We start from the raw sequence: 72,089 nt of genomic DNA, 5'->3' as shown, positions 1-72,089 counted from the left end.
GTAGAATCTACATTCGCTATTGTATTTCTAATGTTATCTATTTTATCAGTGAAGAAATTCATAAAGTCATTACTATTTACCGTTGGTGGAATATTTGAATCAGGTGGCGTCTGGTAATTTGCTTAGCCACTGTGCTAAATAAAAACCTTGGATTGTTTTGGTTATTTTCAATGAGTTTGTGTATATGCTCTGCCCTAGCAGTTTTTAGAGCCTGTCTATAGCCTGGACATGCTGTTTTTCCATGCAATTCTAAAAACTTCCAAGTTAGTTTTTCTCCATTTGCGTTCAAGACTACGAGTTACTTTCTTGAGAGAGTGAGTATTACTGTTATACCATGGCACAGTAAGTTTTTCTCTAACTTTTTTCAATTTGACGGGGGCAACAGCTTCTAATGTATTAGAGAAAATAGTGCCCATGTTGCCAGTCATTTCGTCTGTCATTCATGTGTATTTTTGGGTACAGATAGCAGCTGAGATAGATCAGGCAGGTTATTTGCGAATCTGTCTTTGGTGGCTGGAACAATAGTTCTGCTCAGACGGTAACGCTGAGACATTTAGTTAATATCAGTGATATGCAACATGCACGATACAAGGAAATGGTCTGTAATATCATGACTTTGAGGTACAATATATATAGCAGTAAGATTGATTCCATGAGATATAATTAAATCTAGTGTATGATTAAAACGATGAGTAATTTTCAAACACCTCCAAGAACACTGGTCAAATTTTCACCAATTTAACTTGGATCATGTTGAGAAAATGGCAGCAAAATGTTATAACAAATTTGATGCCATTATGCCAGATAGTAGCCTATCAGCTGCATCTCTGCAAAGTTTTGACATATTGACAACAAACTTTTTGTTTCTTTTTGACCCCACACTGACCACACCATATTGATATGAGAACAGGACCACCTATTAGTCAAAAATGATGAGCAATTTTTTGGTTATTTTATCACTGTGCTTTAAATCAACAACAAATATCATTAATTACTTTTTTTCAGTTAGCCTGATGCTCCCTGCCAAGTTTATCACTTTGACTGTTGTGCTTGGTCCCTTAAAGGGTTAGTTCATCCAAACATGAAGATTAGCCTGTGTTTTACTCCCCTTCGAGGCGTCCTAGGTGTATTTGATTTTCTTCTTTCAGATGAATCCCAATTGGAGTTATATAAAAAATTGTCCTTGCACTTCTAAGCTCTATCATTGTAGTGGGTGGGCATTTTTGTTCAACAGTCCAAAAAACATTAAATAAAGTGTGCACATTTTTAATAAAAAGTGCCTCACACAGGTCTAAGGGGTAAATGAAGACCTCCTGTAGCGAATCCATATTTCAAACATAAACACTTTTCTATCACTTCCACTATCTGTCATTCATGGAAGCCGTTCCGGCGGAATACATAAGACGTCGGCGATGCGTGATTAGTGACGAGCGCAGAGAGAGAACAAAACAAAACACCTATCATGAATCAGAAGCACAAAATGAGGATTTGTGAAGAAAAATGTCGAAGGATTTAGAAATAAGCCAAAAGGATACTGGTTTTCCTTTGCTAAAGTAAGGAAACTTTGCTTCCTTAAACAAACCCGTGAGACTAGCATATCTCATGATCCGCCAGAATGCTTCCGCATGCAACAGTCAGCAGAAGTGAGTGAAAAGTGTTTATTACATATGAAATATGGATATTTTTCTTACAAAAGCACATTGATTTACTACAGGTGGCCATCATTCACCCCCCTGGTGCCGTGTGAACCATGTTTTATTATAGATGCATGCACTTTTTTTAACTTGTTTTGGACTGTTGAACAGAAACACCCATCCACTACAATGATAAAGCTTAGAAGAGTCAGGACAATTTTTATATTACTTCAATTGGATTTGTCTGAAAGAAGAAAATCATATACACATAGGGTGCCTCAAGGGTGAGTAAACCCATGCTAATTTCCAATTTTGGGTGAACTAGCCCATTAATTGCTTGCTGCTTGACATTGTTTTTTACATTCAGCATTTTTATATTTTCAATAATAAAACAAACATTATTTAGTACAATTTGTAAGCTATTTTCCTCATGGGGGACCAAAATCTTATCCTACAACTCAATTTCAGACTCAATCGTTTAATCTTGTGTAATGAAAGACTAGCATGTTTAATCTTTTTTTTTTTTTCATCATACCCGGCAAATTCCACCTGTGACACTGGCCAATAGGAATACAGAAGCGCCTTTGTACAAGCTTTCAAACATGCCGAAACGAAAGATAGACAATGGTCTCGGTCCTGCTAGGTGTAATTATACAATGGAGGAAATGTCCGTCGAGCTATGTCAACAATACTTCTGCATTTATGATGAGGGACTTGTATACTGCAACACTGAAAAAAGGGTCAAATAAAAACTGTTTTATCTCAGTTTTCTTTGACAGTTCATACCATACTCTTCATAACAGCCAGATTTGTCAGGTTTTCTTTTTCCTTCATTTTTGGGCTTTTCTGATTACAAAACTGTTTGCTAGCCATTGTTTGTTTCGCTCATAGCACCATCTGTCTTGTCTCACTGTATCGATGACAGCCCATACGATGTTAATGATCAAAATCTTCAAAATCAAAATCACATAATCTGACAAAATGGCTGTCGTAACTGAAAAAAAAAGTCTAAACAGGGCTTAAAGATATGGATTGAAGAAAATAATGTATTAAATAATATTTACATTTACATTTAAAACACAGCCACAGACCAATCATTTCACTTACTAAGATCTCTATGTATCGTCAGGAACCACAGGTGTTAATTTTATGTTGCCTGAAATAACTCTTTTTTTGACTTTTAAAGTAACTTGTATTTTATGAATCACTAAGATTTCAGGGAAAAAACCTGCTTTACTGTTCTAGAGAAAAACTATTCACCTTGGATAGCCTGTGGGTGAGTAAATTAACAACAAATTTTCTTTTTTGGGTGAACCTTTTAATCACGTCCATCTGCAAACAATCACAGCCTAATCAAGGACTGCTTAAAAGCTCACCGGTAACTCCCAAACAATGTCTGGTTTCTCAAGTAAACATACCATTCTTCATAATAATGCTCATCTATCACTGCCATCTTAATCAGTTATTTTTCCGTACACCACTACTTTGGGATCAGTCTGCACTGTCATCCCATTGTTGTGACTTGAGTTTGTACTCCATTCAGTTAAGGATCTCATCTCTGTGAAATAAAATCCTGCTAATTGGTTCATCACCATCCGTGTGTCTCTTTCATAATTTCTGACCTTACATTCAAAGAAAATTTTTTGGAAGTAGAATTTTTTTTCTTCTCGGTTTAGTTATAGCTGCTTGTATGCTCAGGTCTACTTCCATCAAAAGAACATGTTGTATTTGTTCATTCATTTAATTTCTGGATCACTTCCTTTTTCTTATATTAAATATTTATATCACATGTAGCTCTTGCACAAATCACAATTATTCCTTGGAGGTAGAAGTAACAAAAAGAATATAGGACACTGTCCTTTTCCCCTGTAGAGTCTAAAGCATTTTAAAGAAACTTAAATCGCATGTTTTAAGGTTTTGCCTGATGGAGTTAGTTCCTATGCTTTGAAAGTTTTGTTTTTCTTGAGACCTGAAGCCTTTTAGTCTGAGGTGTGATGCTGTTTCATCAAATTGCTGAGGTCTGAGGATGTCTTGATAAATAGACTGTAATGGTTGGATGTCTTCTCTGAAAATCCCCTTGAGGAAATGAATTCCCCATCCTGAAGAACTGGAAGGTAAAAGTTTGCCCTGGTTCTGATAATGTCTTTCAAGAAGCCAAATTAAACTCCCGGTTCAACTGCCTTATGGCAATAGGGACTGATATGATTTCTTTTGACATATTTGGTCCTGATTTAAATGCGTTTTGGGTAACAATCACCCCTAAAATGTTCCATTTGCAAATAATGAGCATCTGATATTGTAATGTGACAGGATATCTTTTCGCTATAAATCTACCTCTGACATTTTTGGAAAAGGCTCTAGATAATGATTATTGTGATTCATAAACAGACATCTGGTTGAGCATTAAACTGGAGTTAAGTATTACTCTGGAGATTTAGACAGAGGACTTGAGCCTAAAGCAGAAAGTTACAATAGAAGCTCAGATGAGGAGAATTGGTGAACTACTTCCCCAATGTGCTCAGGGATCTCAGGCAGCTGGGAAATTTTGCAAGGCAGTCGACCTTCATTGTGATTTTCCCCATCTGTATTATAGCTGAAACACATTACACTCTAAATCACTCTAGTGGGAAGGATCTTGACAATAACAAATTTAATGGTGTTTTATGGGCCTGAGAGGGTATATGGTCAATTAAATGCTGGATGGATATTGTTTTGAAAAAATAAAATAAAATAAATAAATTATATATATATATATATATATATATATATATATATATATATATATATATATATATATATATATATATATATATATATAATATACAGTACAGACCAAAAGTTTGGACACAGCTTCTCGTTCAAAGAGTTTTCTTTATTTTCATGACTATGAAAATTGTAGAGTCACACTGAAGGCATCAAGGGCTATTTGCAAGAAGGAGAGTGATGGGTGCTGCGCCAGATGACCTGGCCTCCACAGTCACCGGACCTGAACCCAATCGAGATGGTTTAGGGGTGAGCTGGACCGCAGACAGAAAGCAAAAGGGCCAACAAGTGCTAAGCATCTCTCGGGGAACTCCTTCAAGACTGTTGGAAGACCATTTCAGGTGACTACCTCTTGAAGCTCATCAAGAGAATGCCAAGAGTGTGCGAAGCAGTAATCACAGCTAAAGGTGACTACTTTTTTCAAGAACCTACAATATGACATATTTTTAATTGTTTCACACTTTTTTGTTATGTATATAATTCCACATGTGTTAATTCATAGTTTTGATGCCTTCGGTGTGAATCTACAATTTGAATATAAAGAAAACTCTTTGAATGAGAAGGTGTGTCCAAACTTTTGGTCTGTACTGTATATATATATATATATATATATATATATATATATATATATATATATATATATATATATATATATATATATATATATATATATATACAGGTGCTGGTCATATAATTAGAATATCATCAAAAAGTTGATTTATTTCACTAATTCCATTCAAAAAGTGGAACTTGTATATTATATTCATTCATTACACACTGACTGATATATTTCAAATGTTTATTTATTTAAATTTTGAGGATTATAACTGACAACTAAGGAAAATCCCAGATCCAGTATCTCAGAAAATTAGAATATTGTGAAAAGGTTCAATATTGAAGACACCTTGTGCCACACTCTAATCAGCTAATTAACTCAAAACACCTGCAAAGGCCTTTAAATGGTCTCTCAGTCTAGTTCTGTAGGCTACACAATCATGGGGAAGACTGCTGACTTGACAGTTGTCCAAAAAACGACCATAGACACCTTGCACAAGGAGGGCAAGACACAAAAGGTCATTGCAAAAGAGGCTGGCTGTTCATAGACCTCTGTGTCCAAGCACATTAATAGAGAGGCAAAAGGAAGGAAAAGATGTGGTAGAAAAATGTGTACAAGCAATAGGGATAACCGCACCCTGGAGAGGATTGTGAAACAAAACCCATTCAAAAATGTGGGGGAGATTCACAAAGAGTGGACTGCAGCTGGAGACAGTGCTTCAAGAACCACTATGCACAGAAGTATGCAAGACAGTCGGCGTTATTTTGCCAAGTAAGACATGTCCCTGGATCAACATCTTTTGTTGATCCTGGATCAACATTACTTTCCAAAAATACAGACTTAACCCAATCCCTACCCCTAAACCTAACCTTACCCATAATTTATTCTTAAAATAAGAGGGAAATGATAGTTGATTAACAAGGGTGTAGAATCACCTAATCCTGATTGTAAGCCTAAAACTGACATTTCCTGAAAAGTTATCGCTCAATTCTGATTGGTTGATTGGAATGATGTCCCTGGATCAACAAAGATGTTGATCCATGAACATGTTGTACTTGGTGAAATCACGCTCACCTATTCAAGACATGGGTTCCAGCTGTCGCATTCCTTTTGTCAAGCCACTCTCGAACAACAGACATCATCAAAAGCTTCTCGCTTCAAAAAGGACTGGACTGCTGCTGAGTGGTTCAAATGAGTGTTCTCTGATGAAAGTAAATTTTGCATTTCCTTTGGAAATCAGGTTCTCAGAGTCTGGAGGAAGAGAGCAGAGGAACACAATCTACGTTGCTTGAGGTCCAGTATAAAGTTTCCACAGTCAGTGATGGTTTGGGGTCCATGTCATCTACTGGTGTTGGTCTACTGTCTTTTCTGAGGTTCAAGGTCAACGCAGCTGTATATCAGGAAGTTTTAGAGCACTTCATGCTTCCTGCTGTTGACCAACTTTATGGAGATGCAGATTTAATTTTCCTACAGGACTTGACACCTGCACACAGTGCCAAAGCTTCCAGTACCTGGTTTAAGGACCATGGTATCCTTGTTCTTAATTGGCCCAGCAAACTCGCCTGACCTTAACCCCATAGAAAATCTATGTGGGGTATTGTGAAGAGGAAGATGCTATATGCCAGACCCAAGAATGCAGAAGAGCTGAAGGCCACTATCAGAGCAACCTGGGCTCTCATAACACCTGAGCAGTGCCACAGACTGATCGACTCCATGTCACGCCGCATTGCTGCAGTAATTCAGGCAAAAGGAGCCCCAACTAAGTATTGAGTGCTGTACATGCTCATACTTTTCATGTTCATACTTTTCATTTTTATACTTTTTAGATTTTGACAAGATTTCTAAAAATTCCTTTCTTTGTATTGGTCTTAAGTAATAGGCTACAAATTAGAATTTTCTGAGATACGGAATTTGGGATTTTCCTTAGTTGTCAGTTAATTATCAAAATTAAAAGAAATAAACATTTGAAATATATCAGTCTGTATGTAATGAATATAATATACAAGTTTCACTTTTTGAATGGAATTAGTGAAATAAATCAACTTTTTGAGTGTGTGTGTGTGTGTGTGTATATATAGATATATAGATAGATATATAGATAGATAGATAGATAGATAGATAGATAGATAGATAGATAGATAGATAGATAGATAGATAGATAGATAGATAGATAGATAGATGACTTCAAATGTTTCTAAACCATAAATAAAATGTAAAAGAACTTCAACAATCCTTGACCTGGAAGAAAATATAAGTAGTAAATCACATTTTTTAATGCAGAAACATTGAATGTAGCAGGAATTTAAATCAAAACTAATGTGGATAATGGAGCCTACCCCAGGGTCTCAGGCAACATGCAGGGAACACCCTGAATGGATGGGCAGTCCGTTATATGGATCACACACAGACGTACACAATCACTAATAAGTTATGACCATTCAAGACTAGTGTGAGCAGTTTATGCAACTGGCCCCTGGTTAATTCTTGGTGATTTTAACATCCATGTTGATAATGAAAAAGATGCATTGGGATTACACACATTCTATTCTCTATGGAAGTTAGACAACAAGTGTCAGGACCCACTCATTGTTGTAATTAAACTATAGACTTAATTTTGAAATCGATTCTGCAGCAAAGCATCTTACTCTATTTAACCAAGGCTGTAAAATCAACTCCTTGTTACAAATATTGTAAAACTATCACTTCCACCACTAGAGATTTCTTTGTTAATAACCTTCTTCAAGCGTCTCAACACCTCAGCATGCAAGACAGCTTAGAAGAAACGTGACTGAATTGAGCTGGATGCTGACACTACTGTCTTCTATAGAGCTGCTTTTTTGCTTAACCATTTTCAGTTCAAATTGGATTAAGTATTGAACTTAACTGAATCAACACTTAACTGACTCAAGCTAGATAATGATACTATTGTATCTACTCTTCGTAGAGCAGTAACTAAACTAATTTCATACTATTTATGCTTCCACACCAGAAATATCTGTCAGAAAATATGTTTTGTCTGATAACAGAACAACTATAAGACTTTATTAATAGTCTTCTCTCAGACAAGAAGTTGACTGAGAAAAGCCAGTGAAGAGCAGAAGCAAGAGACAAAGTGATGATGATAAAAAAGGAACAGAGATTATTGTATAAACTTGCGTAATTCAACAAGTGTTATTACACCACAAGTAATAGCATTGAACAATTAAACATTAAAAACTTTGAAAGGTGAAATCCTCTTATCTTGACTCATGAACATATATATCCTTTGAAACCATACAATCAGAAAACTAAACGATGAAAAAATAGCATAAAATAAATCGATAAATCAATTGAAATTAGAATTTTTTTAAAATTATTATTATTATAAATGATTATATTATTAAATGAATAATAAAATGATTACATGTCAAATGATCAATTATTATAAATAAATGAATATAATAGAAAGAAAGTAAAACACCAATGTACTGTATGTATGATTGCTCTCTTAGTTGTATGCTGTCATATTACCCTTTTTTATTTTTCAGAAGATCAAAGAACAATTATATCAATATAATGGTGATATTAGTGCATTTGCAAGTATCCCATCATTAACAATCCAAAGTTTAAAATGAAACTCAGCTAAGAGTCATAACATGGATATGGTTCTAGAGAAATTGCTCTACGCAGGTGTGATACCATACACGCCAACATTACCAATTCATAAGGACATTCTGCTGTATAAACACTGACCGTCCAGCACAAACCCCTTTCCAGATGTAACACATTTTTCATTCAAAGTTAGTTTTTCATTATTATTCAAAGCTTCTACGGTTTTGAACTCTTTAGCGTACTGTTGATCATAAATTGCATTGTGTTTTGGAAGTGATGTGATTTTTAGTAATATTTTTTAACTAAACTGTCTCTTGACAACAGTGAGCATTCCCATTTTGGTAACTTTTTATATTTCCTCCCTTTATAATGTACCCAGAGGGTAATCTTTGAGGACATTTGTTGTCATTCGAACACACTGCTGTAACTGTTTCAACTGTTAGACTCCAAGGTTATGACTTACACTGGAAAAGTCATTGTTCATACCTAACTTACTGAATCCAAGTTATGTCTACAAATCAACTGTTGGGACATATGTTTCAGTGGGTGTGCACTTCAATTCCAGGAAGACATTGTAGTTCTTCTGGCACTAAACGGCAAATTAGTTGTACTATTAAGTCTTACACCTTATTTCCACTGTGGTTCTAAAGCATATTGTAGTGGATTGAATTGCCAAAAATTCTGTCTCCTAATCTGTTTTCCCATGAGCAACTCCAGGAATCTTTTCAGTCTGCCGAGGTGATACCAGCTGGACCGGACAAAAGGCAAACTATTGTGGTACCATTCTAGTTTGAACTGAACAGATGTTTTAGCATTTTGTTTCAACGGCGGTTTTGGGGAAAGTTACTTTTAAAGTAATGCATTACAGTATTACATTAAAAAGCAACTAATTGTGTTACCGATTTACTTTTTACGAAAAGTAATGCATTACGTTATTTTTGTGTTACTTTTTGTTGCCTGAGCTGGGCGTGTTTGTTTATTTGAAATAAAAGAAAATCCAAGAGTTATATTTTTGGCAACTGCAAAGTGAATAAATGAGACAACAAAGTAACTTGCATTTTGAAAAAGTAACACATATTTTCTTGTAAATTTTAAAGTAAAGTGTTACTTTAATATAGTTACTTGAAAAAAGCAATCAATGCAAATGGATGACTTTTTTCAAGTTTTAAAGCACGCCTTGGATAAAAACACCACTGGTGCGCATCTTGAGACAAAACAATGAAATTGATATGTTTTAAATCAGTCAGTATACATTTATTTCGGTTAAAGCAGCCCACAAATGCATTTTTTCTATTCCATTTGCATATTTTTCTATTCGTATATTATTTTTATAGTAAGTGTTCAATAAAAATAGTGTTCAGTTAAAAATATGTCCTTTAGTGTAAGGCATATTTTGGTAAAAAAAAAAAAAAAAAAAACATATATATGCTCCAGATAATAAAGTAAAAATATGCATATTTAATAAAAAAAATTTTTTTTGAATATCTTGGAAATAGTGGCGTTTTTGTGTTTTAGTATATTTCTCTTTAAAATGTCCTTACTTTCCTGCCACTTGTTTGTAGCTGTCCAACACAACAATCACACATTAAACACAAGTCTTCTCATATCAAGCTCAAAGCACTTTGCACAATGCCAAGTCTACACTTAAGAGCTCCGTAAGAATACCACCTCCACCCTTGGAGAGGAAGACTTGGCCTGAAACCTTATCTCCACCCTGCCGCTGATAACCGTGCAGCCCCCTCCCAGCCACATGCTCCTGAACACTCCTTTATGACTCACCCTGTGGCCCGGCAGAGGTGGAGAGCCCTGTGTGCGCTATGGCATCACTGAGGCTGAATAATTTATTGTGGGAGCTAAGTGTTTCCATTCGCAGCCAGGGCCACTAAAAACAAGCAGGATCTGGGTTTCTGGGGGGCCCTCTCATAAAATCACAATCAAAAATGGATGTATAGGGCTATGGAATTTTTTCCCTTTTTACCACCCAGCAGGCGAAAATCAATCAGTTTCAAGTTTGATTTAAAAAAATTATTATTTTTTTTTTTAAATAATAGTCCATGTCTGCTGTGTGGGAGGAGTTACATATCTGCACTGAAAAAGTATTTAAACTAGTTCTGTCAAACGATTAATCACAATTAATCACATCCATAATAAAAGTTTTTGTATACATATTGAATGTTTGTGTACTGTGTATTTATTATGTATATATAAATACACACACATGCATGTATATATATTTAGGAAATAAAATGTTATGTTTATATTAAATTAAATATATATTAAATATATATATATGTATATATATTAAATATATATAAATACAAGTATATATTTTCAAAATATATGCTGTATGTGTGTGTCTTTATATATATATATATATATATATATATATATATATATATATATATATATATATATATACATAATAAATATACACAACACACACACATATATTATGTAAACAAATACTTTTATTTTGGATGTGATTATTTGCAATTAATCATTTGAAAGCATTAATTTAAACAATCATAATTTCTTCATGTGACTTTCACATCATCGAATTAAGTAATCATATCAAGTAGCTAGTCTGAAATAGATTTTATACAGATTTATTAAATCAATTTTACATGCACTTCTCATCATAGCACTGAATTGACCCTACTTAGGGAGTTTGATTGACAGGCAATCTGACCAAATCATAACGCTGAATCTGCCATTTTTGTTTGACACTCAAACCAAAAGAGACAGTAGATTAACATTGCTGGACTTGAACTTAAAAATGGTGTGTACTGACGTATTTCGGCAGTTAAAATCTGATAGCTTATGATGTTCGTTCCTATTTATTTTGTACTGTAACTTGTAAAGAGGAACAGATAATCGGTTCATGTGCTGCTTGAACTGAGGCACTACAGCGATCTGTCACAACACATTAGATAGACACAAAATGGTATTTATTGTTTGAATTTCTTAAAAAATATATAAAATCTGAAGCTGAGACTTTGTTTCATACTGTATCTAAAGTAACCTGCTCTGCTTGTCTATGGGGTCTATGGGAGTTGTCAATTTTCTCTTTGCTCTGCAATGTATTTTTCACTGCGTGAGGACATGATGTGTGATGTGAGAGCAGCTTGTTGGACATAGCAACAGTAATGAAGGGGGGCGGGTCTTGTAAAGGGTTGTTAGAGTAATAATTAGTTAACAAACTGTTAGTGAGCAATAGCACATTTTAGCATGATGCTAAATAATAGCTAAATCTGCTCCTTAAGTAAGGCAGCTTTGGAACATTTTAAATTTTTTTCCCCCATCATATATTTTAATAATCATTAGATATCATTAATTAGATATCAATTATATATTATTTGAAAGCTTAAAGAGTTTTATTTTTTATTTTTAGAAAAATAACCATATATAAAACGTAATAATCACTTTAATCTAGCTTGTGCTCACTGAGCTCATATGTAATTCCCCCGAAACTGCTTCTGTAAACAAAACGGAGAGATCAAAACAAAACAATGGTCACTAATTAGAAGTACCAAACGAGGATTTGTAAAGAAGAATGTCTGAGGATTTCGATATAAGCCAAGAGGAAACTGGATTTCCTTTGCTAAAGTAAGGAAACTGTGCTTCCTTTGCTCCTGTAAACAATCATTGGTTTTCACCTCTAACCAGCGCATGTGCAACGCTGACCTCATATGTCATGCTCCCGGAGCTGCTTCTGTGTACAACTGTTGGTGCAAGCTAGATTAAATCAATTATTAAGTTTTGAACATAGATATTTTTCTTCCAAAAATTCATCAGTTTGCCACAGGAGGACTTTGTTCACCCCCCGGAGCCGTGTGAGAAACTTTTATTATGGATGGGCACTTTTTATTTCACTTCTTTTGGACTGATGCACTGCAACACCCACTGAGTGCTTTTGAACAGCTTGGAAGATCAAAGACCATTTGTAATATAACTCCGACTGGATTCTTCTAAAAGAAGAAAGGCATATAAACCTAGGATGCCTTGAGGATGATTAATTTATGGGCTAATTTTAATTTTTGGGTGAACTAACCCTTTAAATACTCAAAATTCATCCAACAGACATTTCATTAACATGAATAATGGTACTTTAAAACCTTTTAGCAGGCTCCTCCTCCTAGTGTGCGGTCTCATCATTATACAAATGTATAATTTATAAACAAAACCTTTTTCAAATCTCAACAAAACATATTGAGGGAAAGGTCTGAGTCTCAATGTTCATTATTTGGCGATACAAGTAATATTGTGACAGTACTTCATATTTGTGACAGCAAAAATGTGTTTTAAAAATTTCTATTGAGTTGGGTGTCGCCCGGTGAATATTTTTGATATAGCGCCTAAACAAAATCCCACATTAACTTTTGTAATATCAACTTCACATTTGGAACATAGCTCATTTTGACGAATGACTTAAATTTTATAGAAATTTGTAATTTCTAAATATTTTGTAAAAAAAATTAAAATACATTCAAATTATTGTACATAAACCAATTATAAAAAACAGTATACTTTTCTTTACAGTAGACTTAAACTTCCCTAAATGTTATAAACTTAGACTTTTTAGTCTTTAGTCTTTTATTTAGTCTTTAGTCTCTTAATAGTTTAATACCTAGGGTTAGGGGTTTGTTCATATCACTAACCATGAGCAATAGTATAATTCTTGTCCTTCTAGGTGTTTTGAGGTGTTGCTGCATTGCCTGCCTTTTATTTTGAATACAAATTCATAACATTAAGAATAACACTCAAGTAATTCCACCTAATTATAAGTAACTTTCCGTATGAGCTAAAGTCAAAGAACTCATAAGATTGTGTGTAATATTATGGCTAATAAAAAACTTGGCTACTCTAAGATGGATGGATATTGAGGGAAAAGCATTTTGAGGCAACTGGGACTTTCCTAGATTGATTGCTTCCACTTTTAAAATATATTTCTGGGAAGGTGCTTTAGTGAATGGTCATAGGAGGTGTTCTGGCAGAAATGGATCATAAGTCACGCATGCGAGAATGAGCGAGTATTTCACAAGAACCATGCATAAGTTGGAAATTAGTTTCCATTGTGAAGACATTCAGTGCGTATTGTATGATAGGTCAGTGCTTAGGTATAAAAATAAATGGTCATGACATCTCATGTTGAAGTCTGCTGGACCTACGAAGTATGTATTTGCTCTTAATTTAGTGAAAGAAAAAATGATTGAAGGTCAGTGTTACCACCTGCAGAGCAGTGGAGGACTGCTAGAAAGCTACTTATTTTAAATGCATGGTGTGATAATAAAGAGAATTAAACTCCATATTAATAATGATTTTAATGCATTACCCAGTAAGGAATACAAGTGAAGCAAGTATAAAGTATCTCTAAATAAACAAAAAAGACCTATTCATGACCAATGGAATAATAATAATAATATTTGCAGGAGGCTGATGATATCAGATTCATCTCTGCATGGATCTTCAGTGTTAAGGCATGTGCTTTACAGTCACATTGAGGACATTCATGCTGAGACAGGGATCTTTGCAGGGTGTTACTTCCCACTGAAGTACTAAAATGCTGTAGTCTGATCAGCTTAAATCAGTCTTTGTTGCCTTTATGTCACATGCCATGGTTTGTGTTTGCATGTTATGAAGAACATACTGTATATGAAAACTATTGTAACATAATGGTGACCGATTGTATTGAAGAAATTCTTTATCAAGTATCTTGATGTTGTTTTAACTCAAGTTAACAAACAGATCAGAGCAGCTGTTATAGGAATGAGGGTGACAAATTCTTGTTTTTTGAATTTTACCAACATCTGAGTAAGTTCATGGTTCATGGAGTGAGATGAGATGCAATGGCCAAAGATGTGCCCGATGCATTTTGTACATAAACCAACAATTGTTACTGTTAAATAAATGTTGCTCAATTACATGGTAATGACACGGATGTCAAAAACCCAGCTGAAGGCCTGCTTGGGACACTATGTTTAAATGTAAATTTTCTAATGTAGCTCTGCAAATAAAGGCGTTTTAAAGATTGCACTGACATGGCATTTTGCTTCTTTCATGAGGAAGGATCCACTTATAATTGTGTAAAACAAATGACTAACAATAAATAGATAAATTATTAAATTTGCATTTTATTAAAGGAAATCAAAGTATAATTATTGTATTTTTTTGTTGTTTTGATTATTAGTTTTATTATTAACTATAAAGCTTGTGCTGTAATGTATGTGGCCCGTGGGCCGCCTGTTGCCCACACACAACACATGAAAATGATTTGAAAAGTGTAAATGGTCCTGAAAATAAAGCACTTCAACTGTTCACGGTCAAAAATAACCACATTGAAAATGCGAGAATGGGAAGCAAATTTCATCTAGTAGAAACTTTTGCTACTGCTCGCAAACAAATCCTACTGTAAGCTAATTTTTGAGTTATCAACCTTAAATTTGTAACACAATTTATATAACTTTGCATGTTTTTTTTTTTTATTTTGTGCAGTTTCAGAGTAAAATATGTTTTGTTAAATATATATTTTAATATAACATTTAAAAAAATATTTTTTTGTTCATTTTGCATAATAATTAACACACTTCTATAACTCGTTAAATAATAGACCAATCTTAAGTCTGTGCCCTAAAGCATTCAAGATTTACAACAATTTAATTAGGAAATCTCATTTCCAGATCTATGCTCTATAAAGTGGTTAACAGGTAATAAACTGACTATTGCATATATATAAATTGGTACCATAAAATCTGGTAAAATTACTAAATATAGTTTTAGTCATTCCTGTCTGTTGCTTGCTTATGATAAGTACAGTCCCATATATCCGCAACCATATGCCATATAAATGCATGTGTTTGTCTTCAAAGAACAGGATAACAATAATTAAATTAGTTGGCAGTGATATCCAAGATTATTTTGGTATGCTTGGTAATAAAAAGCACGTTTGGAGTTCAAAGTAACCTATGTAGAAAAAGCAACCCAACAAGTGCAAATTTATAACCAATAGTACTCAACTTCATAATCGTTCTACCCAAACTGTACACTGGGACCGAGCAAAACCACAATACAGAATCAAAGTCCATGCCCTCATCAACCTTTTCCCATAACTGAGTCTGAAACTGATTGATTTACCATCAATAGAGACACCCATCTTCCCAGAGTTGCCCACCCCAAGTCCATCATGTAAACAGACCAGTAAGTCAAGGCCAGTAAAAATCACTAGCGTCTCCACACCATCCGCTGCGAGGCAGAGCCGGATCTCAAGTACAGCGACTGTGGTTGGGCCAGACCGCCGCCACTTCCTCACATTGCATGGCTGCTTCTAACCACACCAGTATGTGTTCATTCTCTCCATGTCTTCAGGCTACCCAATCCAAGTAGCTGAAAGGTACGTGTTAAGAGTTTACACAGAAAATCCCAAAAGAGATTGCTGTTTATCACGCAATGGAGAGCGAGTATCCTTGGGTTTAATGCTTAGGATGGGTCAATGTGCCTAGATTTTCCACAGCAGAAGTGAAACACGCAAACAAGCACTACACTTAGCTTATGCTAGATATACACTGCAAAATTTTCACTTTTCACATTGACAAAAGCCCGAAATATTAAGCGAATTGGTGCTTGTTCATGTGAATGACGATCACATGAAGCGAATCAAAGATGCGATCTGAGGGGCCATTTAAATGACGTTTTCAGCCAAAAACTGGAAACTTTTTATACGTTTTGCCAATTTGTTTACACAAAACTGTCATGTAAACATCATTTATCGTGAAAACATAATGTCAACATAATTTTTAAAACCGATTTCAAAGTGCAAGTATGTATACATGCGCAGTACATGTCGATTTTAAAGGCAAGCGAGAACAAACATACACAACAATGGCAGAGTATATGGTACTGTTGTTGCTGCTCAAGAGTTTGCTAACGCTTCTTCAGAAAAGTGTGGATTTACTTCACCAACATTACAACCAACAGCAGAGACGCTTCGCTTGCACACGGCAACTGGTACTGTTTACTAACAAGGTGACAGCACCAACTACTGGCCTGGCATATATAATAGAGTGTTTTTGGCAATTTTCGTGGATATGTGTAAACGCAAATCGTTTTGAAAACATTGTGTATATATGAAACTTTTTAAAAACGCAAGGGAAAAACTTTTCCATTTTTGACTACAAAGAATGAGAGAAGCTCTAATGCATCACAAATTCCAAAGGAATATTTAGAAGGCTAAACATCTGGTTGCTATTGAAGTCGAATACTTCCCTACTATATAGTATGTGTAAAACAGTGTGCTTAAAAAGCAGTATATCTAAATTAATAGTTTTTGCAAAAACATTAAGCAAAAAGTAATTGGATCACCTACTTCTTCAGCTGGGAGTATGAAATACTCATTTGATGGACAGTTCTCATGAGGCCACAGAAGTTTTATGAATGGCAGTGAAGCAGCATAAAGACTGGTAGGTGATGTGACATTAAAAGCATGGTGGATGCAATAAATCCGAAATTAATTCATAGTATATATCATTCATAGACTTTTTTTTTTTATAACGTAGTATCTACTCAATACACAATTTTTTTGTGTAAAATGCCGAAAGTATGAAATGTGTTTTAACTTGAAATTACACTGGTGCTGACCTACAGCCAATGAGAGAGCATGATACATGGAAAGGCAAATCTCAGACAGAGGAGACATATTATGTTATGTATCATTTCTTGTGCATGCAATTTGTAAATGAGGCAGAGTTGTCTGAGATAATTCCTAGAGAAATATTATGTAACATGTGACCCTCAGTCACTGGTCCATTGTGTAACATGCAATCCACAGAAGATTCATGATAACAGAAAATTGTGAAAGCAGATGCTTAACTTCTTGTGCCAACCAAATGCTGTAATAACAAGGTTGTTAGTGTGTCAGTCTAAGGGGCATTTACATGACACCATTTTCAACCATTTGGCCATCCTTTTACACATTGGCATTTTGGGTGCCTGAAGGCACAGACTTCTGAAAATGGGTTTTTAATGGCAAGTTTTGAAATAATGTCATCATTGTCTATGATTTTGTAATCTACAGAAACGTGAATTTATGAAAACATGCGGATAATGTTTTCAGTCTATAGCTATGTGTGCAGTGACATCTTCAGGCATGATACAGAGTTTTTAGTTGTTTTCAAGAATCAGTGTGAACGGGGATTGTTTTGACAAGGTTGTTGTCTGTTTGTGAAACTTTTCAGAAGTGCAAAAAAAGAAGAAATTTTCTGTACATTGTTGTCATGTAAAATGAATCAATGTTGAACTAAATTGAGATCAATAATGGCACTATTGTTGGCAGATCTGCTTTATAGCTGATTTGATTTTGTTTCATATTTGATGAACTCTGAAACATTAACACAGTTCATCTCTATTAAACTAATTTATTGAATAATGGCATAATTGTCTTCTGGAGGGCTACAGAATCAACTTTAACACTGCTATGTTTCTGTTTATTTCTGTGAAGTTGCTTTAAAATAATTTTTGTTTGTTTAACTCTAAATTGAATATCGACAAATCAAAACCCTCACAGAAGAGAGACAACAAATAGTGACAATAAAGAGGTCTGAGTTTATTTAACACTTGATCACAAAAAAAAACATATACAGTAAATAAATATAGAATTATCGGTTTACGCTTATCAACAAAGTAATTTAAAAAAATTTAATTACCACACATGAAACAATGACAAAGCAGGATTCTAGTGCATTACTGTTAAAGGGTTGATAATGTACAAAAGCTTGTGAAATGTTGAAATGTCACAATTTACACAACAACCGTAAATTGATTACAGTGTTTAAAATCTGCCGTAGTGCTCTCCTTTGTTTCCTTCCAGTGGGGTGAAGTTGCTAAGCCATGCAAAATGACACTGGTTACAGATCCATGTGGACCTGAGAAAAAAAAAAAAAAAATTCTATGATCCTCAATAGAGCTCAACAGTCACATTATAATCAATCAAAACCCTTTCACTAGTTCACGCTTACATATAATTAGCTGAGGTATGGTATGCGTATTTGGCGTGCTGTCCGGGGAAGGGCTCCGAGCTCGGGAATGGCCCGAACCTAGAGTACCCCCCCTTCCCCGTATATTATAAAGTGAACTTGATGTGAGGAGATGGGGTGGAGGAGGGATGCTGATAAACCGTCAATGGATAGAGGTAAGTCAGCGATATTTATACTATGGGATTGATTACTTGATTGTGGTCCACCTGTGATGATTAGGCTAAGTATCTGACGCGCTCCTCCCGAATCTTCATTGATAATTACATATAGCAAAAAAAAAAAATACATTAGTATTTTCCTGTAGATAAGGTTTTAACTTGATCCAACAATCAGATGCTGTCAGACATCATGGAAAACAGCAGCAAGTGAAAGTTAACTAGGCAATTATTACATTGTATTATTGCATTTTTAATAATACAAACCATATCACTTACTTTGCTTCTCAACTACATGTATATGCAGTGTTTGGAGGGTTCTGTGGTATCTTTTTTTTACCTAACTACAACATTAGTTTGCATATGAAAAATTACATTTTTAAAAACTTTAACAATGATCTAAATTTACACTGTTACACTGTGTGTGTCCCGAGTTTGAATCCCAGACTGTGGACTTTTCCCGATCATGCCCCCCCCCTCTCTCCCACTTTGCTTCCTGTCGCTCACTACACTGGCCTATCTAACAAAAAAATAAAAAATAAAAAATAAAAATAAAAAAGGTTATTTTGGGCTATTGAAAATATTAAGGGTAGAATAATGTAATCTACTGGTTAGAGAAAAACTTAAAGTTTCAGAAAATAAGTGTCTTTGTATGGCTTAGGTACTTAGACGTGACAAAGAGAGGATCTAAGTGCAGATGAATTTTAATAAAAATTAAAAACTCTGATCAATAAAAAAAACATAAGAATGGAGTAGAAGAAGTGGAGAAGGCAAAAAGGGGCCTGGAGCCAAAAGCAGAGCAGGGAACCAGCATGGAGCCAGAGACCGAGGTGGAGTCGGTGGAGATGGACAGCACCAGGGTGGTGCCAGCAGAGATGACCATCAGGGTGGAGCTGAGTATCCCACGAGATCATGGAACTATCAGGGCAGAGCTGGAGACCATGACAGAGGCGGAGAAGGTGAAGACCCTAATGGGGCTGGGAGAGCAGGAAGCCAAGGCAAGGCTAGCAGACTCAACACATTCTCACTCCCAACTTGTCACATATTGACGCTTGGTCAGAAACCTCTAGCGTCATTTTGGGAAGACAAAGACTGGGAAGTCATGGCAGAGCAAGGGAACAATACGGCCGAGACAAGGACTTTCATAGCAAAGCGGGTTCAACAGGGCACCATAGCAGAGCCAGAAGACCATTGGGGATCTAGGAGCCATGGTAGAACTTAAACAAGGATCATAGGGATTGTAAGACTGGCTTCCACGGCTGTAGCAGAGTTGTCAGAGAGCACAGAGAGTTCAAGGACAGTCTCTATGGACATGGCCATGAGCACAGAGAGTGCGAGGGTAGCCCTGAGAGTTTACAGAGCCAACGGGGGGCACTAAGAGTTCAGAGACAGACTCTGTGCCTTTAACCAAGCAAAAAGACAGCTTAGGGGATGCTGTAATTGCATTACAGTTGTCATTACACGAAAGTACAGCTGACAGTGGAGGGACTACCAGACTTGAGGCCTTCGGGATCACCGGACTTGCGAATATAGAGACCACCAGACTTGGAAGCACAAGCAGTGCAGAGACCTCCACACTCTGGAGAGCGTTGGGACCACAGGAAGTGTAAGGTGAGAAGCTGAGTCTTAAGGCCAAGTTGAAATCTAGTAAGGACATCAGTAAAACAGTCCATGTGACATCAGTGGTTCAACTGTAATTTTACGAAGCAGCTAAAATGCAGATAAGTTTAATAAAGACTAATAACGAAGATAAAAAATATTAAAAAAAACAGACCAAGGAACAGAACCAAGTAACCTCAAACATGGAAGGATAAGACCAGACAGTGAACACTAAAAACATGAGGGTATAAATACACACAGACCCAACAGGGTAACAAGACAAAGGAGTGAACAATGAGGGACTAATGAGAGAAACTTATTTTATTGGCTTTTCTATTACTTGCTAATGTGGGGTCCATTTGCACTCTCAATACTGTAGTTCTTGCTAATAGTGCCGATTAATTAATGACCACCAATAAAAGGCATCTAATAGACATCTTTTAGACTTATAATAAACCCTAATGTACAGATCTGATGGCCTTTATGTCCAAGAAGCTTATTTGACTATGAACATGCAGTTGCATAACCATGAGTGTTATTCCCAAATACATGTGCTATTAAAAAATTCCCAAATACAAATGTAAGCATTCAAAACTACCTGGCTCCTATCTGACACTTAACTTTTATGAGAATGCTATTGTATGTTAACATGATCAGACATCCGTCCCCAACCAAATTTGTGCATTCAGCTCTACAGCTTTCTAAATAGCCAAACCTTACTCATAAAGATCAAATGAATTTTTCAAGTATAAAGAGTGTTCTATTGAGAAACACACCCCTGTGTATTCCTGAGCATATCTTACCATTTATCTGGTGACATTAAGTTCAAAGTAGTTTCCTCATGCGGCGAGTGTGTCTGTTAATGTTCATGGTGTTGCGGTCAGCAGAACAGCTCAGTTCATCCAGAGCTTCGTCTTGACGCTCCAGCTCGGTCTCAGCCTCCAGGGCTAGATTCTTCAGCTGCTGGAGCATCTACACAAACACAGCACAAGATAATCATGTGGATAATGAATATTTGGAATTGGAGTCCAAAATATAGATATAAGGATATTGGGAGTTGACTTTAATTTTTTTTACTAATTGCTTTGGTACAGTGATTGACTGACAGATCAGTCTGCAGTCTAGATGCTGGTGTTCAGCAGACATCAAGGCGATATAATGGCGACGCATTCACATATATTTCCAACTACCTCAATGGTTTGAATGATGAGATCATCCAGACGTCTACACTTGCATGTTTTGCTGTTCATTTTCTGATCAGATCACCCAATATGGATTTTAATGTGTACATGTGATGAAAGTGACAATAAACCGATTCTATTTTGCTACTCTTAGACAAAATATATAATTTTAAATGTAACTTATTTTGTCTTCTGAGAAACATGAAACTATCTTCTGTAGACTCCGAAGGGCAGTACTAAATGAAAAAATAAAATAAATAAGGCAAAATATGAAAAATATATGAATCACCATTCTGTACAAAAGTTTTCACCCCCTGGCTCTTAATGCATGTTTTTTCCTTCTGGAGCATCAATGGGCGTTTGAACCTTCTGCTATAGTAGCATAAGAGTCCCTCAATTGTCCTCAGTGTGAAATGATGGATCTCAAAATGACAGTCTCTTTTGGAAAAGGTTAAAATATGCGGAAGATGCTGGAAAACCAAAGAATCTGCAGGAGCTGGGAATTTTTTCTGAAGAACAGCAGGCAGTTTAACTGCTCAGGACCAAGGCAGGACTCATGAAAGACTAGATCAAAACAGAAAATCGGTTGTGGATCATCCAGGAAACGAGACATAGTATTAAGATTCAAGGGTATGTAAACTTTTGAACGGGGTCATTTTTATAAATTCAGTTATTCTTTTTTTCTTGTGGAGTATAAATATATATTATATTTATATACATCTGTTATTTGAAATAGCTTATTCAGGACAGTACTAAATAAAATATACCATGCAACATTTTTAACATTTCATGAGCTCTCTTAAGCAGAGTTCAGACTGTACAGTTTTAAAAGTAGTCGGGTCACTGTTTATTTCACACTGCATGACTTTCACACTGCACGATGGATCGGCGACATGAAGGTTTCACACTGCATGACTTTACAGTAGGAAGAATCGCAGACAACTCTGTCTGGCATGCAAACTATGTTTCACAACCAAACATATATATGTACACAGACACACACACATACACACTCCCTGGCCACTTTGTTAGGTACATGTTGCTTGTACTGAGTTGGACCCCCTTTTGTATGTAATACTTGATCTTACAATGATCCTGGATCAATATTTCTGCCAATAATTTCAGTGATTGAGGATGTGGGGTGCAAATAGAAGAATATAAGGTATTATATTCTTTTCTTTGCACCTCACATCCTCAAATCACTGAAAACAGGGCCGTGCCTATAGAATATTAAAAGTTTTTATAACAATACAAAGTTAAAATGTCTTTCGTTATGGGCATCATGAGACTGATTTTTCTTCCTATTGTGGAAAGTGACAGGTTACAGTACTTTTTTTATTTTTATTTAGCATTATTATAAACAGTCTGTGCTGAGTCTATGCATTACATTCCCATGAGACAAGCTGCCCTGCCTTACTCCTTTAAAACTTATTTTCCATCTCCTCATGACATTTTAACATGTTTGTTTTTAGTGTTTCTCAACCCCAAAACCATCCTGAAAAGTGATATCTGTGATGGTTGACCAACCATCAATTATCTCTGGTCATAGCAATAATATTGTGTTTTGAAATGGTTCAACACGAAGAGCACCATTCCGCACATCCTCATTATAATGCACTCAATGAAAAACGCTTGACTGTTTTTGCGTCAGTGTTTATGTCTGGTTGCTGCCTACCATGCAGCACCTCGGCTGAGCACTGAAAGGGTTTTACAGCTGGCACTGTGGCCGTCTGACGATGATGGCACTGAGACCTTATATCTTTGTGCGGTGGGGGAATGCCTAGAGTCAGCTGCCCACTCCTGTCGCAAAAAAAACACAAGCCACAGACACGTCACACTGTAGTTTAAGTATGTTTGCTCTGTTTTTGTGTACTTTCTTTTTAAAATTCTGCTTTGAACAAGCCCTAAGCCTGTTAAATGTAACTTTTCCCAGCCCGTTACAACTACGGACATAAATTATACCTAAATTTGTGCAGGTTGTTGAAGAGAGGTGTAGGGTTACTTTTCTAATCAATCGAAAATGCATGAAAATCTAAATCAATCCCATAGACTCAAGGAGGAAACGGAGGCATTGAGGGACCAGAATATCATATAATAGACTCTTATGGGCCTTTTTGCAACCACTTACTAATGCTCTAACCTTCAAAAGTTTACGAACAAGTTAAATCTTAAGTGTTTGATTCCAGTCGTCCATTCCTGGATGATCGATGACTGTCTTTAAGTTCTGTGATAGTTGTCCTAAGCAGTTAAACTGCCCACTGTTCCTCAGAAAAAATGTCCATGCCATTCACATTCTTTGCTTTTTCCAGGATATATGACTGGGTATATGATTGAGATCCTTCATTTCAGACAATTGAGGGATGCTCAACAAGGAAACACACAACACAGAGCCAGGGGTGTAAACTTTTGAACAAGATGACCTTACCTGAATATTGAGACCTAAAGGTGTGGATGCAGCCAAACACAAGTTGCAGTTATCAAGACTATAAAAAAAAAAAAGTGTGTGTGTGTGTGTGTGGGGGGGGGGGGGTGTCATCAGATGCAAAATTAACTTTTAGATGTTGTTTGAGCATGTGTGTTGGCAGTGTGTGTACACAACCACCCTATAATGATAAAAATCCACCCAGTGCTTTTATTTTTTTAATCCCCAATAACAATAATAATAACTTTTTCAGATCAGACGGTTCTGAGATTCTTGGCAGAGTGACATGGTTCTGCACAAGCCCCTCCCACGACTGTTGATTGACACTTCTGTTTTACTTTAGACTCGCCCTGAGTGAGCGGTCATCAGTCTGTCATCATTTTCATGCCAAAGTGGTTGTAGACGCTTCTCAGAGATTGAGGTGTTGTTTTGTTGGCTATAATAATGAACATAGTCATTTACTCCCAACATCTGAGCTGCTGAAGACGCAGTGGATCACATTTGTTTTTGAAAGGAATGCGTCCTCTGATCTACCTAAATGCGTTTATGTTCGCGCAAATCATTCGTGATCTAGCCTCACCTATAGAAGAAGTGAGTATAAAGAGTTTTTTATGTTAGCAAGTTCTGTGGTTACAGTTAACAGATTACAGTCTCAGAGAACAGCTCCTCACACAAAGGAAAAAAGGGGGCGGGGTGAGCAGAGCTCATTAGCATTTAAAGAAATATGCACCAAAACGGGTTGCTGTGAAAAGAGCTGTTCTTGGCAAGGTAAAAAGAGTGTTGTTTTACACTACCACTGAAAACCAAAGTATGTTTTAGACGTTTAATTAAGACCCTAAAGAATTATATCAACTTATGGAAAATGAGCATCCGATGACCCCTTTAATTTGGGAGTCATCTGTTAAATGGCCAAAAGCGTCCAACAATAAAGGGTTACCAAGATCAGTATTTAACTGATCACGTGATCACAACTTTTCTGCCCCCCTGAGACCATATCCTTCTAAAATATTTATCTATTGTTAAAAATTAAGTTTGTGTAAAATTAAAACCAACTGATTTCAAACCTGTCTTAGCTCCTGTGCCTCTGCTTCAGTTACAGTGGGCTGAAGCACTTGAAGTTGCAGCTGTGTGAGTTCCCCAGCAGACACCTCCACTGGCACCTCCACATCCTGCCCATGACCTGAAGACACACAGAACCAAGTCATACATTTCCTTCACATGTTGATAAGATTAGAATAAAATGTTTGTAAACATTAACTTCTAAGTGTACAGTGGGATCTCTCTCTTTTAATGACCTGAAGTAGATGTTGGAGCGTGACTGCCACCATGTGGTAGAAATACTTCATAGCCAATGCATTGTCAAAATAAAACACAACTTTAAAATGTCATGGATTAAACTTTGTTTAGTTTATGAACCTGTCATTCAAATTACATGTGTAGTGATGTCAAATGATTATATTCATTATGTATATATAAATACACACATACATATGTATTTAATTTTTTTTTTATTAAATATACATGAAGAAAGACAAACATAAATAGTGATGAAAGTGCTGAATACTGAAATACTGAATTGTTTACTGAGAAATTTGTTTTGTAGATGGGGGCCAAAATAACAAATTTTCACCTGAAATTTTGAGCCAAATTACATGGGGTAAAAATTAAAGATGGCAGCATAACTGTATTTTATTAAATTTTTTGCATGCCTGTAACTCAACTATATACCTGTAACACAATATCTACAGTTTTATTTTATTTCATAGATTTCAATGCCGCTCCGTGTCCAAGATTTATTTATTTTTTTTGTAAATGTCACTTTGGTCACATTCTGTACACACTGTGGTTACTCACACTATGTACGTTTTTGTAAATGCGGTTGTCATTACCTGTGTAGATTTGACTGTGGAATGCGGATATCACTCCTGTAAAGCACTAAAATTGGGCACTAAAAGGTGAATCAATAACTGAATTTAGCTGCTGTGTATAAAGTCTCTGTGGGTGACTTTGCAAACAGCTGATATTTAGTGTATCTAAGGGGAATGTCTGATGAACAAGAATAAATATAATGCAGACAAACAACTGATAAAAGCTGGCTTGCTGAATATTAGATCCCTTTCTACAAAAGCACTTTTGGTACACAAAATAATCACAGATCATAAGCTTGATGTGCTCTGTTTGACAGAAACCTGGCTCAAACCAGACAATTACATAACCTGAAGGGCACAAGGAGAGGTGATGCTACTATTTATAGTATTTTTTCAGTATATATATATATATATATATATATATATATATATATATATATATATATATATATATATATATAGGGATTGGCAATTACATGCATTTATTGGGGTCAAACACTTAATTTATGAAACTTTCTGATTTGTCTGCTTTATTTCCTCAGCGTAAGATGGTGCTGCAATAGAAACTACAGACTCTCTCTTTTCTAGCACATTAGACCAAGTTGCCCTTTGTGCTTTAAGACGAGTAGTCTCAAGCACTGGTATAAAGAGTGAACACGTGGACCCCAGAAATTGGAGCACTGCTGGAAGAAAACAAAAATAGAGCTATTTTTATTGCATGGAAGGATAGTTTTTATACCTACCAAAAAACCCATAAACGCTTGAAAAAGGGCATAAAAAGTCCAGAGCTGCTTACTTTATACCCCCTTTAGAATAAAACCCCATTTAAAAACCCAATCAATCCCTGATGATTGGCAGCTGCTCTTGTGTGGATTTCTAAATGATATGTGAAAAGTTTCTATTTACAATGTTTTTCAGACTTTAAACAGTGTAGCCAATCACAGTCACACACTTTGGCGAGTGCGAGAACACAATGGTCAATCAGAGTTGATCAAGTTAGTCAGAATATAATCAATGTGCCACAGTTTACTTAGCTTGAGCTCTGCACACAGACTTTTTTTTTAATGGGAGTTTTAACTCAAAACTTGCACTTGTGCTGCGGCTGAACAGTGATGTTGGCTTAATTTATTATGAACGAAATGCTTGGAAACTGCATAATTTTACAAGTCCCATTTTTCATGCTGCTAAGGATATCATGCAAAGTTTTGGGAGTGCATTTGGATGGGTTGAGATGGAACAACCCACTTACATTTCTTGCAAATGGCAAGAAAAAAAAGAAAAACAAGTGCAAAGAATCAAAGATTGTCTGGGAAGCTGCAAATGAAAGATAATTATTTGAAAGCTTTTTTTTTTTTATTTTTATATTAGATCAGTTTAATCAATGCATTCTTGACTAATAAAAGTATACATTTTGGAGTGCCTGAGGAGTTTGCAGAAAGTGATTATTTTAAGTCATGTGTCCCAAGGTATGTCTGTCCAAATAAGTGTACCTGCACTCCAAGGGTTTCCTCCACCTTCTGGACTTCCTGTAGTGTTTGCCAAAGTTGCCTGAAATTCTGCATAGTCACGTGTGATCTCAACTTTCTTCTTATACTGCATCTCCAGTACAGATAAAGCTTCAATCATCCTGGCAGAGAGAATTCGGAAACAGATGTCAGGTTTCCCGATGAAGCGTTGCCGAACACTGATCTCGTAGGGGCTGTGCACATACACATCATCCACCTCTTCCTTCTCAAAGCAATGGAGGAGCTGTCCGTTTGCATCTCGAAGCTCCAGAGAGGAGACCAACACTACAAGGCTACCTGGTTTCATGGTTCCAGAGCTTCCAACATGGGAGACAATAGCTGGAATGCTGGTTATGACTTTTTGGCCCTTGGCCGGACCTTTAGCGCAGGCCGCTTTGGCTGCTGCCTCAGACTTGGCCTGCTGGTGGCTCTTCCATGGCAGCTTGCCAAAAGGCCACCAAGAAGGACACTCAAGTTCAGAGAGAAGTCTGCACGAAAGAAAAAAAAAATCATCATAAATATTATAAAACAACATGTGACTGTAGTGTTTGGCGACAGTGGATGTTCTTGAGCTCCCTTTTAACATTAACCAAAATGCCTTACACATGAGGAATGCAACAAACTAAATTATGACTGTAAAGAAAGACTGTAGTATCAAGAAACTAAAATACATCAATGTAATGAACCAATAACAAACCGTTCCCGATTATGTCCATATGTAAAAATATCTTCACAGCTTCCAGCTAGCTGGACTTTTTTAGTTTATTAACACATTAGAGCATTGATCTCAAACTCAGTTCCTAGATGGTCACAGCTCTGCACAGTTTAGCTCCAACACTGATCAAACACACCTGATCCAGATAATCAAGCTCTTTAGGATTACTAGAAACTCCCAAGCAGGTGTGATTTGGAGATGGTCGGAGCTAAACTCTGCAGAGCCGTGCCCTTCTAGAAATTGAGTTTGAGACCACTGCATTAGAGTGATAAAGAAACATGGGTGAATGAGAAAGTATAAAGTGGGACACACTTAACATTATTATTACTATTATTATTAGAAGCACAATAAGCCGTGAAAGACCTTAATGTATCATTCATGTCTCTAGTAGTTATGCATCTGAGCAAAACCTACTTATCTGCCACGCTCAGGTCTGACTCGATCTTGTCCAGGCCTTGCATCATGTTGTCAAACTGCTCTCCCTGGTGGTTCAGGACTTTCCCAGTGTCCTCCAGCCTCCGCTGGGCTCCAGATATCAGGCTGATCAGCTCCTGGCCCTTACTGAGAGCAGCCTCAGCTCCACGGGGCTCTGTGGGTGACAGCAGCCGCTCCCTCCAGAAGTGCTCTAGCACGTGGTAAACCACAGTACGGCAAGGCTTGAGAGAGCCAAACCAGTGCTTGATGTTTCCCTGCTCCAACACAGTAAGAGCACTGAAAACGAAGCTGGACGACTCCATCTTGATCTCCATGATGCGGGAGAGCCTCAGGCTGATCAGATTCTCCTGATTCGGCTCGGAGTTGAAGCGAAGGGTGGTGCGAGATAAGGAGAGGATGCCGCTGGCCCAGCGTTTCTCGCTGTTGATGTAATAAGAGCCGGGCCAGCTATGGATGGATGCCTCCTGGCTCATCTTTTTATGAATTAGGAAGCCCACCTGCCAAGTGAGTGGTGTATATAGAAAATTATTAAACAATCATAGTCTGTCACTTTTTTCTTACATGAACAACTTATGCTTATTTTCTCAACAACACCTGGGCTGGGTTTCCCAAAAGCATTGTAAATTTAAGGTAATCAAAAACTGAAGCTCAGGATGCTTTTGGGAAACAAAGCCATGTGCAATTTTCTAAGAGGAACACAAAAGCAGGAGGCATAACAAACTTCCAACAAGGCCACAAAATTAAGATTTCCTTTACTAATAAATTATTATACCTAATATTAATCTTACTTCATTTTTTTTTAAGAAAACACTAAATGAAGATGAAAAATCGAAATGCTTAATTTCTTTCGTTTTTATAGAACATGCAGTTCATGAATCTTCTGGATTTACAAAATAAATGGTTTTATTAATCCAATTTTTTTATTTAAAAACATTAGTTGAAGACCATTTACATTGATTTTTCTCATGGTTCTGTATGCACATGAGCAGTAGATAATGGTGTGGTTGGCATTACGTGATCTACGCAAAACAAACACCATGGAAATCATTTATGTCTTACCTTTTAGGATTATGTTGACTTTCAAGTGACAGCTACAGCAGCGTGTGACGGATTTTACGCATTAAAGCAATAACATCTCTACGCAACGTTGTCAGTTGCGAGACATTTACTGTTCCGCATCAGTGTTTGTCGTTAACGTTTAATACAACGCCCTAAATAAAGAAATGTGAAAACGAAATATCAAACTCCGTTTCCCTGTCGCGTCGTAGCGATGTAAACACAGCTGAACGCAGCAGTGATCGTTTTAGCGCGCTCATGTTTACACTCCGACGTGCACAAAAACTTTATTAAACGTTCCGCTCAACGTCACACATCTGTATGATGTGGTTATAGCTAATCAGTGGCGTCGACTTAGATTAATTTACATGTATTTTAATGCTATTCAAGTAACTTGCTTTTTTGTATTATACAGCTAATTTTATACGCACGAAGAAAAGCAAATCATTGGGTTGGTGTTCACACGTTTCTTTTCCGGTGGGAAACTGGGCAGACACGGTCCAAGCCATGCGCAGAAAAACCCAATTATTTACGATTTAGAAGCATACAGAAAAAGATAATCGCCTGTCGTCGATAAATTAATTACACGTAAAGTTACGCGTGACGTTAAACCGTCGATACATTAGTTGCGCTTCTACAGCCTAAAAATAACCACGGAACGCTGTCATCAGAGAAGCATGAGGTTGATAAAATGTGTTCTGCAGTGCTATTAAGTCAGCAGTATTGAGTTTTATTTTAAATATTATTACATCAAACATGAAATAACCTGCGGAAACTTCGTGTTATGTCATGGATAGGGAAACCTTTCATAACTGCAGCAGTTTGGTCAAAATGCCCAGGCAGATCCATCAACAGCACTGCTCCTCTCATTTTATTCAGTACTTGGAGAGAGAAATAGCCTACTCCAAATTCTTCAAGAACTACTTGATCCCGAACCAGCCCTGCATGTTTTCCAAAAAATTCACAGAAGACTGGAACTGCAGAAAAAAGTGGGTCACGGCTGATGGCAAACCTAACTTCCAAAGACTTCTGCAGGAATTTGGTGAGCAAAGAATGGCTCTTTTTAATTATTATTATTATTATTATTATTATTATTATTATTATTATTGCGTCATTGTGTCATGCAATATATCTTAGTAATACTTTTAAACACGTACTGCTTCATCTCTAAAATTTCGATTGAGGAAATATGTGAAAACAGCATATTACAGAACATTTTCCCTTTCAGCTTATCTAAGGGTGATTTGAAACCTGTATCTCACATCGCTAGATTAAAATCTAATTGACTAAATGCGTTTGTAAGATCATTTTGCTGTGTATTGTTGAAAACCAATTCTTGAAAATTGGCCAGTTATTGGTAAATGTATAAATGTCTACTAAATATGTGACATCCACAAATGACCTCGTTTTATTATGCAGATGAGACTCCTGTGCCTGTTGCAAACTGTAGTGCAAAAGAATACAACTCCAACCCAAAGCAGATCATGCCTTTTAGGGAGTTCATCCAGTATTGGAGAGAGTACATTCAGAATGGGCATTCTTCACCCAAAGGATGTCTTTACTTAAAGGACTGGCATATGCAAAGGTACAGCTCTTCAGAAGAGGGAAGCATGGGTTATTGTTCAATAGTTTTGAATGGGATGCACAATACTAGTTTGGAAACACTGCATAAAATAAAGAAAGAATAAGTGTGTAAAATTATTTTACTGTTTATGTTCATTTTAGGAACTTTCCTGAACACAGTACTTACAAGACGCCAATTTACTTCTCCTCTGATTGGCTGAATGAATATTGGGACACAATTGAAGTGGATGATTATCGGTTTGTCTACATGGGACCTAAGGGGTCATGGTACGGTGTCATTTATTAATCCTATACAGTTGTAATGGTGTAAAAATCTGTATACATATTTAAAGTTTTTTTGGGGGGGTTTTGTTACATTGGTCCTATAAACGATTTTGGGTTTTGAAGAAACGTGAAAAGCAATGGAACATTATGATGTCAAATTAGGAATTGTTTATTATTCTGCATTATGTCATTTTTGCAGAAGGCAAATTCATTGGAAAGCAAAAAGAAGACCTACCAAATGCTAAGAGAATTTGGTATACATGTTTTATATTAAACTTGAAGATTACAGAAGCATTCTCACGAGCGATCTCAGGCTTTTGAACCTCCAATGTTTAAGGTTGGATGTGAGCTTCTTCTCACCCCTTTGAATGTCATGCATTAAGTGATTTTCTTCTTGCCTCTAGGACCCCTTTCCATGCAGACGTGTTTCGCTCTTACAGTTGGTCTGCCAACATCTGTGGACGTAAGAAATGGCTCCTGTACCCTCCAGGCCAGGAGGAGTTCCTTCGGGACTGTCACGGTAACTTGGCGTATGACGTAACAGCACCCGTGCTTCAAGACAAGGGTCTGTATCCACAGTTTGAAGAGGCCTGTCAGCCTTTAGAGATCATTCAAGAAGCAGGGGAGATCATCTTTGTACCTAGTGGTTGGCATCATCAAGTTTACAATTTGGTAAGCAATAATTGTTTAGAGGTGTCCATATATGCTTTAGAGAAATCTTCCCTGACCAACCCTTCTAACTCGGTTTCAATAATGCATCTTTTAATAATAGGAGGATACCATTTCCATCAATCATAACTGGCTGAATGGCTGTAATTTGGATATCATGTGGCAGTTTCTGCAAGAAGAGCTTTCTTCTGTCCAGAGAGAAATCGAGGAATGGCGTGATACTATGGATAGCTGGCATCAGCATTGTCAGGTAACTCTTCATTTTTGACATCAGTCATCATCTTTTCCAGTCCTAAAGGTCCAACCTATGTGGCTAATAAAGACTCGCTATGTGTTGCAGTACTACTGAAAAATCATACATCAGTTTAACATTCATGTGTATTAACTGATTTATCTTTTTTCAGGTGATCATGAAATCGTGTACAGGAATCGATTATGGGGAGTTTGCCTCTTTCCTTAAGACTATAACAAATAATCGAATGTCCTTTTTAAATTCATGTCCCAGAAGTGCAGATAACAGCCAAGACGGCCTTGCTGAAAGTCTGTTGGCTTTAGGCCCTCAGCATGCGGCCTTTGACCTTCAGAGAGTATTGCATATATTTGAGAGCATGCTTAGTAATGAAGACTTTAAGAGACTTGAGCCCTCAGCTCTGAGCTTCAAACCTGAGGAACTGCTTCAGGAGATCAGAGAGGCTGTTCGAACCATTGTATAAAAGCTATACTGTGTGTATGATCAGCTATCAGCTAATAAACATGCTATTTAATTGCGGTTTATGCTGTCATTATATTTTTATTATGGCAAACAGTGTTTGAGTTACTTTTAAAAGCAATGAATTACAATATTATGCCATAAAAATTACTTAGAAAAAACAGTGTTATTTTTGGCAACTGTAAAGGTCCTTTCACACCAAAAGTGAAATGAATGAGACTCAGGCGGAAGGAAGTGCTCTCAACATGGCAACTTGTTGCTGTAAAGTAATGCTGATATTTTGTTGTAAATTAAAAATTAATATATTACTTTACTAGTTACTTGAAAAAGAAATCGGATTATGTGACTCCCGTGACTTGTAATGCATTACCCTCAACACTGATGACAAATATTATGAGCACACAAACCTTTCATTAAAGATGTTGAGCTGCTTCTTCCAGTACATCAAAGATGATAAAACAATGTTTTAGATGGCTTATTTGTTTAAAATGTCAGTAATGTGTTTGCTTTATGCAAATTAAATGTGGACCACAAAAACCAGTCATAAGGGTCAATTAAAAAAAAATACTGAGATGTATACATCATCTGAAATCTGAATAAATAATCTTTCCATTGATGTACGGTTATTTAAAATAGGACAATATTTAGCGAGATTTGGCGAATCTGGGTGCAAACAAATCTAAATATTGAGAAAATCAACTTTAAAGTTATCTTAAGTGCTAAACAATTAAGTTTTGATATTTTACGGTAGGAAATTTACAAAATATCTTAATGGAACATGATCTTTACTTAATATCCTAAAGATTTTTGGCATAAAAGAAAAACTGATAATTTTGACTGGATACCACATAGGGGAAATGTGGCATCCATTTATTTTTAAACAAATTTACCTTTTTTTTTTTTTAGACAAACATTTTTTTTTACATTTTATTTCAAGGTGTCAACTAAAACATCATCATCAGATTTCTGTGTGAAAGTCATTTTTATAATTAGCTAAATAAATATTATCTGCATCACAATTCACTCAAGCGGGCCTTTGACCTTCCTAGTGTTGCGGATTGATTAATCTTTACTGTTTTTTGGCCACCAGTCAGGTACAGTAGCCTTTAAAGTCACCGTCACTCCATCGGAGGATTTCAGTTTTAGTGGCTCTTTGGCATGAGCCAAGCGTACGAGGCTCAGTCCCAGCGTGTCCAGTCCTGCCCTGTGTTTCCCAGCTGGCTTGCCCCCCTCAGTCTCAAGAGCGGCACCTTGGTCCAGGGTCTCGGCCGGAGCAGACATGGTGACAGGCATCAGGCGCTTCCTTATCACACCAGTGTGGTGAGTTCTGGCAGTCAGCTCCTGTCCGATGTAGCATCCCTTTCTGAAGCTAATTCCCTGCATGTAGACAAGGTTAGACTCCAGCGGAAGAGCCTCGCCTGGAGGAAGGTCTTTCACTCCTTCAGGCAGTCCTGTAGAAATGAGTTCAAGATCACCAGAAAACCATCAGACAGTGAAGGATGTGCTGAGTCTGCAATACTACCTTATTTAAATATACAAAATGCTACTATTACCAAACAATATCCATATGCACTTCGATGATGACTATTGCTTATGATTAACATACTGTATATATGGGTCAATGACGATAAAACATCCTCATCAAAAGAAATTTACAAAAGTGATTTTAATGGTGCCCATAGAAAGCACATTAAATGTAAGTGAAGTGTCCAGGTTCCAAATAAGTTTTAGGAGAATAAAATGTGTTGAAATTCAGTGTTACACAATATTTATGTAAGAATTCAAACAACATGCTTATTCTGACTTGTACATATTAAAATATATAAAAGAGTGAGCGAGCATATTCAATTGTATCGTGTTTTAAATAAGTGAACATTTCTGACTTTTAGTCGTTTAATACCGATTTCATAGCGATGCCTGTGGTATTCTTCAGTGTTGCCCTCTCGACAAGCAGAGACGAGCTCCTGTGGCTTATTCTGACCGCTAGTGACCATCCTCCAGCCCATGAGTTCAGTTCTTGGGTCTGGCTCCAGTACTAACACTTTATCTGCTGCAGTAACATCCGGCTTTGACTGCCCCGGTCCTGCAGCTTTATTTGGAGGTAACAGAGCCCACAGCGAGAGACTGGGACACAAGCTGAAGTTTACTTTGCGACGTATCTTGTAAACCTTCAGAAGCTGCATGACCGAGTCCTGTACAGTTCGGTCACACTCCAGAAGCACGCCATTAAATCCATCTGGGTTCCCTTTTAAACTGAAAAAAAAAAAGCTCCATTAATACATGCATGAAAAACATGCAGAACTCGTTTGTTTAGCACAGAATCTGTAAAAATGTTTTTCTACTTCAAAATGTAATGTTACTATTTATTTGTGAGATTAACTAGCAATTCATTTTTTTCCCTTGGGTTCCTTCGCACAGACGTTTGTGCCGTTTGCTGCAACTAAATCTGCAATAAAAACATCTCAGTTGTGGCTGAAAGATGTACTTGTGCAACTTCTGTGTCACAAAGACATCATTGTTGCTTTATCAGAAAAAGAACAATGAAATAATTTGGTTTGAGTTCATATTAGAAGGTTTCGCTTTTGAGAGAAGCATTGGTTTTACATATGCAGTTTATGATAGCTAATGATTTGCATTTGTGCAATAGATAAATTTCTCCAACTCTGTTCCCAAGAAGAAACAAGCATCCACATCCACATCTTGGATTGCCTGAACACAAGTACATTTTCAGCAAGTTTTGATTTTTGGGTGAATGCATTTGATATGATTTTCATTTGTAAGCTCTTTACATATCAACTCCATATGATGTTTATGGCCTGCTAAACCATGCTGGCTTTACTGACACGTAGAAGAACAGAGCAGAAGAACAACTTCTCAATCATATATCAGTAAGTTAACATCCAGGGTGGGACAGAGAGATAAAGCTGAGGTCACGCCCACATTTTACGAACCTTATTTACAAAACTTCTAAAATCACATTAATATGACATTTGTTGTCTACTTTACAATTAAAATTCAAGCTAGAAATATTCAAACAATGCAGTAAATTACCTGTAAAGGATGATGTCGTACAGTGTCCTGCCTTGAACATTGAGGATGTGAGCATACATCGCGCGCACTGCGTCCTCTTCCAGGAGTAACATGTCATTGGTTATTATTCCTTGAAGAAATGAGCTCGTGTCTTGCCCGGACACATTGATGAGAGTCCTGTGCGGTAAACTGTAACAGCTAAAGTGTACTCGACCATCGCTGGGTTGATCTTGAGAGTGTTTTCTAAGCTGAGTCCAGCACGCATTCTCAAGTCTCGAGCAGCGAAAACAGCGCGCGTGAAGTCCGCTTCTGAACGCACTGCTAAACAAAATCAACCTCTGCATTGTGTTGATTTCCTCAGCGCAACTATTAAAGCTCACAATTCCTCAGAACGACACAAGATTGTGTTGCGTTGTCTCTCACCTTCCATTTTAATTCCCATGCTGCACCGCGTGTGCGTTCGAAACGATACGAATCCTACTATGGTGAAGGTTTACCTCATGAATATTGATTTATAATCGCGTACGTCCTTCCTGGCCCGTCCAATCAGATACGTGTTTTATTAATATGCATGATACGTCGCTCGTTCGCGGAAAGGGTTAATATTTGAGTGTTTTCTATCGCCCCTTTAAACTTTTAAACACCGCTTTCTAAACTTTATGCGATTCTAAAATAACATAGCACTGTTTGATTCCTGAAATTTGGTGGCACTGATCATAATATTTTGTTGTGGGCGTGTCCTTAAGACAACGTGCATCAAACGGAATCTCAGCATCTCAAATCGCAATTGATGTTATTGGATTATTTCGAAAATCTAATACATTTTCATCAAAAAATTTCGCCGTCTTAGCTCCCTGTTTTGTAAACCTTTCCCTGGTCCTTATTCTAGTAAACTTAAAACTAAACGTCCCAATGGTGTGTGGGAAATTTGTAAAAAAAAAAAAAAAAAAAAAGGTGAAAATACTCAAGTATGATTACGCCTACGGGTTTTTTTTCCCCATGATGACCTTATCCGTAGCTAGTTTTTCTCCTCTCTGTGTCTGTGTGGGAATGTATAGCCTGCCCTATACTAATTTTTGGGAGTGATTGGAGTATACCTCCTATCCTAGCAAACCCTGATTGAAACTATTCAAGAACAACATACTATTAAGAGTTTTTCATAGTGTGCTATCAAAACTTTTACTTATTTCAATCTGAATACATACCTATTCATCAAGAAAATAATAGACTGCCTGGAAATAATAACTGGTAATACAGATCTAGAAGTGGTTGCTGACATGCATGGTTTAATTTTTTTCCATGACCATAGTCCAATGGGAGATGAGTCTGTACACATGATTTCATTCAGGTTGTGTTATGATTGATCTATGTTCTTATCTGATATCCATTTGCTTATCCACATTCACGTTATCAATTTACAATTAGCTACATTTATGCATTTAGCATATGCTTTTATTCAAAAGCAACTTACAAAAGAGAAAGAATAAAGTGGTTTGTAAAAGAGCCAACACTATTTGTAATACACAGTGGCAGGTTTATTAGACAGGTTTGTTATCCATGTGCTTATCCGTACATATCCGGGCACAAACTAAAAAAATACAAATTGAGCTCACCTCTGACATGCCATGTGATCCAGTTCTTGGTCAGCTATCACACTTTATACATGTATCTCTTGTGTTCATTTTTGGATTCCCATTCACACACTTGAACACTGTAATAATGCACATTTCTGAAATAATGTTTTAGTGAACAGTATATATATACTAGGGGGAAAAAAAATCTCAAACGCAATCTTGATAAATGAACCCTAGTTATTTTTATTCTTAATCATCATAAAACATCAGCAGTAAAGCTGTAATTGGCAAAGGCACATTTTGGAATAGTGATTCTAAAGAAAACTGCTTTGAAATCTTGCTTCTCAAAAGTCCAAGAATGCTTACAAAATAATACTCACTTTTTTGTTGTTTGTTTCCGTATTAATCAAATCATAAAAATTTAACTTAATTTGCCACCAACACACCAAAACCTAGTTATATCTACTCATAGTTGTTACACCACACAGAGGTAAATTGCATGCGTAATGTTCTTGGAAACCATGGAAAACAAGTTAAATCAGAATCAAAGAAATGCTGCTTTAAGTCACCTTTGTTTCGACAGCCGTGATGGAGTTCACAGAATGACTGAGTCTCATTCCTGATGATTGAGATGCTCTTACCTGACCATCTTTATGAGGATACTATGGCTTTTCTGTATTTGTATTTTATGCACAATTTAATCAATACCACCCTCTTTGACAAGGAACAAGTACATGGCAAATCATTTAAACTGTTTGTTAATTTTATATGAAATAAAAAACATTTAAAGTGAATAATGATCTAAATTCACAGAACTGTTGTATTGCTTTAGAAGACTTGGACTATAACACACAAGTCATATGGATCAATTTTTGAGTCCTATTGAAGCTTGAAAGCCTTAGTCCTCATTTACTGTAATTGAATTTCCTTCTTGCATCTTTAAAATATGCTTTCATAAGACAATGATACAACTTATACCATTGCAGGCTCAATCCATCATTTTAGTGCCATATAACATAAATGCAAAAATAATCTATAAATGCACATTAATATTATATGCACATCCATGTTTTTTTTATAAAGAAGGAACCAAGAAAATCTGCATAATCTGTTTTTTAGACTAATTAAAGGCATCCCCCACCCAAAAATGCTCTCATCATTTACTTCCCCTTGTGCCGTCCTAAATGCGTAGATTTCTTTCTACTGTGGAACACAAACAGAGATTTGTAGAGAAATAATTAATCTCTGTAAGTCCATATAATGCAAGTAGATAGGTCTTTCAAAGCTGACAAGTTGTAAAAACCCATACGACCCAAATAGATGAACCAATATCTTCTGAAAGAAAACAATGAACTATAAACCATAGATTCTGGCCAACTCTCACATGCAGGTTTATAAGTTAACACTTGATGTGAAACTTGCACAAGAAGTGACATAGAAGCACAGAGGACGTCACTTATCACGCAATTTTCATAACAAAATAAAAATCTTTTGATGTCTAAGAGGTGCTTGTACTATAAAAACATATGCAAGTTTTGTCAGTCCAAAAAAAAACAGTTTTTATTGAAACTAAGCTGCCAAAACAACTTGCTAAAAAATTCCTGATTTTTATTGCATACTAGAGATGAATACATCAACACAAGGCTGCCTGCACAGATACTCAAATTCAGTCCTGGAGGGTCGTCACTTCGCACGCAATTGTCACAACAGGCTTACATCATGCTTCACAACATGCTGATGTTCACAGTAGGGTGACCGTTAGAAAACAATGGTTTTATAGTCTATTAGTATTTTTTTATCATTCTACTTCTGAAGACATTGATTCATCAATTTGGGAAGTGTGGATTAACATTGTTATGTTTTGCATGGTTTTAAAAGTGTCAGCCTGCATTATATGGACTCACCAAGAAGGATATTTTCTCTCAAATCTCTGTTCGTGTTCCGCAGAAGAAAGAAAGTCATCTAGGATGGCATGAAAGTGAGTAAATGATGAGAGGTATCCCTGTACCTCAAGCTGCCTCACTTTCTATTGTCTTTTAAGCATCATAAGATGCATACTAAGCAACAATATTAAATGTCACTGATCAGCACAAATAATTCACAATTGACACTGACAATTGGTTCAAATTACATTTGGCAAGATGTGATGTTATGAAAAATACATAAGCACATTCACTTGTGTCGTGTGAAAGTGCATTTTTAATTAGATAATTTTGATTAATACATTTTTTATAATATATACAGCAAGTATATTTATAGAAGGGTTTCTCTTATCCATAATATATACAGTGACAGTGACTTTGGTTTGGAACAGAGCCATAGATTAAGGGGCCGATTACACAACAATGTTTTTACCCAAAAACTTTTCATGTGTTTTGCCTGTTCGTTTACACGACAATGACATCTTGGGGACTGAAAACGCATATTTTTGAAAACATCTTGTAGCAGAACTTCACTTGCGTTAGCATTCCCATTGACTCCCATTCATTTTGGCGTCACTTTGACAGTGAATAACTTTACATCTCAGGCGTTTAAAGACTCTGTTTGTCCATTATTTATTTCTAAAGATAGACGACAATGTATAAAGGGCTCCATTACCTTCTTTGTTACATTATGGCCCCGTAGAAACAGTTTTTGTAAAAATAGGCTAACGATTGCGTCATAACCACTCGTCTCTCTGTCGCATTACCGTACAGACAGGAGGAGAAGCTCGCAGGCAATTAACTTAATATGGCGTACTGGTGTTACATTTTAAAATACTATACAAAATAATTAATCAGAATACTTACTCCTGCTCACTCACGACAAATAACTCCCTGCTCAAGCTCGCCGTCTCTGCAAGATTAACGATGGCAGTTTTCACGCACAGCTACTAGAACATTTACATCTGTCAGACAGGTTACTGACGTCGTCAAGCTTCGTTTGAGTCTGCGCGTCAGAAACAGAAGTGCTAAAAAACGCTAAAAATGGGCTTCACTTGTCTCAATTGAGTTCCAATGGGGTCCCTGTGTCCATTTCTTTTACTGTCTATGAATACAACATATAATCGTAATTTCCCTACAGGTACTGTTTATTAACAAGGTGACAGCGCCAACTACTGGACTGGCATTCGTAATACAACAATTTAGGCCGCTTTCGCATATATGTTTGATGCGAATCATTTTGAAAACGTTGTTGTGTATACGTGAAACTTTTTAACAATGCAAGGGAAAAATTATTTTCCGTTTTTGACTACATCATTGTCGTGTAAATGTAACCTAAGAATAATAAGAGAACATAAAGAGGAGAACTTATAGGTCTCACAGTAGATACATGGGGTTGTTCATATATAGTCAAATTAAATCAATGATCCATTAAAGCTGCGGTAGGTAACTTTTGACGCTCTAGCGGTTAATAAACAGAAATGCTTGCGTCTTGCGGAAGAACATCGTAGCCGGAACTACTTCTCTCTGTTTATGTCTATGAAGAATCACAAAGGTACTGGGTTACTCCGCCGGGGTACCCCCGAAGCAATCTAAAATAGTCCGAATATAAACACTTATTATAGGTGTACCCTAGTGATTCAGGACAAGCTAAAAACACTGTTTGGAAAATGGATTCATGGTGTACTCGCTTATTATATACGTTTTTCTACATTTTGAACACAAACAAAGTTACGGACCGCAGCTCTGATTGGTTGATTTCTTACCGGGAGCGGTCTGTAACTGCAAATGGCAATAGGACCACTGGGAGGAGCCAGAGGAGCTTGATTTTTTCACAGATTATCTGTCTCATATTCTACTGTCAGGACATAATGACAGGTTTAACAAATATGTAAAAAATATATATTTACAAAAGTTGCCTACTGCAGCTTTAAAGACTCAATTGTTTGACAGACTTCCAATATGGTCAATACACTTGCACGCATTGGAATTTAGAGGAAAGTCACACTTAATAAAATCTATAGAAGCACATAAGTAATTATTCAGAGGAAGGGAAAACACAGTAAAGCAAGGTAAAGAGTTTCATAAATGAATACTACCCTTCTACAATATATTTATTGTTCAATTTTGTTTAATGTTCAACAGAACTTGGGTACATAATGTTCAGTCATGCCCTCACTAACTAAACAATATGTTTTGGAGGATAATGCATCATGACTAGTCAGATAAGAGTTAAATCCACACAGAAGTCTTTCCGTTTTTTGCTATTGTCCCTGCCCTCTCAGTGCTGGCTTTCGGTCGTGCACCCTGTTTCTCCTGAGCTGTATTGACCCGGTTCTGCTCTGTCATTGTGCCACCAAACACAGGGCTGCTAGCTCTGGAGATATGAGCGTTTTTTGTGTTATATGTCTGAAAAGCCATGTCAAGTTGTTCCTGAGCTATTCGTAAATGATGGTGCAGTGTAGCCAGGTCAGAGGGAATATTCTCATCAGGACTTGTGCAATGCTGTTCAGGAATCACTCTGGCCATGTTCTGGTCCTGTAGGATGATGCTGTTGGGAATGCGACCCGGTTTGTCAGATTTAACCACCAGGTTGTATCCAGGCGGAGAACTAGAAATGTTCCTGGAGTAAGGGTAGCCGTATGGAGGTTGTTGACCATTTCTTCGACGTTTACTAAGAGTGTCACGGAAGGAACCAATCCCCAAGTGAAACATCTCACAAACATTGAGCAGCAGACAAAGACAGCTCACCACGTACATGATGAGTAAAAAGATGGTCTTCTCCGTGGGTCGAGATACGAAGCAGTCTACTCTGTGTGGGCATGGGATCTTGTTGCAGACATACGAAGGGTTAACGCGGAAGCCGTAAAGGAGATATTGACCCATGAGGAACCCCACCTCAAAGATGGCACGGGATAAAAGCTGAAGCACATACATCCTCATCAAGCCTTCTTGCATGATCCGACGGCGGCCATCATGCTTCGCTGGATCTTGGCATTTGCCCTTGTCTGTCTCTGGTTTGACCTCCTGCTCATCCAACATGTCTTCTTCGTAGATCATTGGCTCGGCGTCGTCTTCCTCCAAGACCTCCTCTAGGTGGTGTCCATTTCTCCACCGACTGTGGCAGTTCCTCTTTTGATAAATCTTGTTCTTGCACCGTTCCTCCTCTGAGGCACGGGCGATCTTATGGATGGCGTAACCCAGATACATGACGGAGGGGGTGGAGATCATGATGATCTGGAACACCCAGAACCGGACGTGTGACAGCGGGGCGAAGGAATCGTAGCATACGTTGTCACAGCCGGGCTGCTTAGTGTTGCAGGTGAACTTTGTCTGCTCATCGGAGTAGATTGATTCACCTCCCACAGCGGTCAGAACGATCCGGAAGATAATTAGCACAGTCAGCCAAACTTTCCCCACAAACGTGGAGTGGTTGTGGATTTCCTCCAACAGTCGAGTGAGAAAGCTCCAACTCATGTTGGTGACAGTAACTCTTTACTTATGTTCTGCAGATAAAGGAAAATGAGAAATGTAAGCCAAAACAAATAAAAAAATTGACATGCATTCATATATAAAAGATACAAAAAAAAAAAAAAATTACACAAAAGACTTGATTGCCATGACTTGTATTATGCAGCTTCATTAACAAAGCAAGAAAGCAAGGAAGAAACTCATAGGTTTGGAATAAGTGGAGGGTGATTAAATGAGAACAGAATTTTAGCCTAGCCTAGCATACACATAACACTTTGCTTATATCAAACTTTATCATTTTTGCTTAGCTTATCCTGCTATATTGGATTCCTTTGTTGCGTAAACAAATATCCTTGCCTCAACTTCACTCTTTTCTGGACCAACCCGTGACTGAAAGAACACCTCTACTTTCCTTTAAAAGCTGATTGATGTCTGGTTTGTTTGAGGGACTGGAGAATAAACATAATGGGCTGTGCTTTTACATGCAAAATCCTTAAAATAGTCTATCGTACGTTAAATACATGTAAGAGGTAGAATATTCTTTGTAATAATCAAATTTAATTTGCAAAGGACGACTGTGAATGATGCACATTACAAACACCTTATACTCATAATCAATGCCCTTCTCAGAGATCTTTTTATTCCTGAGAACACTTCTTGGATTTTTTGCCAATGGTTTCCTAAGGATGAACTTCCTATTGAGTGATTTTTCTGCAGGTAAGGTAACAGGATGTCTGTCACACAATGAAGCATTATTCGCTCTCACTACACACAAATCAAGTCATTTCCGGACTCCGGTTTATTTCAGGTCACAGCTGAATTGTTCCTAAACAAGACCCTAAGGACAAAACTCAAAACTGCAGTCAGAGCTCAGCCCATGGGTCTGTCTGACAAAGATTATTCAGAACATTATCCGACACATAACTGAGTCTTTAGCTCTTTTAAAAACAAAGTGATATCATAGTAAACATTACACAATCATATTAAATAAACAAAAAACAAATATATAAAAACTTTTTATAGTAGACATTCTACTATTTAAAAAAGTATTTACAGCACATGTGCATTGACCATTTAATTAATAAAAAACAAAACGATTTTTGACAGAAAACATTCAGTTATTTGTTAAAACACAAGCATATTCTGAACATTAAATGCATAAAAAGGCACTAAAACTTTGGGAGGTGCTGCATTATTTATTTATTAACTTACTTATTTTGGAAGGTAAGATAAGTTTATAATATTTTATACGATTACATATACTAATAAATTCTATATTTGAAGAGTTCATATACAAGTACTATCTGAAAATGCTAATTTTAGAAGAAAATTCCAGATGGTACTTTTTTCATCTGAACTCTTCTTTTGTAATGTTTATATTTTAATATTTTAAAGGAATTATTTAATATTTTATTTGAATTTAATTAATATATTTTCCTAACCAATCCTAACCTAAACATTACCCGACTCATTCTTGAAGTTTTTAACCAGATTTGTTTCATGTTCCAGTTATTCTCTATATTCTGGTTTCACATTGAGTTTTCTTGTTCCTAGTATTTAAACGCTGAAGTAAGCTATTTTCTGTTTTCTGCAAGACTTCTTTTTTTAAGATGTCTGGTGTGGCGCTTCTCGTCTGGTGTGCAACCATCTTAATAAAGTGCAGCAAGCAGTAAAACTGTTTGCACTACAAAGTAGTGTGTTTATAATTATGATAATAAATTCAGACAATGATAACAAATTCCAGTTTGCAATATCAACCAGCATAATGAACTGCTTTTGTACTGCCAAAATAACTGGAAGATGCTGACAGCAAAAGTCCTAAATCCTTGATCATTTGGAATCTATGGATCTGATTTATTATTTACTCTCTTTTTTCCTGTTGCTTGGGCGAATGGAGAAAAGGATCCAGTTCATTAAAATCTCAACCGAGCGAGCAAGATCAACCCCAAGGGAAGGAGCTTAGAAAACAGTCAATTAGAACATAGATTTACATGTTTTGGAAAGGTTTGCAAAAGAAAAATCAGTTTCTCCCTGGAGTATACGAACTGGCCCCTGTTCGTGTTTTCAACATGCCATTCCCTAATGTGGGATTTGCCTTCTCCCATACCATCTGAACCGGCAGGAATGGCTGCCACAGGCTCACATTGTGTATCTTAGAGGAAAGCAAGGATAACTGGACACAGATGGTACTCACTATTTGTGGAACCTCATAGCCTGAGACACCTCAGGGAAAATAGGTGTTTGGTTGAGTGGATCCTTTCAAAGGAACATGTTAAAAAAAAAGTGTGCAATCTTTAAATGCAGCTGCTAAAACCTCAGCAGTGATTTGAGTCTGAAATGAAATATTTCAAATTTCCCATTGTAATTGGCAATATGTTTTCAGTTATCAGGTTGTGTACATGGGGTAAAGAGTAAAGAGGCTGTCATTTATCCAGGTCAGTTAAGGTAAGGTCATGTCGAGTTCAGTTATGGTTATGCATTTCTATTAGTCACTTTTTTGCCACTCAAATCATTATCAATCAATGAGAAATAAGTCCTATTGTTACCACTGCATATTATTTTACATTCAACATTGTTTATGACCTCATTACTTCAGTCTCGTTCCTGGAATCAAATTCTCTTTTCCAGAAGTTAATAACACAGATCAGATTTGAAAAAGAGATTAGATGATTCAGTTGTAAATGTTTAAATATTTCTTAGCACATGGGGCTAAATCTTCAGTTACAGTACTGTGTGCAATTGTAATCTGTTCTGTCCATAAAACTGAGAAACACAGACAAAACTGAAGAAAATCTGCAACGGAAACTTACACAATGTGCAATTAAACACCAATACTGTCACAGCCAATTCAGTGAGGTAAAACACGTGCTAACTGTTTTTGATTTACCATAGAGTTAAGGAAGACAAAATGTCTTAAAACATGCCCAATGAACAAAATCTGTTGGCAATAGTCTTGTTGATTTAAGCCGTTTTCAAGAAATCAACTTATATTTTTTTATACAGTACAGAGAATGTGTATAAAAACGAATTAAAGGGGTAAGCATTTTGTGATAAAAGCAACATTTATTTTACAAAATGTTGGTAATCTACATTTTTATGTAAATGGTCTTTTTATGATACTATAGTACATTTCACACATTTGTTCATATACATTCGAATATGACTGAAATTAAGACACTTACAACACATACATAATATTCTGCATGGACATCCAAATGAATCAAAGTCTGAAAGCAAGTCGTTTCTTTTACTGTAAACCTGGAATTAAATAAACTAACAATCAGAAAGTTTAATTCTGAAAAAAAAATGGATCTGCTGTAGCCTTTATGTGTGTGTGTATATATATATATATGATTTTGTATTTTGTATCTGTATTTTGTAGCTCTCATTGCATTGACCTGTGGTTTGGAGTTAAAGTAAGTGTCCTTAATATTAATAGTTAAATTACCAGTAGCCTATATAAAGTTTTATTTATTTATTTATTTATTGTTTTTGTTTTATTACTTATTTATTTTTGACATAAAGAAATTCTAAATACTAAGAGCTACTGCATTATAAAATAAATACGTTTAACAGACGAATAATGTTCGTGGGATCTTTAGATCGCTGATATCTTTGGTCTGTCACGCGTGTTATTATGATGAAACTACAGACCTTGGGAAGTTTCGCCGAGGAAACACCTCCAGAAGACGCGCGCTCCATCCGGTCAGAACTTCCCGCCAAACTGTGGCGAACCCTCAGCGTTCCATCTCAGGTGCGCGCAGTGAAGCAGTCAAAGAAATCGTGATCCATCGTCATCATCATCATCATCATCATCATCATCATCATCTAACAGCCGCAGAGATCGCTCCGCATCCCGTGAGCCCATTGTAGACCGCCAGTCAGTCTCATTGACGCCTCACACTCATCACTGACTCTCGCTTGCTCCGTCGGGAGAGGAAGTATAAAGAGAAAGAAAAAAACCGCGAGAGAAAGAGTTCCTCGGGCTAATGGCCCTGAATCAAGAGTTTAAACTCCTAGACTGACCGCTGGTGTGTTCCACTTCCAGAACACTTGCCATGGCGCCCTCGCGTGCTGTAATCATAACAGAACCACTTAAATATGCTACAAGAGAAAAGATCAAATGTGTTTATAAAAGCGTGACTGGCTCAGTGTTCTACATGGAGGAACAAAACCTAAACATACTGAACACGAGCAGCTTAATCGCCTACTTTCAGCAAGATTGACTAAATATAAAGCATCTGTGTGCCTGGCATTTGATGTGTGCCATAATATTTAGATGTTATGCCAATGCGAGGAGTAGGAGATGGGATGCAAAGACAAGATCTTCAATGCACCACACTGTGTCTTATCCCAACCCAGTCATTCCTTGGATGTTCTCCAAGGAACACTGTAGCATATTTGAGTTTGGCAGAGATTCTCATTCTTGATGGTGAGAAGGTCAACCAACTCTGTGTCCTGGCTTGCAAAAATACTGTTAATTTAAACAATTTCCACCAATAATATCAATTAAATATGTTAAGTAATGTGTAATGAGAGTTTTTAAGCGGTCATCTTGTTCAAGTATTAGAAATATCAGAGATAGGCTACATTCAGAAACAGTCTGGAGTAATTGTAAAACCAAAATTCAAGTAGATTTTAGATCATGCTCATGGTATTTATCAAAATGTAGTTGATTTAGCTGAAAATTTATTTTTGTCATTGACATGTTATTTCAAATGCTTCATGTTTCTTCCTGTAATATTGCTTGACCCCCATTGTGGATTGTTGGCTTTCAAGCTGGCAAAATGCATTTTTGGTTTGGATGGATCATTGCAATCTGGATTACCTCCAACAAGACAAACATTGACTCTTTATTGGGCTTTATGGCCTCTTTTTTGATTTCACTTTATTTTACTGTCCAGGCACCAAGAAGTAGCTTTCTCCAGACAATTTTTTCTTTCTCTTCTAGGGAGGTTATTGTGTGTCCCATCATTCATGCATCTCAGATTGTTGAACTTTTTCATTGAGATGCTATACTTGCATCATCTATGATTTCCATGCATCGGCATTTATATATATTTTTTAATTTATTTAAGGTAATTAATTATCTTATTAAATGCCTTTGTGTTTTATTTTAGGTCAGATGTTGAAGTAGGCTGTTACCAATACAATTTAATCAACATCAGCAGAAGTCACACTGCAAAGGTGTTAAAGTCATGAAATCATTACTGTCAGTTATTTCCTCAGATATTGCAATAATGATTAAGAAAACATTAAAATTTGCCACATGTGTGAGGAAACTGCGTGTCATATTTTTGTTGACTGCATAAACAAACTAAACTGAGAACTGTTTATGATGTAGATTATTGCTTTTATGTATTAAAATTGCAAGACTTCACATATCCTGTAATCTTAGTAGTAAGAACAAAACAGTTATTCAAACTGGGAATAAAATTAGCAATGAACATTCCCATTCCCTGAAGCAGTCAATGACTTTAATCATGACTTGTGTGGGCATATTTTGGTGCCATTATTTCCCCATTCCCTGCTTATTTCCAACCCTGCAGAGATCTAAAATGTAATATATTCTGTGTATATCTGACTATACTTGAAAAAAATATATATGATCATGTGAATATATAATAGTTGTACTTTAGAGCACAACAGAAATTATGCAGTATTAATGATCTGAATAAACATGTAACTAAAAAAATGATTATTCAGAACTTGAATGAAGAAAGCTGGAGATGAACCTTAATATCTTTGTGTTATATAATGGTTTTAATTTGTTCCGCTCATCACAGCTCTGCAGAAGAAAGGCTGTTGTCTAGAGGGAGTGCCTTACGATCTCATTCGCTGTATACGTGCCATGACAGAGCACTGTATGTTCAGTGAGCAGAAAACTATCAGTTGACTTCCATGGACGTGTGTTTTGAAGCCTGATGTGCAGGACTCATTCAGATGGGCTCTTGGCCTCCATCCTCCAGAGGCCATGCCACTCTGACCACTTCCATGACAGAACACATTGCAAATTGCATTAAACCCTTCATCTGTCATTCTCAAAATGAGTGTCTGCTAAAACTTCATAGCCATGTAGCACCCATTCATGTCACCTGTTCTAGGGATGCAACCAAGTCATGTGCCATGCATTGCTCCAAAATCTGTAGGACTTCAAAAATGTAAGCAAAAGCATTCATATACAATAACTTAAATACTTAAAATCAATAAGCAATCACCAATCATCATAAAAAAAACATACATTGTATGCAAATATGTATTCTGCAAATGTCTGTGGTTTATCATGATCAGAGGAGACATGTGCTAGATATCCTGGTCAATCTGGAACTATAAAAAAACTAAATGAACTCTTATTCCTAAATAAATAGAAATCTGGGAAAACTCATAATTTGCACACTCTCTAAACCTGATTGACTTTCTCTCTCTCGTGTATAACACAAAAGCTGAATTTTTGTAATGCAATGGAGACTGGAGCTGTCAAGCTTCAAAATGACTAAGCAAGCACCATTAAAACAGCATAAAAGTGGTCCATCAATGACACAGTATGCACTGATTCACCATTTTCATCTGGAATCTATAATGAACATAACATTAACTATCAAGTATACATCCATGACATGATCTTTATGTATTGTAAAAGTGGTGCTCAACAGCTCTTAATCGACACAGTCTCCGATAAATGGTGGTGAATGTAATGATTCATTAAATTTGAAATATATGTAATGAATCATTAATTTAAAGTGATCTACTGTCTTACAACATTATGGTTAGTATTACTGTATTTGTCAGAGACATCATTTCATGCATAAAAATCTAATTTAAATGGTCACTTTAACTAGTTTCAATAGTGGGTGGGCAACATCGTCTGTCCTCAAAGCGTTGCTTGCTTTCTTCAATCAGAATGATGCAGCTGGACTGACAGGTGAAGTGAGCAACCAGTATTTGCTCTTTCTAACGTCGACTTTAGTTTCTCCAAAAATCTTAAATTCATGGGGATGGTCCCAGGTCACAGATGTCAGGGTTTATGTAATAAATCAAGTTCAACTGAGAAGTGGCCTCAGAGAAACATTGACAGAAACCCCCATCTAAACAACGAGCATGTTTCTCCAAAGCCTGTCCAAAGAACCGCTATCATATACTGACTCTCCCTCTGTCACACACACACACACACACACACACTGGGAGGACCCATCAGCTAGTGTGGCAGGCTAACCTATAGGCAGTTTCTGTTGAGTCTCATTTGGTTACATCTCATCATTGAGCCAGGCTTAGGTCTGCCTTTGGGTCAATGCCACTTACAGAGAGTTTGATGAAAACATGAATCTACTGAGGTGACTTAGAACAACTGCCCAAAGGTTCATGCCAACATTGCCAAAGAAACTTCCCTCAGAAGTCTGAAGTGTCTCGTGCGGCTAGCACTATAATCAAGTGCAGAAGGACTTTGCTGGAACATCACACAAATGACAAGATCATGTATATCTACTGCTGCACGCTGTGAAGAGGCTGGACAGTTACAAACACATTCTCTTATCCAAGATTAGTGCGCTCACACTTAAACCGGTCAGTTGTTTGAAGACAAAACTGTAAAAATTACAGATCAAACTTAAATACAAAAAAAATACGCTTTCAAAAGCGTAGCTGCTGAAAGAAAAAACTTTTCTATCTGTTCAGTGATTCATGAAGTGCTTCACTTTTATTGCAGAGAAGAGTATAAATTGTCATCTTTTCTGGATTGAAATGGTGTTTTCCTGGATCCGAATCTTTTTTCCATTTCCTTCAGTCCAGCTGAAGTTGAAAACAGTATTTCACAAACAGCAGTTTGACAGACAGACCGTTCTGTTCTCCATTGCTAGGTCACAGATAAATACATGCATTGAATAATAAAAACAAAAATAAATAATAGCTTTAATAGATAAAAACTTTTACATATTCTGAAGAAAAACGTCTCACTGGCACAGGTTTACCGTGTTATAAGCCATTTCTATTCAGTTTCTTATTTATTTATTTTTTTCTGAGTGTTTTTAGCGTGTCTGTATTTAATATTTTGGTCTCTAGTAATTGGCTTTGGTTTTTTTCTTTCATTATAAGTCCATGGATTTGAAAGCGAACCCAGACACCAGAACATGTGGAGCTTACAGCTGTTGCATGCATGCCAACACAATCATAGACACTGCGCTCGTCGTATGGAATAGTTTTTAACACTCCACTTCAGCAAGCCTGGGGTTATTTCTCATTTACATGATCTTGTCAAAATTTTCCATGTCATGCAGGGTGTGAGGCGAAGCCTACGGACTCTTCTTCACTCCCGGGGTCGCCAGTGTTGTAATAGCAAACGGAGAGCAAGATCTCTTCCTCAGAGGCATTCTGGGTGAACTCAGCCAACTCACATACCCCAGGCCTCCTCACTTCAGCTCTGACAGCAATAATTACTCTCACGAGTGATATCTCAGGCGATCATATATAGCATAACTGACATGAGAAGAAAATATGTGCATAATTTATGCAATGATGATGCTTCTGCGATACTGATGAACATACTGACATGCATGCTGGTCTCACAATATTTCTGGTTCTGTCAGGTGGCTGTTATCCTGTAATCAGATGTTTTGTGCTCTGGAAAGTAGCCGACATATATCTGTTCTGGAACTGGAATTTAGAGGATGACATCATGTCACTGGTAACATCCCCCTGATTCCATTAAAGTATTCTATTATCACTTAAAAGGGTAACTTCACCCCAAAATGAAATTCCTGTCATTAATTACTCACCCTCATGTTGTTTCAAACCCGTAAGTTCATCTTCGGAGCACAAATTAAGATATTTTTAGAATTTGCTGCTGTGGTATCTTTTGAGACCACTAGATGGCAGGACTGTGAAATGTAGTGTACCCCTGAGTACACCGTGAGTTTAGAGTGACTTTGCTTTCTATCCATTTAAATAAGTGTTCATGTAGAAAGATCCATAACCCCATAATTAAATATATTAATTTTGCACTCATTAGAAAATTCAAATGATGGACCCTCAAGAAGTGTTATGGCATTATGTCAGTGGTATTAGCTCATTGGCTTTGGCTCGCTTCATCACTATTTGCAGCCCGATTGTGGATTATGGATTGTGACCATAAGACCCACGGATATGAGGTCCTAAATGTTCTTAAAATGATAAAATCTAGACTAATGAAATATCTAAATTACAAATGCATTTACAATTATGATTAATTTAAACAGAGTCTCAGCCTTTTGAGCCCAATTTGAATTATAGCCTAATTAAATTTAAAATTGGGTTCAAATATATTTGATTAGATTTTAATTATTTTAAAATGCCAAAAGCACAATATTTACGTGCAGGAAACCTTCACCCAATCTGTAGGTGGTGTTTGTATGTAAACAAGAAATGCTGATATAAACCTTCTCTTGCAGACGCAGGAGCTAATCCAAATAAAGTTTTTTAACTTGTTTTCCTTGAAGCCTCATTTCCTAGTTTATATTTTTAAATGTTATATCTATAAATAAAGCTTATAGAATATACAGTAAATTCCTCATGTGTACAGTGTATATATGTATAAATGTTATTGCATGAGATACAAAATACAGTATTGGTTTTAAAACGGGCACATTTTCAAGCAAACATATCTGATAATTAATAGTTTGCAAATTTGAGGCTTTCAATAACTGATGGTCATTAACTGATGCAATGCCATTCAACCAGCAGCGGCTCCTGACCGTAAATTTAGGTGGGGCAGATTCTGGGTCGTAGCGATAATATGAAAAACATTTTGTAAGCTTTATCTCTGAACACACAGGGACAATATTTCAACAGAGATGTCCTTGCTTTATCAAATATATATGCCTTGGTAAAAATAAATGCATGGGATTGTAATATATATACTGCTTTACGACTTAAAATAGTCTAGAATAGTCCAAAAAAAAGTGTGTATATATATATATATATATATATATATATATATATATAGCCAACACTGAACCCTCAGGACAGTGATCCTGATTAAGCTTGCATTCAACATTACTCTTAAAAGCATAGAGCCATCTAATAGAGGGGCTCTTGCATTCAAAATGGTTTTGGCAAGCAAATAAGAACACATGAGCCAGAATGCCTATCCCCAGAGTCAAAAACAATTGGGTGCATTATATTTTGAGATTTAACTCTGAGAACAATGAATGAGAGACATAAAGATATAAATGCCACTTATGTCACTAAAACCAAGTATAACACTAATAATAAGCATTGACATGACATGAGGACCGCTTCAACAGCAGCACTGCTCTCTAAGGTGAGAGGAGCTAGCATTATCAGGCTATTACAGAAAAGAAAAACTGAATCTTGGCATCTTAAATGCTAAAACTCATTTAGAGTAGAAATTTAATTCACTAGAAGTTCAACAAGCAATGAAATATCAACCACAAGGGAACACACCACATTTACACCTCTCTGAACCTGCTTGTGGACACCCTGAGAATCACTGCTCTCCATAAGCCTCCCGAAAAAAAAAAAAAAAAAACCTGCTTGTAATGGCCAAAGTATACCTCCTTCAGGGAACGTTTCCCAGTTAGCATTCCCAACCCCAATAAAAGAACAGTAAAAGCTCTGTTGTGTTTCCAATGATATTAAGTGCTCATTAGACATCCAAACAGTGAGAATGATTTTGCTCTGTTAGAATGTTTGAGTGAATATCTGTTTTGCAATCTGGTCACAGTCAAGTGCATGACCCTCATGTTTGTGCCTGGCTCTGTCATGGATCCAGACCACACACAGGAAGCAGAAGAGAACTGCTGCTGTTACAGTCTGGTCTCCGTTTTGGGGTACATTTGCACAATGTACTAAAAACAGTACACTGAAGTGTTTCCTTTGCATTTTTAAAGTGTTGCGTACAGAGAACAGCACTGTCAAAACCATTCCCGTTCACAAGGAAATGCAAAAGCGAGTACAAATGCTTTATTATGCATGCCAGGCCAGTAGTTGGCGATGTCCCTTTGTATCGAAACACTACACGCATGCACACTTGCTGTACCTACATACTGAACATGTAATAAGCAATGCATATAACATCATTTTCAAACAAAATACATGAGACACATTTTTAAAAGTTTGCATTTTCAGGTCCCCAAAATGCTGTTGCTGTGTAAATAAACGGCCAAAACGCATAAAATGTAAAAAAAAAATGCTGCTAAACACCCCCTTAGTTACTTATAATCCCAGTAAGACAATGCTGACTAAACTGTGCTTTTTATATTATTTTTAGAATAGGCAAAAAGGCACAGAATAACACTGGATAGGTACCTTTGTGCCCCACATGAGTAAATGACTCTTTGGTCAGTCAGTTCACAGAACGAGATCACCGATGTAGGTCAAAGATTTGGCTGCAACAGTAAAGAGCCCTTAAAAAACACTTGCTGCACACACTAGAGATTTACACTCAAGTGCACTTCGATCTGAACAATCGGGGTTACTTTAGGTAAAAATGTGGCATTAACCACAAGCATTTAAATTAATTGTATTACATGACATGAACTTATTTTTATAAGGCTGTCAACAATGTGAAACTGTATTGTGCAGTATTAAATGGTTGAAATTTTGTCTTGCCATAGGTTTTGCCATATTTTATTTTTCAAGTTTTTTTTTTTTGTCTGTCAACATTATTTTGTTTTGAGTAATGAATTTTTTTTTTTTTTTACGGTTTGATTTTCAGCACTTTTTTTTCCAACTTCTGCAGAGTTAAAAGATTTCTGCTTACACCATTTTGATAACATAATTTAGATTGCAGATTTTACAGAAATTGCAGATTGCAGTGACTTGGAACACTACTTATACGACTTTTAGTTTGGAAGACAGATTGTGATCTGAGAAAACACATTGCGATGTAGCAACAAATATGAGATTTTGCATAAAATTAAAGAAATTGTGCTGATTATTTGACACTAGTTTACAGGGAAATCATGTTCAATTAAAATGATTCAGCAATGTAAAAAATAAAGACAATAATACACTTCCAAGAGCATGCAGATAAAACCACCCAAACACTAACAAATGACAAACACACTGAAGAGATCACCTACCACTCCATAGCAGATCTCTTCACCACGTCTTTGAAGAATTAGCTGGAACTGATCACGAACACACAAACTTTGACACTATCGCACCAGTGAGAAGTAAAGAGACACAATGGATCATTTTCTCTCAAAGCCATTCACCACCAAGTACAGGCAGTGACACTCAGGAGCAACACTACACACAAATAGAGCCATTGTTCTCCCTTCTGTTTGTACTGTATGTCTCTTTTATTGTGGTTTCCGACGTGATTCAGTCAGAGAGATTACTCAACTCTTTCTAAGTCTAACCCATTTTCATTTTTTCTAGATTTTAAAATATAAAACTGCTGCCCAGGCAATGGAGATATACAGTATAAGACATCAAATCTAAATATGATAGTGTTTCAGTGGCATTAGAAAGTCTCCTATCACAGCTAATCATAAGCATAAGGTGTGTTTTTCACACTGGAGCCAATGTGGGATGCTGGTTTTGCTCATGCATTAAGCATGTTAAAGGAAAACACCACAATTTTTTCCATATTCCACTATGTTCTTCCCTCAACTTAGACGAGTTGATACATTCCTCTCCCGTCTCAGGGAGAGGGGGAGAGGGAGGGGAGTTTTCAGAAGTGATGATATTACTAAACCGAGGTCGAGGTGCTGCAACCTGCTCTTCCTCCATACATTATAAAGATATTTTTTTATCTGCTTAGGAAATCGCCACTGTTTATTTTGTAACATCATACTTACTTGTGTAATTACTCATGTAAAAGTCTTTAAATAGGGAAAACATGAAAGTGTTTGGTGGCTTCTATTAGGTTCGCCTCACCGCTCCTGGCCAAAGCCGGATTATCCATAAGGGCACTTGGGCCAGTGCCACCAACTGTTCACAACAACTAGGGGAGCATCACATGACACAAGCTTTAAAAATATTTTTCGTAAATGTTAATGAATTACATTTGAGAAATGACCTTAATTATGTCTGATGGGGGGGGGGGGGCCTTGCTCCCGGCCTGCGAGGGGTAATGGGAGTATGTGATGAATGGGGGCGGGGCTGTGGGAACAGAACAAGGCCAGTGCAGTGAAATACACTCACAGGTCTTGAGTCCAACGGAGGAGCCCTGGAAGGAAAAAAAGAGGACGACAAAGAGTGAAAAACGGGAGAAGACCAGGCCTGGATTTTATTTTGTGTTTTGGTTCTTGTTGTTGGTGCACAACAGTCATCTGTGAGGGGCTGTTGCACTATTTTGTGGTTGTCTTATTATTAAAGTTTTATTAAAATGTTTGCCAGTTCCCGCCTCATTCTTCCCGTAATATGAACACTGTTACAGTATTTACTTACTAGAAGCTTTTATCCAAAGCGACAAAGGAGGAAAACAACTATAGCTCTGTTCAGAGCTTGTTCTTGTGAGTGTCAATGAAGTTTATTCTTCTGTATTTGAGTCTTTTTACCTTTGTTGGGTAACAGACCTGTGTGTCCTTATTAGGGATGATATTCCCTGTTGTATTCTGGGATGGCATAGTGAGCTGATTTGCAATTGGTGCTCTAGAAAGATGATTTGTTAGATGGGTTAAATTTCTATTTCTCTTCTCTTAGAGTACAGAGTTAGAGTTGCAATGATCCCTGCATTGCTACATTAGAGAAACAAAAGAGCCCATTTTTCATTAGTCTTTCAACAGAGAGAGTACAGTATGCTGGTAAACCAGCTTCTAACAAGAAATTATTGTGTGTTATCAACGATTTTCTTTTCCAGGGAACTTCCTGCCTACAAAAACTGACCTGGACATGGTTCCTTCCTGTTTAACAGAATAAGCAAGATCCCATACTGTATTCCACTCCCAGAAAAGGCAGATAGAATGTAAACACAACATGTTAAACTGTCTTCCTTATAAAACTGATGAGCAATATCCCTCACTTGTAAGCAAGTACTTTGGAATGCAGATTTTGTCAAAAAGCAAAGAAAATTTTACACGTTAGAAGGCTAGCTCTTATACTTTTTACTCCACAGATTTCTCGGGATAGGTAAAGTAAGTCATGTTTGTATAGACACACTACTTAAACTCTTGGTTACTAATATTTTGTCACTTTATCAATGTAATTTGCCTGGGAATTAATCATTTAGTTTTTAGTTTGTGAGGCAATTCAAATAAATATTTTAATTGACACTTCACCCAAATATTATCATGTACTCACCCCTCATGTCATTACAAAATTTTCTGGTATATATTTTTTTTACTGTTTTAATTAATCAAGCTTGAAATATTATGCAACAAACCTCATTGGGGTATAAAACAATTAGAACTCCACTAACATTGTGTCAGAAGAAAGACATACATGTTTAGTTAAACATGAGGTTGTGTGAATGATGTTAGAATTTTCATTGAACTGTGGAATTTTCATGTGAACTTTTCCTAAAATCTTTACTCTGAAAAGCATAGCAAAGGTTTTCTCTCTTGCAGGGTCATAAATGACCTTTAGAAGCAACAGTTAGATGCATAGCCATCATAGTGTCAGTGAAAATAGATTTTAATGTTCATTTTATATTTATTTTCATTTGCTGGGGAATTTTATTTGAATTTTAGGGGATTTAAGCACATTTAAATCTCAACACACAACACCACTTTGCAATGTGCACTTTGCAGACTGGAACATTGCATTAAAAATAATAAATTTAGTTTATTTGCACCAGGAGTGTTCAATTTTTATTTTTTGTATTCATTTATTTTTATTCATATATATATATATGAATAAAAAAAAATTCATGTTAGATTAAAAAAAATAGGAGAAACAAATTACTTTAGACTGAACTTTTGTTAGAGTTCCTTGGTGTAAAGGTCAAGACAATAAAGTCAACCCTATATGAGACTTTTTTCCCTGAATCACAATAAGGAACAACAAAAAGGCAAGGAGTAATATATTTATTTTATTTTATATATAATATATATCTCATATATCTTGTTTTTCTCTTAAATCGCAAAAAAAGCAATCTGCACAATATGTTGAAACTTTTAAAAATGTAGATTTATTATGCACAAAATTACATGTTTTTATAAATATATTGTTCCTATTTATTCAGTATAACCTCTGTTCTTTGCACAGACACAGTCTTTGGGCAACACAGAGTAAATGCAAAGCTCATTGAACTGTTGAAACATTCAGGTTGTGAGATACTTTGGGATAATTTAGGACCCAGTAAATGTGAGCATGCATGTCAGTTTTAAAGCATGCTTTCATTAAGAAATATTGTTGAAGCTTTAGTGTATGGGATCGCAGTGTAATATTAAGATGAAACCTCTTAAAATCTGAGTCTGTATCTAAACTGGACGTCTTTAGTTGGCTGCATGGAGCCAAAGCCCCATCGTCTGATATCAATACCTGGAATCTCTTCATTGGGATTTTTCAGCTCAAAGTCAAAGTAGGACAGCATGAGAAAGACAAACTGCTTCAGCTCATTTGTGGCGAAGAATCTTCCGGGACACATAGTGGTTCCTGCTCCCCAAGGCATGTTGTAGTACTTGAGTTTCTTTCCACCTTTGTAGAAATCAGTCTTTTTGCTTCCATCGGGCGTGAGAAAACGGTCGTACTTGAAGGTGTAGGGATCTGGGTGAACTTCAGGGTCCACCTGAACGGCTATGTAGGGGAAAATGGCCACTCTGTCGCCCTTTCGGATCTTGTACTCCAGTCCGCTGGCCATGTTGATGGTCATGTCCTGCAAAACAGCTCTTGTAAGGACCGGGGCAGCTGTCAGGCGCAGGGTCTCCTCGACTGCGCTGTCTAGGATGGGAGTTTTAAGGAGCATATCCCTAGTCAGGTCAATCAGCGGCCCGCCTCGTTTCACCTCCTGCCCCGTTTCTTTGAGAATCTCCTCGACTTCTTTCTTCACGGCGTTCATTGCGTCAGGGTGCTTCATCAGATACAACAGCAGCCAGAACGCAGCAGGACCCGTGTTTCCCTGAGAGGCCCACAGAAGCAGAAACATGTATCGATCCTGCATGAACTCCTGCATGCCCTGTTCGTCTCTCATCTGTTGCTGCTCACTGACCCAGCCGCTGATGTTGTCTCTGGATCTCATCTTCTCTATTGAGAGCGTGCTCCAGAACAGCCTTTTCAAACGCTCGGCTTCCATCTTCTCACTGGGTCCCAGGACACCATAAGTCAGATTCGGGAATAACTGGTCATATTTTCTGAATTCCTTGAAAAGTTCGTCAGAATTCTGTCGGTCATTTGCCTTCGCTTTATCTAAATTTCCTGTACTTTTGACCGACTCGTTCCCAAACAGAGCCAGATAGCCAGCACGAAACACGATATTGTAGCTGTATGTAAAGAGTCCGGTTTCTTGCCATTGCTTGTCCTGATCTCCCGATCCAACGCTATGGAGCATCAGATTTTGAAGATTGGACATCATTGCCTGAGTCATGACGACCAGACCATCTCCCATGAGATGTTTGGTACTTGAAGCCTGGAGAACCTTGTGTTCGTTTTCCATGGAATGATAGCCAAATACTCTCGCAACTAGCTGCTCTGCAAATTTAGAAAAGTCCAGCTTTGTTCTGGCTTCTTTGACCACAGAGCCAAAAGAGAGTGGATCTGTGATGAAATGGAAATAAAAGCCTCCCAGCTGGATGGTAAAAATATCTCCATGTTTTTCTTTCATTCTCTGCAGGAATTTGGCTGTGTCCTTCCTGAATTCCAGCACATGGCCAAACCAGGGAATAGGGCCCTTATCAAGAGGGGGTTCTCCAGCTCGTCTGCGCCGAAAAGACCCCAGAAGGTAGAGGGCACCTATGACAGAGATGAATAGAGCAAGCAGGATTTGGAGAAGGCTGCCCATGTTCCTCTTTAGCGTTCTCCTGGCTGCACTCTGCTGTTTTTAATTCCTCTTTCTGGTCAACAGTGTTTATGTCCCGCCCCTGCTCTCATCATGTGACCTCATGCAGGGGAAGATATGACTCTCAGTGACTCTAAAGTTTCTTTACAATATGTTTTTTGTCTCTGGAGATACCATTTTTGTAATTATATAATGCTTTCTGCCATATTTTGCAACACCAAACACTATCAGTTTTTAATAAACATTAAATCATTTAATTTTTAAAACTAATGCTATATTTACTAACAAATGGTCTGAGAAAAGAACAAATGGGGTTAACCTTAGTTCAGAGGCCATTTGACACAATTACCTATTTATTATCATGCCTACATGATCATATTTTAGATCCCTTAATTATATCCCATACATAAATGTAATAACTACCTCAGTAAATTTTATGAAGTATATAGAGGAAAAAGTTGTACTTAAAATAAAATTTTAAATCTGTCCTCTAAAGTGTGACCAAAATAGGATTTAAATCACAAACTGTAAGAACAAAAGATTAATAAAACTATGGACTAAATTAAAAATGTTATTCTAATTATTCACATACTATGGCTAGCTGAAATGAAACAGCAGTGAAGAATAGCTTATGATGAATTTAGCATATAATGTCTAGCTCCTACATAACATTCTGCAGATAATGTAGTGATGTAGAAGGGAAAGGATCAAGGTTATTCTTATCACTGAGATAAGAGCGATCTGGTTGCAGTTGTTAGATATGACCTTGATGGTGCAATAAAGGTTACCTTCAATCACTGTCTGTTGCTTAATGCCTTCCAATAGCTACATTTACTTTACACACAGCTGAGCAATAATGAATTAGATAATGCAATGAAAGTGGTGTCTTTTGTCCAGTCCATCAGAGACAGGCAAATTACAAACTGAAATGGTGGAGTTTTCAAGCTGGAACAACATGTAAAAATATTATCATCTGTGTTTATAGAGAAGTTGTGTGTCTTAATGATTGAGTCCAGTTAGGTGGAGTATATTTCAAAACACTAAAACCAGTCATAAGATAATGCCTTATTTAGTAAGACTTGGTGCATGATAGATCATGATGAGTGGAAAACTCTATGGCACCTAAAGGGTGCTTCATCCTACTTTGCTGATAAAATGTAAAACGAGTGAACAATATACAGTAGCCGGAACAAACCACTCCAAGAAGGTTCCAAGAAACAGCGTAACTCTAGTTTGGCATCTGAATGTGAATGCACAATGACCTTCCTTAAAAATATTTAAAGGGGTCATTCACCTAAAAAAGAAAATTCTGTCATGAATTTCTCACCCATATGTTGTTCCAAACCCATAAAACTTTATTTCCTCTTCAGAACACAAATTAAAATATTTGCAATAAAATCTGAGAGGTTCCTGTCCCAAGTGTTGGGAGTAATTTATTGCAGGTAATCAGATTACTTTTTTAAGTAACTAGTAAAGAAACAAGAAAACTCTTGTTACTCTTTCAAATGACTTTACAGTTGCCAAAAATATAACTAATTGGGTTTTGATATATAAAAAACAAATATGCAACCTTCAGAAGTAATGCAAAATTAACACAATGCATTACTTTCCATAAAAAGTTACTAAGTAAAGCAATTAGTTACTTTTTTTGTAAAGTAACGCTCCTTTTAAAAGTAAATTTCCCCAACCCCGCCTGTTCCTCAATTGACAGTCTACACAACTATCACTTTCAAGGCACAGGAAGTTAGGCGATGGAAATGCTTTTTGAGCACAGAAAAACAAAAACACCTTGTTTCAACAATTTCTTCACTTCCTCATCAATCTCTAACACATGTTCATGAAAGCACTGTGACGTCTCTTGTGTATGCAATTCTGCATTGATGTTACTTAAGGTCTTACTTTATTATTATTATTATTTTTTTTACTCTTGCCTGCTCTTGATCTCATCTTTTAATTTCATGTGCACTGATTGCTAGTTTTGATCTCTTCCCACCTTAACACTATTTTGTTCCATTTGTAATCGCTTTATTTAACTTTTAATAAAGCTTTACCAATAGCTAGCACCAGTGCAAATCCTCTTTTGGTGATGAAAATGTACTGTCAGGATTTAAAGACATGCAGTGAAACATTAGCAATGAAAAGGTGTAGACATTTAATTTCACAGCTGACCTAAATGCTAAATGCGTTTATATGAGTTTCTTTTTCAGATGCTAAATTTATCGGAGGGTAATTTTAATATTTTAAAGATTTATTAAGGTTTGCTGGAATCAGTTTACAGGTCAGACATGCAGTTATAGACTGCAGACTAAGGCAGCATACAATGGAAACAATCCAGCGAATACAGGATACACATGTAGTACTCTGACTTTAACATCCGTCCATTCACCAAAACAGCTCATTCTCTGAGCACAGGCATGCTGAGGCCACAGGGCGCGCGCGCACACACACACACACACACACACACACACAGAGAGAGAGAGAGAGAGAGAGAGAGAGTAACAATTGAATGTCTCCAGTTCACTTATGCAGCATTTCTTTGAATTGTAGGGGAATCCCACAAAGACACAAGGAGAACAACTTAACACAGAAAGTCATCTTGGCTAGATTTTGAACTGTACCTTCAGAATACTTGATAGTTTCTTAAAACCCTTTTCTCTAAAGTTTTTAAAAACTAAAACATTTGCTAAACAGCCGCAATATAAATTTTACCTCCTCAAAAATACACCATTGACTATTCATCTAGGCTTTCAGACTTCTCTTTTCAGATGATACAAGTCCTGATACAACACAGCTGATATAAAATGGGTAACACATGTTCATAGGTAGACAACTGTCATAAACTGTTACCTCACTTTTTTGAGCTGGAGAGCGATCATTTAAATGGGCCTTGAACTTTGCATCATTGATACAGGTTTTTAGTTAGTTTGTGTTTTACTGTGAGAGACAAGACCTTTAAACAACAAATAAAGATTGAATTTGACCTTCCATTATGACTTTCTGGGAAAGGATTAAAAAAGTTCAAATATAAAATACCAATGGCCTGGTTCTTTCATTTGGAATTTAATGTTTACATTTTAAATGATAATTTTTCAAATAAATCCTGGTAAAGACATAAAGATAATTTGGATTAAAAAGTTTCAAAAGTTATTGTTTCTGTTTAATATCTATTTTAATAAATATAAAAAACCTGTTGTTGTTGTTGTATCCAACAGTGAAGATATGCCTTGTTGTATTTAAATGTAAATGTGTTCATATTGTGTGCTGGACTACCCCGAAAAATTCCTTGGCACATACTTTATGCTTCTGAATTGAATTATGATTCTGATATAAAAACATCACATCTATCCAAATTTCTCTGAAGTTGTTGAAGATAAAATAAAAAAGACTAAATATCCATTGAGTGTTGATTAATTGTTCTAACAGATAGCAAGAGGGAAGGGCCAAGGCTACCGTTATCTTTATGATAAGAATGTTGGGGAAAGACCACTGTGTACTGATAACTCAGAATCAGTGAACTGTTGAAAGCAGAGTCAATTCATAAGCATTTTAGTTTGACAGCAAAATGGTGATGATATATAGCATTTTTATCATTTTTGGAAACACAAGCTCACACATGCATGAATTTGTCTTTTGGTTATTATATGGAACAGCCATTGCTTGTGGAAAAACTTCAATAGATTTTACTAAAAGCATTATGTATTAGCATATAAACCCAAGCTAACATAAACAGCATTGTTGGCATAACTATTAAAAGCTGTGATAAATGAAACAAAACTTTTACAGTAGCTCAGGTAAGAAGTTATTAGGGCGTTCAGCGCTAACGCTCAGGTCATGAACTTGATATTGCTGAACCGCTTTCAACTCAATAGCTCCGCGCTGACTTAACATGACAGATGAACTGTTGGATTCCTCCAGCAGATACTCTCTTGGGGTTTTACAAGCATTTCTGAGTCGTCTCCAGACTTTTTTGTTTAAGGAGATGTACAGGACAGGATTGGCGAAAACATGCATGAAAGCAATACATTCTGTCACATGAATGGCAAAGTCAAAGTGTATGTTAGTGGTGCATGCCAAAAAAACGTGAAGGTCTTGCAAAGCATACAGGAAAATGACCACACTGTAGGGAAACCAGAGGAGAAAAAAGATGACGGTGAATCCAGCTTCGTGTCTAAACACCTTGAACGTGCTCCTCACCTCAGCTACACACGGTAGTCTGACAGAGCAGAATAGGAGCACTAGGAACGGTACGACGAACCCGAGGATGTTCATCTGAAATCTTGTGTAGATTTTCCAGCCGACTTTATCGTCGAAGTGATACGTGCAAATGTACTGGTCGTGGAACTTTTGATTCTCGACGAAGCTGACATGAACAGCTGCACCCAAGACTGAGAAAAGCCAGACCAAACTGCACATGATCGTATTCCTCTTTGGACTTTTAAAGATGCTGGGGGTAGAAACAACACACGCAAGATCCATAAATCTCTCCAAGCTCTGACTAGCAACAAACAGGTTGCTGCTGTACAAACTCACCATGTAAACCAATGAGACTGCCTTACAGCACTGATCACCAAAGATCCACTCGCTGCTGGCATACACTGCCCAGAAGGGAAGGCTCAGTGTGAAAAGAATATCTGATATGACCATGTGCAGAGGCAACACCTTCCTCAGAGTTTTATATTTGATGAACAATGTAAGAAGGGTCAAATTGGCAATAATGCTCAGTACACAAGTAATGGAGTACAACACCGGTAGAAACACACGGCTGAAATCCTTTACGTGTGTCTTCTTGCAGATTCCAATTTCCTCAAGCCCCTCTGAGTTATAATAGTCCTCATAGCTGCTGTCCTCGGGGTCTGAAACATCCATGGTTTGTGATCAGCTCCGAGTCTTTGTTGCTGAGAGAGAATCAGTTCCCTTTTACTCACGAACGTTATTCCCCATCAGTATGGCACTCCAGGACACTTGCCCTTATGCTTTTATTCGTTTCAGTCACCAGGAAACAAAACAAAGCCTGGAAAATATTAGCATGCAGTGAACACCCCTAATCTCTGATTCAACTGCAATGAATCAGAGGAGTAAAAGCGATTTTTTTAGAGTATAACTATATCAACAGTAAGAGAGGAAATATGCCTCATTGGGAGGAGCAATGAAAAACACACACACGAGTGGCACATTTGTTCATTATTCAGGGTATTTCAATAAACTGTGAAAGAAAGAAAGAAAGAAAGAAAGAACTTGGATATTTAATTAATTTAAAATGTATTTAAATTTTTACATCGAAGCCATTTTTAACAGTGGAGATTCAGTGCAGTTGTAAACCATTTTATTTTTATTTTTTATCTTTTATTAGACTGTAGATCGAAATTAATTCTTGGTTATAGGCTTATCATTTCGAAGATGTGAGAAAATAATGCTTATTCTGAATAAATAGAATCCAGCTTGATTCTATAATAACAAGCAGGGAGAAAAAGAAAGGAATGCAGACGGATGGCTGTGATTCTAAACAGGGACGCCCTTAGGGTTTCTGCCCCCCCTGAACAGCATACTAACTCGGGCGCCCCGGTTGAAAATGTACCCCTTCTCTGATCAGTGTCCTAAACTTCCCCCTGTTATTCTACCCCTGGCTCCAAATGCAATAGGTTTAATGAATGAAAGAACAAAACAAGAAACTGGAAACAGGGAACTCATATTAAACAAAAACATAAAGGATAACCATGACAAGAATAAATAGTACACAGAAGGAAACGGAAACACTGCAGAGTTCCATGGAGACATCCAAATCAGTGGTTACATCCGCAACCCCTGTCCACAAAATGTGTGATTAAAAGCTTTGAGGGTTTTTGGGGGGGTTATTGTTTTCACAGAATCACGCAAGTGGCAAGAAAGAAAGACTCTTTTTTTCTCTCCAGTAACATGCGTACTTCACTTTGCTTGTCAGAAGCTTCGAACCCCAGACCAGTGCACTGCAGAGTTTAGCTCCAACCCTGATCAAACCCTCCTACCTGGGATTTTCTAATGATCCCAAATACATTGATTAACAGGCTCATATGTGTTTGATTAGGGTTAGAGCTAAACTCAGAGCACTGGCCCTCCAGGGCAAGATTTGAATTGTACACCATATTGATATTCATTATACTGGAATTTATTGACACATTTTAATGCAGAAATTAATTTATCAGAGGGAGAAATTCAACACACACACACACACACACACACACACACAATGAAACTATGGCGTGTGTGGTGGCTGCTTCATCCAACAATTTCTTAAACAGGCTGTTTGGCTCCACCTATGAACGTGTGTTTTCACATTCCTAACGCAAGGAAAAACACAATGTAAATAAACACAAGGGATAATGAGAGAGCTGGAAACATCTGGGAAAAAATTGCCTAATTAAAGAGCAAAAACAAACAAGAACCAGGAACCTCAAAATTAGATACATTTTTACATTGTGGGGTTTTTCTTTATCTTTTTTTTTCACTTGGTTCTGTATTTTATGCATCATGTCATGGTATTTGTGTCCAGAGTAGAAATGTTGAGCCGCAGTTCAAATTGTTCATAATGGCTCATTCTGAAACACTCAGAAACCAACAGCAGTCTATCAGAGATCCTTGAAATACTGAAAGATGGCAATGTCTTCATCAGCAGACATGCCATAAACAAACTTCCCTGAGAAGCCAGTCGCTCTTATGTGTAGAGTGCTGTCTAGCCAACAGGGATGAAGGAAATCCACGGAGATGGGCTGAAAAACATTACACACAACAAAGAGTTCCTTAGCGTTCGTTGCCACTATTTCAGCTTGCAGAAGTAATTTTTTCCATTCATTTTCCCATAAGGATAAAAAAAAAAAAATAATAATATTTTTTAAACATTATAAGCCATAAACCAAACCAACCAGCAACAAGGTAAATCACAAAATTACATACTTTTCTTTGAAGTACAAAATTAGTCTACTTTCTAAAAAGGCCTATCATATTAGGAATACTTTTGAGTTAACTTGAAGTTTAGCTTACCTGTAAAGAAGAAACTGTTCGTTGTATGGACCCAAACACACACACACACACACATACCTGTATATAAAAATAATGTATGTAAGTATGTATGCACATATGTATATGTATATGTCTGTATACATACTTGAACAATATATACACTAACAATATACATATATACATTTACAATAGATGCTCACATAACACCATTTCACTTACATACTGTAGCATGAGATATTGTAAATGTAATGCATAAGTAAATTTTACGGTGTACAGTGTCGTGTTACTGTGATAGGTGAGTCAAAGCATGCTGGATCTCCTGAAGGACCCAGTGACCATTCCCTGTGGACACAGTTACTGTATGAGCTGTATTACAGACTGCTGGAAACAGAAGAGAGTCTACAGATGCCCTTAGTGCAGACACACATTCAAGGCAAGGCAAGTTTATTTATATAGCACATTTCGTACACAATGGTAATTCAAAGTGCTTTACATAAAATAAAGTAAATAATAATTAAGAAAAATAATAACAAGAACAAAAAAAGCAATTTTAAAACTTTTAAAATTATAAAAAAAAGTACTTATTTAAAATGAATTTAAAACAGTTAGAAAATGATTTTACATAAAATAAAATAAAAAAACAGTGAAAATATAGTGCAAACTTAGAGTTTTAAGTCTAGATTTAAAAGTGGCTAATGTTTTAGCACATCTGATCTCTTCTGGAAGCTGATTCCAACTGCGGGCATCATAGTAACTAAAGGAGGACTCCCCTTGTTTTGTGTGAACCCTTGGTATTTCTAACTGACTTGATCCTAGTGATCTGAGTGCTCTGTCAGGCTTATATTCAGTGAGCATATCTGAAATATATTTCGGTCCTAGGTCATTTAGTGACTTATATACGAGTAAAAGTACTTTAAAATCAATCCTAAATGTAACTGGAAGCCAGTGTAAGGACCTGAGGACTGGTGTGATATGCTCAGATGTTCTGGTTCTAGTCAGAATCCCGGCAGCAGTGTTCTGGATGAGCTGCAGCTGTCTAATGCTCTTTTTGGGAAGGCCAGTGAGGAGCCCATTACAATAGTCCACCCTGCTGGTGATAAAGGCATTGAAGTTTCTCCAAGTCTTGGCTGGAAACAAAACATCTAATTCTTGGGATGTTTTTTAAATGATAGTATGCTGATTTAGTTACTGCTTTGACATGACTACTGAAACTAAGGTCTGTCTCCAGAATCACAACAAGATTCCTGACTTGATTTTTAGTTGTTTGACCCCTAGAGTCAAGGTATGCATTCACCTTAAACACTTCATCTTTGTTTCCAAATGCAATGACTTCAGTTTTTTCCTTGTTTAACTGAAGACAGTTCTGGCACATCCAACTATTAATTTCATCAATGCATTGGCAGAGGGAGTCAATGGGGCTGTAGTCATTTGGAGATAAGGCTAGGTAAATCTGGGTATCATCAGCATAGCTGTGGTAGACAGTTTGGTTCTTTCTCATTATTTGACTTAGTGGGAGCATATACAGGCTAAACGAGAGCGGTGCTAGAACTGAGCCTTGTGGGACTCCGCATGTCATGGACGTCCACTTAGACTTATGCTCTCCTAGACTCACATAATAGCCTCTCCCTTCTAAGTATGATCTGAACCATTTGAGTACCATCCCAGAAAGCCCGACCCAGTTTTCCAGTCTCTCTAGTAGTATGTTATGATCGACAGTGTCAAACGCAGCACTGAGATCTAGCAATACCAGCACCGATATTTAGCCAGAGTCACAATTTAAGCGAATATAATTTATTATCTTAATGAGTGCTGTCTCTGTGCTGTGATGTGGTCGAAAACCAGATTGAAAATTGTCCAGGTATCCATTTGAGTTTAAGTATTTGTTCAGCTGATTAAAAACTGCCTTTTCTATAATTTTGCCTATAAAAGGAAGATTAGACATTGGTCTGAAATTGCTCATAATGGTGTTATCAAGATTGCTCTTTTTCAGGAGGGGCTTAACAACTGCAGTTTTTAAGGAGTTTGGAAATATCCCAGAAAGAAGCGAGGCTTTCACCACTTCTAAAAGATCTGCTTCTAAGCAGGTAAGCACACTTTTGAAAAAAGATGTGGGAAGTGTGTCAAGATAGCAGGTTGATGATTTTAGGTGCTGCACTATGTCTTCCAGAATTTTGCTATCAATTGCTTAAAAAATAGACATAGGATCTTTTTGATATTGTGGCCGAGTCTGTCTGACCTCTGGATTACTTGAGGATGTGCTAATAGCCTTCCTGATATTGATGATCTTCTCAGAAAAGAAGGATGCCAACTCATTGCATTTGCTGTCTGATAGCATATCACTGGGAATCTGACTTGGGGGGTTTGTCAGTCTCTCAACAGTGGCAAAAAGAGTACGAGTGTTATTTAAGTTACTGTTTATAAGGTTTGAGAAGAAGTTCTGTCTAGCTGTGGCTAGTTTCACATTAAAAGCATGAAGGCTGTCTTTATAGATGCCATAGTGAATTTCAATTTTCGTATTCCTCCACATAAACTCTGCTTTTCTGCATTTTCTCTTCATAGTCTGAACTGCTGTTGATCTTCTCCAAACTGATTTCTGTCTGTTTTCTTACTGAATATTATTGGAGCAATATCATCAATAACATTCTTAACTTTTGAGTTAAAGGAGTCAAGGAGAATATCAACAGAGTCTGCAGAAATGCTTGGTGTTAAAGATATAGCCTCCATAAATAGTACACTTGTGTTCTCATTAATGCATCTCCTTCTGACAGAGACAGATCTAGATTCAGTTGTAGCAGACATCAAAATATCAAAGAAAATACAGAAGTGATCAGGTGCTATGTCCTTAATAAAAATAGATGAAATGTTTAGACCCCTACTGATAATTAAGTCTAGAGTGTGTCCACCTTTGTGTGTGGCTCCATGCACATGCTGAGGCCAGTCAAAAATGTTTAGAACCGTTATCATTTCTTTTGTAGTTTTGTTTTCTGCATTATCTATGTGAAAAATAAAATCCCCTGCAATAGCAAAACAGTCAAACTCTGAGAAAATCATTGATAACATTTCTGTGACCTCTTCAACAAAGGCTGGAGAGTATTTTGGAGGCCTGTAAATAAAAATAAACAGGATGCGTGGAGCACCTTTCAGCACAATCCCTAGATATTCGAAAGACAAGTACTGACCAAATGACACTTGCCTGCATTGATAGACATCTTTAAATAGAGCAGCTACACCCCCACCTCTCCTAACAGTCCTGCAAACACTCATGTAAGTGAAGTTAGGAGGGACTGCTTCATTGAGGACTGTTGCACTGCAGCTGACTTCAAACCATGTTTCGTTTAGAAACATAAAATCCAGATTGTTTGTGGTTATAAAGTAATTGATTAGAAAATTTATTTTTTAGTGAGCGAATGTTTAAAGATGCTAACTTAATGGCAGTGCTTTGTGTCTTTACATCAATCTTAGTTTGATGCATAATAGGCCGCAGATTAGATGAGTTTGCCCTTTGGCTTGAGAAGGCCTTAGACTTTCTATCATGTGATAAAACTGAAACAGAGAAAGCTACAGGCACACTGGGTTCCCGCTTATTCTGTAGGCATTTGTGAATGTTGCTGTTATTATAGCGGGGACCCGACACATATAACTGAGAGCTGCTATCAGTTGTTTGGAGATGCTGGAGAGAGGGATAATGTGTCTGGTGAGATGGGCTGTGTCTCTGGTGTTTCCGGTGGCTGTGATGTGTTGTTCTGGCTTCCCTGGCTGTTTTCCAGCAAGTCATCCCTTGGTGTTGAATCTTGTAGCTGTTTTGATACATCACAGTCAGTCTGTGAGGAGCTCTGTGGGCAGGGCTCGGCCGGGATATTGTCTATCAGCAGTGATTGTTTTGGCTGCATGGTGTTATCAGTGTCCTTGTGGGATATGTCAACCACATGATAACTCGGACCCGGTGTGTGTGTGTGCTGAATGGATTGGCACACTCTGCTGAAGGATGACGGAGGGAAAAGTAGATATTGGCTGTGTCCAAATTCAGGGTCTCCTTAGGATCCTTCCTACCCGATTGAAGGAGGAGGGGTCCTCCGAAGACCGCAAAACCCGGAAGTCGGTGTTTGTGAATTTGGACAGCCTACCCTTCTTTCTGTTCCCTCCCTTACCCGTTGCTCATGTCCTGTCACCTAGAAACCATGACAGCGCTAAGCAAGAAGCGGGAAAATGGACAAACAAAGAGTTATTCTCCTCTTTTTGATTCTTTTGGAAGAAATAAAGCAATTAAATAAATTAAATACTTTATTTGCTTGTTGTCGGAGAGTTTTTTTTATATCAGACTACAAGACAGTCATATCCAGGTAAGCCATTATAGCCTATTTTTATTTATGTTTTAAAACAAAGTGCCTAACTAGATCACTGATATTTTTTTGAAAAGCCAGTTTTTAAAAAACGTACATTGAAAAGCATACTCCTCTCCCACTCTGCTACCGCTCACTTTGTCCGCCATTACGCTCTGCCGAAAAGAATTATGGGATAGGTAGGACGGGAAAGGATCCACCACACCCATCCTTCCAATTCGGGGAAAAGGAGGACGTATTTGTGCGCCGTATTTGAAGGATCCTACAAATTTGGACAGCCTTTGTCGCGGCGCTGTGACGTAACATCCTTCAAATGAGTACTCCGAAGGATGTAGACCCTGAATTTGGGCACAGCCAATGTCCTAAAACACTCTAGCAACAAATTTTGTTTGGGTGGAGGCCATCCTATTTAAACAATTGTCCATAGCCCCAGAAAAGATTGAAGTTGTCAATGAAATTCACTCCTTTTATATTACAAGATCTTGATGTGTTCAGTCCAAGCATCCATGAAAACATATTTGTTCCCCTTGCTGGGAGTGGTCCACTGATTAACTTTGAGTCTTTGAAGTGTTTCAAAGAGTTCACTGAATTCCTTCTTAAGGAGTTCTGACTGCTCTTTCCGAATATCATTCTTCCCCACATGGATGATGATTCGATTTGCAGTCTTGTGCTTCATCAGAATGTTCTGAAGTTCCTTCCACATCAGAGAAGGTTGCTTGAGGAAGGCAGCATGTTGTTGTAGTCCTGCTACGGATGTTTCTGATAACAAAGTCACCCACTATCAGAGTCCTGGGTTCGGCTGCGCTCTGAGCTGAATGCCGCTCTCTGCTCGACCTTGAGTGCCTGTAAGTAGCGGTGTTAGCTGATGGCTGATCCAAAAGATGTTTAATCACATTTGGGGATTCCTCACCCACATTCATTAATGCTTCAAATCTGTTCTCAAGATGTATAGGGGGTGGTTGAATGCCAGTATTCACAAGCCTTGTCATAGTCGAATTTGGGGTAGAGGAAGCTGCGGCAGCAATACGAGAAACTTGTGACAATCTGATGTCTCGTGTTCCTTTGGGTCTCGCTCCCTGTTTGTGCCATCGATTAGTGTGATTCGGCTTGTTCCTCTACACTTGGTATAAACTGTTGAGATTCAGAAGATTC

At 37.0% G+C, this 72,089-nt stretch overlaps 6 protein-coding genes across 7 annotated transcripts; 1 reads left to right on the top strand and 5 right to left on the bottom strand.

Moving 5' to 3' along the window:
• Nucleotides 1-18,226: 18,226 nt before the first annotated feature.
• snap47 (synaptosome associated protein 47) lies at nt 18,227-29,759 on the bottom strand. Its single transcript, XM_026206977.1, has 6 exons — nt 29,509-29,759; nt 28,429-28,946; nt 27,285-27,787; nt 24,991-25,106; nt 21,127-21,295; nt 18,227-18,458 (listed from the first exon to the last, which is right to left on the bottom strand). Exons 2-5 carry the CDS (start codon nt 28,920-28,922, stop codon nt 21,149-21,151), a joined length of 1,260 nt encoding a protein of 419 aa, XP_026062762.1. The 5' UTR covers nt 28,923-28,946; nt 29,509-29,759; the 3' UTR covers nt 18,227-18,458; nt 21,127-21,148.
• Nucleotides 29,760-29,918: 159 nt separating this feature from the next.
• On the top strand, nt 29,919-32,881 carry jmjd4 (jumonji domain containing 4). The gene is made up of 6 exons (XM_026206976.1): nt 29,919-30,547; nt 30,925-31,090; nt 31,231-31,356; nt 31,758-32,025; nt 32,126-32,272; nt 32,427-32,881. Exons 1-6 carry the CDS (start codon nt 30,295-30,297, stop codon nt 32,733-32,735), a joined length of 1,269 nt encoding a protein of 422 aa, XP_026062761.1. The 5' UTR covers nt 29,919-30,294; the 3' UTR covers nt 32,736-32,881.
• Nucleotides 32,882-33,652: 771 nt separating this feature from the next.
• On the bottom strand, nt 33,653-36,230 carry iba57 (iron-sulfur cluster assembly factor IBA57). Its single transcript, XM_026206975.1, has 3 exons — nt 35,783-36,230; nt 34,632-34,984; nt 33,653-34,182 (listed from the first exon to the last, which is right to left on the bottom strand). The coding sequence occupies exons 1-3, from the start codon at nt 36,103-36,105 to the stop codon at nt 33,794-33,796; spliced, it is 1,065 nt and encodes a 354-aa protein (XP_026062760.1). The 5' UTR covers nt 36,106-36,230; the 3' UTR covers nt 33,653-33,793.
• Nucleotides 36,231-41,290: 5,060 nt separating this feature from the next.
• Nucleotides 41,291-54,984, bottom strand: LOC113046102 (gap junction gamma-1 protein-like). Of its 2 annotated transcripts, none has more exons than XM_026206972.1 (2): nt 54,803-54,984; nt 41,291-42,763 (listed from the first exon to the last, which is right to left on the bottom strand). In XM_026206972.1, the coding sequence occupies exon 2, from the start codon at nt 42,732-42,734 to the stop codon at nt 41,490-41,492; it is 1,245 nt and encodes a 414-aa protein (XP_026062757.1). In that variant the 5' UTR covers nt 42,735-42,763; nt 54,803-54,984; the 3' UTR covers nt 41,291-41,489. The 2 variants fall into 2 exon arrangements, with proteins under 2 accessions (XP_026062757.1, XP_026062759.1); XM_026206974.1 differs by lacking the exon at nt 54,803-54,984 and adding an exon at nt 46,383-46,536.
• A 2,736-nt stretch (nt 54,985-57,720) lies between these two features.
• LOC113046101 (5-beta-cholestane-3-alpha,7-alpha-diol 12-alpha-hydroxylase-like) lies at nt 57,721-59,668 on the bottom strand. The gene has a single exon (XM_026206971.1). It carries the CDS (start codon nt 59,605-59,607, stop codon nt 58,072-58,074), a length of 1,536 nt encoding a protein of 511 aa, XP_026062756.1. The 5' UTR covers nt 59,608-59,668; the 3' UTR covers nt 57,721-58,071.
• Nucleotides 59,669-63,170: 3,502 nt separating this feature from the next.
• LOC113046100 (atypical chemokine receptor 2) lies at nt 63,171-64,704 on the bottom strand. Its single transcript, XM_026206970.1, has one exon. The coding sequence runs from the start codon at nt 64,468-64,470 to the stop codon at nt 63,382-63,384; it is 1,089 nt and encodes a 362-aa protein (XP_026062755.1). The 5' UTR covers nt 64,471-64,704; the 3' UTR covers nt 63,171-63,381.
• Between the last annotated feature and the right edge of the window lie 7,385 nt (nt 64,705-72,089).

This window comes from Carassius auratus, chromosome 27 (genome assembly GCF_003368295.1).
Source record: "Carassius auratus strain Wakin chromosome 27, ASM336829v1, whole genome shotgun sequence".
NCBI lineage: Eukaryota > Metazoa > Chordata > Actinopteri > Cypriniformes > Cyprinidae > Carassius > Carassius auratus.
This window is presented reverse-complemented; position numbering and strand designations above follow the sequence as displayed.

Bases quoted from the DNA above. Each gene is read 5' to 3' on its own strand.
- LOC113046100 (XM_026206970.1), bottom strand. From the start codon at position 64,470: ATGGATGTTTCAGACCCCGAGGACAGCAGCTATGAGGACTATTATAAC.
- jmjd4 (XM_026206976.1), top strand. From the start codon at position 30,295: ATGGATAGGGAAACCTTTCATAACTGCAGCAGTTTGGTCAAAATGCCC. The intron at 30,548-30,924 runs GTGAGCAAAGAA...TTTATTATGCAG, and splicing joins AAGACTTCTGCAGGAATTTG to ATGAGACTCCTGTGCCTGTT. The intron at 31,357-31,757 runs GTACGGTGTCAT...TCTTGCCTCTAG, and splicing joins ATGGGACCTAAGGGGTCATG to GACCCCTTTCCATGCAGACG.
- iba57 (XM_026206975.1), bottom strand. From the start codon at position 36,105: ATGCAGAGGTTGATTTTGTTTAGCAGTGCGTTCAGAAGCGGACTTCAC. The intron at 34,985-35,782 runs GTAATTTACTGC...TTTTTTTTTCAG, and splicing joins TACGACATCATCCTTTACAG to TTTAAAAGGGAACCCAGATG. The intron at 34,183-34,631 runs GTATTAAACGAC...TCATTTCTACAG, and splicing joins CAGGCATCGCTATGAAATCG to GACTGCCTGAAGGAGTGAAA.
- LOC113046102 (XM_026206972.1), bottom strand. From the start codon at position 42,734: ATGAGTTGGAGCTTTCTCACTCGACTGTTGGAGGAAATCCACAACCAC.
- LOC113046101 (XM_026206971.1), bottom strand. From the start codon at position 59,607: ATGGGCAGCCTTCTCCAAATCCTGCTTGCTCTATTCATCTCTGTCATA.
- snap47 (XM_026206977.1), bottom strand. From the start codon at position 28,922: ATGAGCCAGGAGGCATCCATCCATAGCTGGCCCGGCTCTTATTACATC. The intron at 27,788-28,428 runs GTAGGTTTTGCT...TCTTTCGTGCAG, and splicing joins GACCTGAGCGTGGCAGATAA to ACTTCTCTCTGAACTTGAGT. The intron at 25,107-27,284 runs GTACACTTATTT...GTGTGTCTTCAG, and splicing joins AGGAAACCCTTGGAGTGCAG to GTCATGGGCAGGATGTGGAG.